Below are 72,089 nucleotides of genomic sequence, written 5' to 3'. Positions count from 1 at the left end.
CCAGCTTTGCACATCTGGACACTGCAATTTTTGCCCATTCTTTGCAAAATTGCTCAAGCTCTATCAAGTTGGATGGGGACCTTTGGTGAACAGCAATTTTCAACTCTTTCCACATGTTCTCAATTAGATTGAGGTCCAGGCTTTGACTGGGCCACTCCAGGACATTGACCTTTTTGGTTTTAAGCCACTCCAGTGTGGCTTTGGATGTATGTTTGGGGTCATTGTCCTGCTGTAAGATGAATCTTCTCCCAAGTCCCAGGTCTCTTGCAGAATTCAGCAGGTTTTCCTCCAGGATTTTTCTGTACTTTGCTGCATCCATTTTGCCCTCTATCATCACAAGCTTTCCAGGCCCTGACGCAGATGCTGCCACTACCTAGGGATGGTGTTCTCAGGATGATGTGCAGTATTAGGCTTGCGCCAAACATAGCGCTTAGCATTGAGGCCAAAAAGGTCTATTTTGATCTCATCAGACCATAGAATCTTCTTCCACTTGGTCTCAGAGTCTCCCACATGCCTTCTGGCAAACTCTAGTCGAGATTTGATGTGAGTTTTTTTCAACAATGGCTTTCTTTTTGCCACTGTCCCATAAAGGCCAGTTTTGTGAAGCACCCAGGCAATTGTTGCTGTATGCACAGTGTCTCCTAGCTCAGCATCGGAAGACTGTAACTCCTTTAGAGTTGCCATAGGCCTCTTGGTGGCCTCCCTGACTAGTGCCCGATACTCAGTTTTTAAGGACGGCTTGTTCTAGACAGATTCAGAGTTGTGCCATATTCTCTCCATTTCTTAATAATGGACTTTATTGTGGTCTCAAGGATATTCAGTGCCTTGGAAATGTTTTTATATCCTACCCCTGATTGATGCTTTTGAAGAACCTTATTCCGGATTTGCTTTTAATGTTCCTTCGTCTTCATGATGTAGTTTTTGTTAGGAAATGTACTAACCAACTGTTGGACCTCTCAGAGACAAGTGTATTTAACATGAAATCATGTGAAACACCTTAATTGCACACAGGTGGACTCCATTCAACTAATTATGTGACTTCTAAAGACAATTGTTTGCACCAGCGCTTATTTAGGTCTGTCATAGCAAAGGAGGTGAATACTTATGCAATCAGTTATTTTCTGTATTATATTTGTAATTAATTTAGAACAATTTTTAGATATTGTTTTTCACTTTGACATTATGGACTTTTTTTGTGTTGATCAGTGGCAAAAACTCCTAATTAAATCCATTTTGATTCCATGTTGTAACACAATAAAATGTGGAAAAAGTCCAAGGTGGTGAATACTTTTGAGAGCCACTGTACTCACCAACAAGAAGCACAACATACAAAATGCCTCAGTACTAAACAATTTTAACAAGTGAAGTGACCACTGACTTGTAAGATTGCACCTAATGCACCTAAACACAGCACTAGAGAGAGCAAAACTCGTGATGACAAAATCCAACACAATCAGTGTAGAAATGCTCCAGAAGCAGAGCCTGGTGTTTCAACTGGAAGTGAAGAGTAGATTCAGTGCTCTTCAAGATCTGCAAAAAGGGAGATTGTGTAACCCTTTGACAGAGATGGCAGCTTAGAGTCTACTCTCCACCTCATCTCACCCTCATCGTTTATTTTCTATTACTAAAGTTTGATTTCACCCACCTTTTCGTTGGTTATTTGATTTCTGATGCTCCCAGGAAAGTTGGATTCTTGGAAAAAGCGGATCCACGAGCTGCCTTTGTCACCCCACAAAGCTCCAAAACCCGTCGCTGCTGCTCCTGACATGTCCGCCACGTTTGGGATGTTCAAGGGGGAGCTCACTCAACAACTTTCTGCTTTTGAGGAGAAACTCGACCTTAAATTGGAAGCACTGAAGGAGGAATTCAGCAGCATGATGACCACTGGAATTTCAGCTGTCAAGCAGGAGATATCCACTGTTAAATCAGATCTATCCTCGGTATGTGCAGCTACTGATAGCAGTGTGAAAGGGATCGACAAGCTTATGGCAAGACTTGATCCCTTCAAAGACGAGGCGGCTAAACAACAGGATCATGCCCGTCGCAACAACCTTCGCATTGCAGGCTTAAAGGAGGGCGCTGAAGGTGACAACCCTGTCAGATTTTTAATGAAGATGATTCCGCAGTGGCTTCCGTCTCTTGAAGGCAGAAACATCGAGGTGATGCGTGCGCACTGCCTTCCTCCGAATAAATCCTTACTGAGTGACAAACCCCGTACCTTCATCTTTAACTCAGGTAAACCGACAGGCAGCTCATTCTCCAAGCTTCCAAGAAGGATCCTCATCATTTCGCGGATCAAGTAATCCGATTCTACCATGACTACAGTGATCTCACGGCTTGGAAAAGACATGCCTTCTCACCGCCCCACTCTCTTCTCCATTCCCGGGGTATCCAGGCCTTCATTTTGTACCAGGCAATATGTAAGATCGTGCACGGATCCCGGTACATCCTGTGCCATGCTCCAGACGAGGTGCAGGATTTTCTTGAGACATTGAACAGTACTACTTTACCCTGATGCTCACCTAACCGATTTTCTGCTCTGTCAACCAAAGAGATGGTGGAATGATGTGCTATTTCGGACCGTCTTCCTTTGAGTATGTCACAAGTAGCAACTGATTGAGATTACAATGACGGTAGGTTTGCGCACTTAGATAAAACAACGCTGTTCTGCTGTTTTATACTTCTTGGCATTACACCTGGACCGAAATACTAAATGGCTAGTTTTCTATATTTTGGAACACTAGTACATGACTACTTTGCTGATATGTTATATTCTGAGAACATGTGTGTTTAAGATGTAGGTGTTTTGTTTTGTTTTCAAATTAATATTTTCTTAGTCTTCTTTTTATTTCAGGGGGGGTGTTAGTTTAAGGCTTTCATTGTCCTCTTTCACAGTGGCCACGTTGATTGAATCAGGGGGGGGGGTGCGCTGAAGTATTTTTTTTTTCACGCTGCACCTGGATAATTGTTATTCTTCTTACTTCTGTTCGATTTATTCCTGGGCCATGGGTGGGGTGGCTGGGGAGGGAAATGGACCCTAATCGAGTGTTTTTTTGCATTGTTTTTTTACATTTTTGTGAAGCTCACACTGTTTTACTATTTTGTGAAGTTTACACAGCTAGTTATGTACTCTGCTTATTTGCTTCCGACCAGTGTATTAATTTTGGATTCCTTTGACTGTTATCACAATAATATCTTGGAATGCACATGTTTTAAACTTCCCTCAAAAGCGATCTGCCTGTCTCGATTTCTGCGTAGAAAACATGTGGATGTTGCCTGTTTTCAAGAATCACATTTGAGAAAAGATGATGTTAACAGGTTTGCTAATAAATATTATTACATGGCTGTTTCTAGCTGTGCTGACTCCGGGTGTAAGGGGGCATTGATATTACTAAGACGCAGTTTACCAATCACTGTCCTGGAATCACACGGTACTCAAGAGAGGCATTTCTAAAGACTACTATATATGCCCCAAAGATTTATGACCCAGACTTTTTTAGTTTGCTAACTACTATATTGTTGGATATGCAAGATTATAGCCTTGTTGTCTGCACTGATATGAACGCTGTGATTAACTCTGCTATCGACTGATCGAGTCTGTATCAAAGCAGGACACAAAGGCAGCCTCTCAAACTCTGCAGAGATTTGTTTTTGATTTAGGGCTTATAGACTTGTTTCCCATATTTAAACCATCTGCTAAAGAATTTACTTTCTTTTCGGCCAGGCATAAGTCTTTTTCCACGACTGATTTTATTTTTGTATCGGAGAAACTTTTTTCTGAGGTGCACAGTATTGATATTCATCCAGCTGTGTTATCTGATCATTCGAGTGTCACTTCTAGATTAGTGTTGGCTGACACCCCAACTTGAGCCACACAATGGTGCTTCAGTACAACATTACTACAAAATGAGTCTTTTTGTCTAACACTACAAGTTAAATTGGATGAGTTTATCAGTTTTAACCGTGGCTCGGTAGATAACCCCCGTATATTGTGGGATGCAATCAAGGGATTTATTAAAGATACCTCTACTTTATTTGCTTCTAATCTGAACAAATCTAGACTTAGACTTTTTAAATCTAAAATTAAAGAGTGTCACAAAGACGGCCGAAGTGAGCGGCATCAGAACCAGGAAAAAGGAATACACACAGACAAGACAGATGATGTGAAATGATGATGGCGCTTGCTTGCGCCGGTTTATTGTAAAATAAAAGGGTTTAAACAAACAGAAAACAGGACACGGCACTCTATGCCAAAATAAAAGAGACAAACAAAAATGAACTATACTCAACAAAACGGTGCACGGACAGACACAATGACAAACACGGTGAGTTTACATAAACAAGTATCGTGCTGGTCCCACCAGCACACAATAGCAATTGTTGTAAATAATTTCTCCTATCTCTCCCGTTCTCCACTCACCGAACACCCCCCCGTGAGTGAGTAAAACGTGCATCTATATATACTGTTGTGCTGGGATTCAATAACTAATTAATTATTCACTTGAATCCCAGCACGTGAATTAATTTATGTGCAACCTCGTGCTCACATATTAACTACTTTAAATGTACGTGAAGTGATGTACAATCCTGTGCCTAAATGCAAATATACATTTTAAACACTCGTGTTACACAGACCCGTTTATATCCCATGTGCCAATGACTATACACCAACATTTAAAACACCACATGCAACATATAATAGAAAATACATACAGGGGCGGGCACTTCGTCACAAAGAGTTAGAAACTAAATTGGGCATATTAAATCATAATTTACAAAACTCCTATTCTGAGATCACTGCACTTGAACTGGACTTGCTTAAAAAATAACTATTTGCTTTGCTTAGACAGCAGGCAGAGTTTTCACAGGGCTAGACAGAATTACTATTTTAATGGTTCAGAACCCCTCATCTCTTGGCTTTCACATTTCGCAACAATGAGCGCTTTGCGAACACACTAACTATTAGATATCTGCAGGGTGGATTGCTGACTGAACCCTCTGAAATAAATTCTGAATTCCCCTCCTTCTATTTTAAATTATACAGCTCAGACACCCCTTTTGATCAGAATACATGTAGACGTTTCCTACAAGACCTTAGACTGCCATGTCTTTCGGCTGAAGAATCATCTGTACTTGGCGCGCTGTTATCTCTGGCTGAGTTAAAAGAGGCTTTGCAAGATATGAAAAAAGGCAAATCACCTGGGTTTTTCTCATTTTTTTGACCTTCTGTTAGAAATTGTACAAACTGCCATTGAGAAGGGCTCTTTTCGAAGAGGTGTTAATTTAGCTATTATATCTTTATTACTGTAAAAAGATAAAGGTCCCACTAATTGTGCAAGCTACTGCCCTCTTTCATTATTCTGATATCAAGCTATATGCCAAGGTCTTGTAACATCATTTCAAGGTTTATATGATTAAACTGGTTCATTATGACTAGATAGGCTTTATCAAGTCACATCTCGCATCTGATAATGTGCATCATCTTCTTCATATTGAATGTTAATACTCCTTGTGCAGTCTTGTCTCTGGATGCAGAGATAGCCTTTGATTGCCTGGAATTGGAATATCTGTGGTCGGTTCTGGAGCTTATGGGTGTGGGGCCAAACTTTATTAGCATGATTATGTTTAGTTATATTCTTACCAATGGGCAATGGTGCTTAGTGGCAGCAAATGTTCTTCCCAGTTTGCGATCTCTAGAGGCACTCGTCAAGGTTGCCCGCTCTCTCCACTTCTGTTCGTCCTGTCACTTGAACCGCTTGTTCAGGCTGTCCACCAGTCAATGACTTTAATCCTATTAATGTCAATGACACTCAGCATCACATCTCCCTTTATGTTGAGGATGTGCTGTTATTTGTTGATAATATGCCTCAATCACTCTCTCATTTATTGTCCATCTTTGATAATTTTAGTTTGTTATCAGGTTATAAGACTAATTGGTCTAAGTCGGTCCTAATGCCCCTGAATGCTGCAATGAGAATGTGCATCCTGCCTTTTAACATGCCGGTGGTCAAGCCCTTCACATATCTTGGTGTAGAAATATACTCCTCCCTACATGATATCACATCGAATAACTTTAATACAATTTTCAGACAGATAAAGGCTGACTTAAATAGGTGGGCTCACCTTCACAATTTACTACAAGCCTGTATCTCAATAGTAAAAATGAATATACTTCCACGAATCAACTTCTTTAGCTCTATGATCCCCCTTTCCCCCACTACTAAATATTGGGACAGATTGCATAGTATGATTGCTAAATTTCTATAGAAAGGGAAGCGTTCCTGCATTAAACTTTCTACTCTTCAACATGAGAAATGCACAGGAGGACTATCATTGCCAAATTTTAAATATTATTTTTGGTCATTTGTACTTTGCCCAATTACGTCTTGGCTGGAATCCAATGTTCTTGTTTCCTGGCGACCAACAGAGGAAAAACTGGTATTTCCATGTTTGGTTTACTCTGCTGTTCCTCTCAAACGTTGTAAATTGTGTTTTAGCCCTATAATCTCCCATCGTATTTCTTTGTGATGCACAGTTGAGAAGCACACTAAAATTCAGATCAAATGGCACTCACATACGCCTATTTTTCATAATTATACACTTCTGTCAGGTGGACGCCCCTTTTCCTTTCCACAATGGAGGGATAGGGGAATAAACACTCTCCCAGATATTTGTAGAGATAATTATCTCTGTGCATTCCAAGATTTACAGCTACAATATGATGTACCAAAGTCTTCCTACGTCTATGTTCCGCAATGCGTGCCTATGGGGTCCCTAGGGGTACAGAGCTGCCATTACACTCATTACACACTATCCTAGATAAGAGGCATCATACAAGCCTTTGGGGATTAACAATATTTGGAATAGAGACTTATCCCTTATAGATGAGGAAATATCTTGGGGCACAGTGTGGAATAATTTAAAGAAAGCATTTAAGAATCCTAACCATCAGCTGATTCACTTTAACATTCTTCATAGAACATATCTAACCCCTCGCAAACAATGGCATATGAAACTGGCCCCTACTCCTCTCTGGACGCTCTGTCCCCGGGGTACCGTTGGTACATTTTTGCATATGGTCTGGGAATGTTCTGATGTGGTTGTATTTTGGAAGCAGGTTTCTCAAGTCATTCTTGGTAGGAAGATTCCTTGTTCACCTAAAATATTATTAGATGATGACTCTTCACTTGAACTTTCTGATAAACAAAAAACGGATCTGGTTGGCTGGCCTCATAGCAGCTAAAAAAATGATAGCCCTTTGTTGGCACCCCACTCCCTTCCCTGGCGTCATTGGATCCTCTCTTTTCTGAATATTGTTCATATGGAGCTTTCCGCCGCTCGGGTCCATGGTGCCGGGGAGGGGACTGTGCGGGCATGGGGGTTGGCCTCAAATTCTATTAAGACTTTACTGGGGTCCTTCTTGGTGTGGGAAGGGGGTTGCCATCGGGGGGGGTTAGTGTAGAATGTATTTTGTAAGTCATATATAAAAAATAAACAAATAAATAAAAAATTGATCACAAAAAAAGAACTGCAAAAAGATGAAGCAATCGAGGTAAACAAAATCTATGAGGAAGTTATGCAAGTAACTGCAGAAACATCAAAAAACATCGCTGGAACACAGAGTGCAAAATGCAACCAGAATATCATGCAAGGGACAAAAGACCTCATGATGAAAAGGAGAATGAAATAAACAGCAGCTCTGAAGGATATACGGTTGTTCAACTGTACGTTGGTAGAGAAAACCATTGAAAACAACTAAAGTATGAAGAAAGCAAAACAAAGACTAATCGTCAGGAAAAATATGATTTTAGCAATCAAACAAGAGGACAGGACGAAGACAAGATGGAAAAAACGCAACCTGAGAAAGAAATTCCAGACATTATATCGGAAGAAGTGAGATATATGAAGACAGGTAAGGCACACGGAGAAGATGGCATAACGATTGACATGGTGAAAGGAGGAGGTGAAGAAATGACAAAAATACTGTCGTATATATTTTTACAGTTTGTATTAAGCTAAAGAATGTGACAAATGACTGGAAAAAAACATCTGAGATACTTTACATAAGAAATTAGATAAACAAGACCTCAAGAACTACAGACTAACTTACTTCCTATAATCTACAAAATATTTACCAAAATACCCACCAACAGACTTCAAGATAAATTTGATTTGACACAATCAAATGAGCAAACAGGATTCAGGAGTGTGCTTAGCACAATGGATCATCTTCCAGTTGTACAGCAAGTGATTCAAACCAGTACGAACTACCAATTTGCTTAGGATTCATCAACTATGAAAAGCCTTTGACTCTGTTTACACAAGATCTGTGTTAAACTCTCTGAAAAAACAAGGAATTGAGAAAATGTACAGAGACTTGATCAGCAACATATACAAGAATGCAACATCCACAGTAAGACTCCATAAAAACAGCGACAACATCACGATTGAAAAAGGAGTTTGTCAAGGAGATACAATTTCCCCAAAGCTCTTCACAGCCAGCCTAAAAGACATTTCCATAACACTGGATTGGGAAAATAAGAGACTGAAGTTCAATGGAGCCTACTTGAATCACTTACGATTTGCTGATGACATCCTCATGTTTACAACATACCCAGAAGAATTACAAACAAGAATACAAGAACTACACGAGGCTAGCATCAAAGCAGGTTTGAAAATTAACCTGAAGAAGACTCAAGTCATGTTCAAGAAATATACCACTCCACAGGCAATTGAAGTCAATGGGATCAAGCTTGAAGAAGTCATTAACTACCTATACTTAGGACAGTTAGTTTCAGTAATGGAGGACCAAATGCAAAATAAACAGAAGAGTAAAAATGGGCTGGAGTGCCTTTGGAAGATTAAGTTGGTTCTGAAAGGGAAACTACCTTTATATCTCAAGAGGAAAGTCTTCAGCCAGCGCATGTTGCCACTGCTTATGGGTGTGAAACCTGGACGTGCAAAAATGACTCAAAAATTACAAATGACTCAACGGAGTATGGAAAGATGCATGCTGGGAATAACAAGAAGAGACAGGAAAAGAAAGGAATTGATAGGAGCACAAACAAAAGTATGCAATGTTATTATAAGTGTGAAAAAACTAAAATGGCAGTGGGTCGGACATGTAGCAAGAAGATCAGACCATCGCTGGACCAAGGAGATACTAGACTGGATCCCAAGAGATATATAAAGCGGCCAAGAAGAAGACATCCAGGAAGATGGCAAGATGAAATTAGGAATTACACTGGAGCAACGTGGATGAGGGACACAGCAGACAGGCTTTTGTGGAAGAATCTTGGGAAGGCCTTCAACGAGCAGTGGATTGATAAAGGCTAAAGACGATGATGATATATATTATGGCAGTGTGCCCTGCCCATGTGTGGATTTTGTGTTGTGTAGCACGAGCGATTTAAAATATATAGTTGTATTTAGGCACGAGGATTGCACTTCACTTCACATGCATTTAAAGTGTTTAATAGTATGTGAGCATGGGGTTGCACAAATTAGTTCACGTGCTAGGATTCAAGTGAATAATTAATTAGTAATTGAATCCCGGCACAACAGTATATATAGATGCACATTTTACTCACTCGGGGTTGTGTGTTCAGTAAGTGGAGAAAGGGTGAGAGAGACGAAGATTTATTTTTATATTTATATAAAATAACAATTTTCTATTTCGCGCTGGAAGCTCCAGCACCGTACTTATTTTCTGTTTATCCACTGTGTCTGTCTGTCTGTCTGTCTGTCTGTCTCTTTGTTTGGCCACAGCACCGTTTTGTGTTTTGTGTTACAAACCTTTTATTTTCGTTCTGTTTTATAATGAACCACTCAGCAGCGCATTCAATTCAACTCACTCACCACTCTGTGTTTCTTTTCCTGGTTCTGACACCATCACCCCTATATATATCAGGACATTTTGGATTACAAGTTCTTCAGCTATACAGAAAATGCAGCGCTGTAAACAAGCTGTTATACACAGGTTGTCTTTCAAGAGAAAAGTTCCAGAGGATGAAGACATCATGACTTCAGAATAGACTGTTAAGTCCAAGAGGTTCCAAAGTGCCTAATTTGAAAATGATTTGTGTTATTTTTGCTTCCCATAGCAGTGATCTATCCCGCAGATTGTGTTGTATTCTGCAGTGTGGTCATTTGTGTTAAAATGTCTGGCAACAGGAGGTAGATGTGTTAATTTTTATACTTCATAGACGATTAGCTAAATTAAATGTTATTTCTCTGATTGTATAGTCTGTTACACATCACACAACAATGCACTATATTATTCCTTTACTGGTGCAAGTAAAAGTCTCATGAATAGTAAATGAAGATTTTTCCCCTTTGATTAATGTAGTTGTGGATGTATTTACAAGTAGCACAGAGTGACCTGTTTCATGGAAAAGAGCCTTTAAGATTGTCACAACTTGGTCGCATGTTACTATGGCCTAAATATTCTCTTAGATTTTTGTCTCTTTTGTAAGATATCAGTGGTGGATTATTGAAATTAGGAGCTGTGGAGGGATCTTGTTGGAAAATACAAACATTACTTTGTATGACTTTTTTTGGTCACAGGAGACAGGTAAGAACTAGGAGGATATGATTATTAATATTCTATGTGTTGCTTTTGTGCAGAGTAGATACACATTACTGAGCTTCTCTGATGGTTGTGTCTGGGTTGTGTCATTTCATTTGTGTTTTTAAAACTTTATTGGCTATACTAAATTAAAATAGATAGGATAGGAAGCAGAATTAGAATATATTGACAGACAACATTCAGTGGGCGTATACAAGAACAGAGATTTTCTTTCATCAAACAGTTAATTTAAACATCAGTATTTTTGTATTTTATTAACTTCTTTTTGAGTGGGGGTGTGGAGAAACTACATGTATTATTACTAAGAATCAGAGTAAAATTCTTAGTGTATTTGGACGGTTTCCTTGTCACTCAAAAAGCTCTGCTTTATGAGGGTCATCAGTCTTAACTGCCTAACATCCCACAGACAGCATGTGGGTCAGGTACTTTCTTGCAAAATATATGTTATTCTGCTTGTAGAAAAGAAAAGCTCTGCTGATAAATGTACTACGTTGTATTGGGTGATTGGTAGGGGTGGTTTGTTGTTCTTATTGTATGTATTGTTTGGTATATTTAAAAACAGGAGAATGTATTGTGCTTTAAATGTATTGTTTGGGGTACGTAGCACAGGTGATGAATGTATTATTGTACAGCTAAATGTGATCTGGCAGAGGCGATGGTAGCAGCTCGTCTCTGCCAGACATTTTGTGAGAATGTGTAGTCGGCAGCGAATGAATTATTAACAGGTTCACGCAGATGCCAAAAACTTGTGCAGAATATGACCATCTCCAGATTGATTAATATATTGCTAATCTGGAGATGGTCACGTGTATATAGACCTACAGCTTTGGCTGAATGAGGTGGGGTTGTTCAGAGGCAGAACATAAGGTAAAGAGAACAAAACCAAAAGTAAAAAGTTAAAGTAAAACCATTGCTTTGCATGCTGGTAGGACCAGCACAGCACTTTTTTTTGTAAAAGTGTTTGTGTATCTGTCTTTTTGTTTTGTCCATCATGCATTGCTGTTTGGTGTCAGTGTGCAAGATGTGTTTTTGTTTAAAAGTTGATTTTGCTCTGTGAGTGTTGATTTGTGTACCCGTTTTATTTATTTTACACCAACGCATCAACCCGCAGTCCTGTGTGTGTCACTTCCTGGTCTGGTTCCATCACCACAAAACTATTTTATTAGCAATCCAGGACATTCTCAGATACATAATGAAGCTTGAATAGGTTAGTCCTGAAAAAAAACAATATTAAAATATCACCTACTGTGAAGAGTAAAAACATTTTTTAGCAAAGCAAACTTTACATTCAAAATCCCAGTGATGATAAGTGAATTGTCGTCTTGAGTTTATGTTTTGATTTAGGACAAATAACAACATGTTTACACTAATTCAAATATAGTCATATCAATTGTGTTAGGCTATATGGATGTGTTATTTTTCACACTCTCCTATATTCAGTGTTGCAATAGTGTTGGGCATTTCAAGAAGCTAATGTAGTTTCAACAGTATCTCATATGAAACAAATGCATGGTGCTTTGGTTTTACATATTAGAAACGATAACACTATGTAACACAATTTTTGTTCCTGGGTAGTAAGTGTTATTTCCTAATTGCTTATGCCTCAAAAGTATAGAAAATGGCTATTATTCCCCACAAACTTTGCTTTTGTGACCAGGACAGTGATATTTTGAAATTTACTTATTTCCAATGAGAAAACTGGCAAATTTCTGTCTTTTCGTTCACATAAAGTCAGAAAAAAACAACATATGAATCCAAATTAACATTGTTCTGGACCCTTTAGTTGGTTTGAGTTCATTTTTTAAGTCAATTCCATTTGGCCACTAGATGGCGCTGTTTACTGATAAGGTCTGTTGTTTGCTTAAGTTCCTATTTCCTGTAAAGAAGAATCCTTGTTAGCAATGGTGAAAGTCGCTCTGTGGAGCTGCAGATATCATCGAACTCCATCCTTCTTGCAATTATTTGTAGAAGCATTGTCTGTAAGTAAAATCAATAATAACATACTCACCTTTCAATTCATGATGATATTTTATATGGATGATCGTTTGCGTGATAGATTTACGTATTTTCTTGATAGTTGCATGGTTGGAGATATCTGTTCTATGTAATTGATTTTGCCATGTTTGGGGAATTATTTTGCATAAGGCAGCATATTTCTGAGTTTGATAATATTATACCATACCTAAAAATACATGCTGTGCTATTAGTGAGAATTAAGCATAGTATTCAGCATACCCGTACTTACGGTTGTTTTCTGTATTTTATTTCAGTTTTACTCAGTTCCTAACACTGTACCTACAAACTGGCGTCAATAAAGCATCATTCAATACTACTGTTACTGGAAAGAGTTTATCTATCTGTTAAGCTTAAGAAGGGGACTCTTTTGCGAGGGCAGAATAAACATGTATTTATGCTACAGTAATACAAAAATTACTACAAAGGATTTAGAAGTGAGTAGTTTTTCGGGATTTACGATTATACTGTAAATCACTTTCACGAATCAGCCCCCAAATGTAGTCTCCCATCATGTTCTCGTTATACTGTCCTTGGTAGCGGCGTTCAAAGTCCAGTATATCCTGGTGGAAGCGCTGACCTTGCTCCTCTGAGTACGCTCCCATGTTCTCCTTGAATTTATCAAGATGAGCATCAAGGATATGGACTTTGGGGGACATCCTACAGCCCATTGTGCCGTAGTTCTTCACCAGAGTTTCAACCAGCTCCACATAGTTTTCGGCCTTGTGATTGCCCAGGAAGCCCCGAACCACTGCAACAAAGCTGTTCCAAGCCGCTTTCTCCTTACTAGTGAGCTTCTTGGGGAATTCATTGCACTCCAGGATCTTCTTTATCTGTGGTCTGACGAAGACACCGGCTTTGACCTTTGCCTCAGACAGCTTAGGGAAGAAGTCTTGAAGGTACTTGAAGGCTGCTGACTCCTTATCTAGATCTCTGACAAATTGTTTCATAAGGCCCAATTTGATGTGCAGTGGTGGCATCAGCACCTTCCGGGGGTCCACCAGTGGCTCCCACTTGACGTTGTTCCTCCCCACAGAGAACTCGGTCCGCTGTGGCCAGTCCCGCCTGTGGTAATGCGCCTTGGTGTCCCTGCTGTCCCAAAGGCAAAGATAGCAGGGAAACTTGGTAAAACCGCCTTGGAGACCCATCAGGAATGCCACCATTGCAGCCTCTTGATGCCATCTCAGAAAAATGCAGATATGTATCCACCTAGGCAGCTGGAACTAAACTGAACTGGTGGGCTTAAGGCCCCTGTATTTATACTACTATTTATATTACTGGAAAGTTCTAGAAGTTACTCCAAGTTTACTCAGCACTGAATCTATCTGGAATGTTCTGGAAAATAGGTAAATTTCAAAATATCACTGTCCTGGTCACAAAAGCAAAGTTTGTGGTGAATAATAGCCATTTTCTATACTTTTGAGGCATAAGCAATTAGGAAATAACATTTACTACCCAGGAACCAAAAAAAAAAAAAAATTGTTACACAGTGTAATCAAACGACCCTTACTCTCTTCCCCTAACTTTTTTTATTTTGGGAAGTAGTCTGCTCTGTGTTGTATAATAAACAAAAACTCTAGACCCCAACGTAACGTGAATAAGCTCTCAACAGTGTGTTCTGTACACGTCACGCACATTTGGTGGTTACTGCATAAATTGATGATGTAATGCTTTTGGACTGCTTAAGGTAAGAATATGAAAGTGTGTATAGTTTAAAATATTTGTATTAAACTGAGATTGTATTATAGACCAAATTCAACCAGAAATGTCTTCAGAAAGCACGGAGTGTATGATGCAGTTTGGTGAAGATTGGTGCAAAATCAGGGCAGTAATCCTGTTCACCATGTAGAGTGTGACAGACAGATGTACGCAAAGACATTATCAGCATATAAGAGCCCCTTAATAATGGGAAGCCAGTCAGGGGCGTTATTTATCAAAGCTATGTATACATATTTATCTAAAATGATCATATAGCAAATATTTTAATTATGCTAAAAAAAGCATTTTAAACGCGACAAGTACAGTATGTATTGGATGAAATTGGAATCTGAGAATATGCATCTCTTTTCTTACTTTTCTCTTTTTGTACATTAAATGTTTTTGGACTGATCTGTCAATAATCAAACTGCAGTAGCTATAAACCAATACCTGCTGTCAATGAAGAGTATTGTCTTTTCAAGTAATGCTCAATGGCATTTCACACTTGATGTTGTTCAAAGGTGCCAGCAAGCTGTCCTTCTGCACATGTTGTATTCTTTAATGACCTGTAATAATTAAAGACACAGCTCGTTTTAGTTTCTCTATTATTTTTTTATTAGATTCAATGGGAATCCTCTAGCCCATTCATTATAAGTGTTATAAGATAAGTCTTTTTAAAGCACTGGAGACCCTAGTTAATCCAAAACTGATACCTTGAAAATATATGTAAAGCCTTTACTTCCAAGACAAGAGTACATACTGTTAGATTGCTAGAATTTCACTTGTCGAGCATCATGTTTCCATAAACTGTTACTGTTTTTTTTTTTGTTTGTTTGTTTTTTACTGTGTTGCTTCATTTACAGAGAGTTTGCCATTGCACATATGATACATTCAATGCTCATAACATTAGACCTAATCTAAATTATTCTGATTTTAAAACCAATGCATTATTCTTGTAAGACATAAAAAGATTTGACATGCAAGCTTGTATGTATTACTGCAATATCTTTTTCAACATGATCACAATTGTTTGGATATTTTTATTAACATATCCCTCGTCATTAATCAGTTTTGACTGGTTATTTTTTTGTTTTATATCGGTTATGCATCAGGTTTTCCCGTCAAAACATGTTCCGAATTCAACACCAGCTGCTTGAATCTAAACTGTTCTATCAGAAACATTTCATTGGTTCCCAATATTTCATTGGTGTTACTGAACCTGCTGTAGAGTTTAAAAACTATATCCTTGCTGCTTGCGTTGTTATTTAAACGTACTTGGTCATTAATATTTATATTGGATGTACAGTATGCTACCTGTACATGGTGAACAGTGGACACTGGCTATGTTTAAACTTCAAAAAAGGGACTGGTATGCTGTCGGCGTACCTTTGTAATAAGATAACAATTTCTGATTGGTAAGTCTGAGAGCAACTGTTCTGGATCCACGCATGAAGCTTCACTGTTGTGAAAGTGACAAATCATCACATCTCAACGGGAACCCCCTCACCCTGGCCAGCACCTTCACCATAGATTCACAAGGCCATCCCCAGGTAGATGAGTCTACTTCCCCTCTGCACAAGAAAAGCTGCATATTCCCATTCTTGGCAAGTCGCAAATTGATGTCACCAGTCCACATGCTCAATAAGTGCAAACCTACCTAAAAGAACCATGCTTGCCCTACAGTCTAGATCCTCTTTTATTCTGGAAAGGCAACCAGCTCCAAAATTGCTGGCTTTCCCGATTTCCCTGGCTTTGCTCAGCACTACCTGTGTATTCCTACCTCCTCTGCCCCTGTTCAAAGGGTGTTCTCTACTGCTGGCAAGGTCTTTAGTCCTGAGAAGACAAGGCTGTTTGTAACATACAAAATATCCATTGGAACAATGTCAAATTGACTTTTGCATGTATGTCTTTTATATTTATGTTTATCAGTGCTTTCCTGTAGTTTAATAAACATTTTACAAGACAAATTAAAACTATGGATTGTGTTATATCTGTTCACATCATGCATTACACAACTGCATCAGAAGTAGTTGCATTTTGTGAAGTCTCAGTTGCATTTTAATTAGAATTTGTATTTAGATGCTTACCTGACTTCTGTACAATTACAGACCCAGTGTCCTATGAAGAACACTGCTTGGGGGCACAGCTTGTCCTCCGGGGTGGTTTGATGGGGTTTATAATTGTAGAGCTGTCACAGGTTCTGTTCTACCAAAGAATGATGTTCACAACTTATCAGACAGAGAAATAGTAATACTATAAGACAGATACAGTAAATGGTACAGTGAAATAATAACACAAAAACACTTTTAATAAAGTAGATGTCGCTCTTTCTCCTTTGATAAATGAAAGCAAACTTAGTTTCACAGACAAGTGCACATGGACATAATGAATAACCTTGAAAAAGACTACAATCCACAAATAAACCTAATATTAATTAACGTATTCATTCAAATTTAAGATGCGCTTTTTAATCATTTTTTGTGTGAATGTTAATGCCAGTGCTTTGGCATATCAGAAAGGCATCATAAACTGAATGATAATGGGAAAAAAAGCCCAAAAACAACAACTTTAAATGAGGTTTAAGTCTGCAAATAAAGGTACTTGAGAAGTCACAAATAAAGTAAATGGCTGTAAATCAGCTTGCAAATGATTTCATCATTTAAAATGTCACCTAGACTTGCTTAATTACTGCCAAGGAAAGAATCAATACACATGCTTGCTGGGATTGAATTGCCAGAAGCAAATAATGCTAATGACCTTGTTGGCAAATCCTATAAATCTCTTGACTTAAAAGGTATACATTACACTCCTGCTAAAATTGATCTGGTTTTAAAATACATTGTTTTAAAATGTATAAGAAATAGACAATGCCTGTGTTTACATATGTATTGATATTTTGTAATACCTATACTCTGGGGGGGGGGGGAACAACCACCTTCATTACAAATTAGTAAGGTTTTGGGAGACAAATCTGTGGAAGGCATTGTATCTGTAATTTTAATAAGCTTTCAACAATATCTGGTAGGGGTGCTAATAGTTTAGAGTTTAAGCATTTATATGTTATCCAAACATTATTGTTTACAATTTTGTTTAAACATGATCAGATACGCATGTCTACTAGTGTTGCCACCACAGAATGGTTCCTTATTTGGTAGTAAAACGTTTTGTTTCCAGCTCATACAGAATGGGGTATGTTCCTTGGCTGTGTTATATTTTTATGTGAGCCTTTACTCCACTGCTGCCAGCACCAGTCTCAGCAAGGCTGCCACTCCCAGTCCAGATTACATTTCACACTTCTGAGGGAGGGAGACAGTTGCTAGACAGAAATGCTGACAACGCCCAGCTCCTCTAGCCGGAGCAATCCTGGCAGTGGCAATGCAGTCCTAAAAACTGAATCAAGACAGGACTCTGCCTGAAAACAGACCCAAGACGATGAAGCAAGCTGCAAGCAAGTCAACGACCACAAACAACGAGACTGAGGCCTTGCTAGAAGACTGCCATAAAACTTACAGCGACTGTTATCAGACAAACCAATATGGGTCTGTTGTACACCTAAAACCATAGTATCCAAAAGAAACTGTGACCCGCTGCCGGCATAACTAAAGACTCAGCGAAGAGGACAGAGCGGACTGGTGCTGTTGTGGATCCTATATCGAGGACTGAAGACTTTGTTGCAGCAGTTTGTTGATTCTATTGAGAATTGAGAGTTTTTGTACTGGACATTTCAACAGATTGAGTTTCCAAGCCAGCAGACCAAAATACTAAGTTTCAAGGAACCGTTGAGTATAATTCCAGTTGCATTTTCCACTCATGGAACTAAATTAATTAATTGTAACACATTCACATAGAATTGAACTGTTAACTATTTAGTTTACACACTTTGCGTGTGAAATGACTTTTAGTGAAACTTGATGAAGTAACAAAGTAATCTACCACATACGGTTATATGAATAATTTCTTTAAAAGTAAACTTGCCATATACTTACTCTATATACCATTAGTAAGCTTAATGTAATATATTCTAAGATTGTCTGCATCATCTCAGTTGAGGCTGTGTGCTTGGATGTGGGCTTGTGTGTATGAGCAAGCTAATACGTCACAGCCTGTTTGCTTGCTTGCTGGTGTGTGAGAAGACAGACTGTCATATTTCAATTGCCTGTTAGTCAAGTTAAGGCAGTGAGACTTTTTGGATTGAGTTTGTGCTTAGAGACTCAAAGATTTAATTTATGACTTTTCTGATTTCAGATTATTATTTGTGTACTTAGTAAAATACTACTATTGATTAAACATTCCTTGTGTCTGCGCGTGAATGTGTGTTCATAGTAAAGCCTTTGATCTTTGTAACACGTCAATTAAATATTGTTAGTGAGAACTAATCAACCCAGATAAACATTAAATTATCAATTATTGAATTGTTCCTACAATGTCTTGAAATATACAGTACTGTGCAAAAGTTTTAGGCAGGTGTGAAAAAATGCTGTAAAGTAAGAATGCTTTCAAAAATAGACATGTTAATAGAATATATTTATCAAGTAACCAAATGCAAAGTGAGTGAACATAAGAAACATCTAAATCAAATCCATATTTGGTGTGACCACCCTTTGCCTTCAAAACAGCATCAATTCTTCTTCATCATGACAGGTAAGAGAGGAGGATGGATGGGAGATGGATTTGTTGGTGGTTGGATGTAGGATTTGGTCAACCTCTTACGCCTCCTTGTTCCGCGGGGGAACATGGTACAACAATTACACATTATATTTCAAAAATCATCTGTAATATTAATACAAAAGCAAAACAGCAAAAAAAAAAAAAAAAAAAAAAGTGACTCAATATCAAAAACATTGTTTTCGTACTGTCAAACAGTGATGGAATTTTTCGAATTCGCCATTTCATAGCTGGGATATTCCCTTCACAATGTGTCTAGTACCTCACGGTTCAAAAACAACTCTGATCGACTAGCTGTGCGTTTCGCTGCTCTGGCCTTACATGTATCTGTTGATGGTGAAATCTTCCTGATCATGTTGTAGGGGAGATCACAAGCTGTTCAATCATACCTTGACTTTGTTTGTAACCTAATCCATTGAAGAGTAATCGATGCGCGTATGTAAACAAGACACATATTTGCAAGCCAGAGCGCAGCATTACGCACTTAGGATCAAGGTTTCTTACCGTTTACTGATCATTTTTCAATTTGTAAAATTTATAAAATCCCAAAAGAAGTTGATTCAGTCTTTTTGAAGTTTTTGGAGGAGATGGATAATAGTGAAAGTAACAGCGAAAATGAACTTTCTGGGTTGGAGAGCGTTGATTCAGCATCTGTGAAGCAGCATTTGAAGATGGATTGGAGCCTCTTCAGGATTTGTAAGTCTAATGGATCCACACTACATTTATTATTATTATTATTATTATTATTATTATTATTATTATTATTATTATTATTATTATGCGTAATTTTCAATATGCATTTTTACTGTAAATGTTATTAGAAAATGCAACCATTTGACTTTCACATAGAAATAAAGTTTTTTTTAACAATTTTTATTGCATAGTAAAGAGCAACACCATGTCTCATCTGTGCTGTGCTGCTGTATACGGTCACTGATCTTTACGATGCAATACAAGTTGCAAGAAGTAATTGTTGCTTCCCGGCCGTCTTTATTATTTTCTCATTGATGTTCATTGATTTAGATTATTGCATGGGAGTGTTTAGCAAACTTTATTATATTTCCATGATTACAAGGAGTGATGTTACTCACCTAGAGACAGTGTAGGTTTCTTAGCCTTTCAAGATAAGCTGTCTGCCTGCTCCAACAATCAGTCACTCAGTTCCTTTGTTTGCCACATGTCAAAGTAAAGATGGAAGGAACTGAGGTGTTTTCAGTCTGGCAGCCTGATTTAGAGCAGCAAAGGTATCTGCAATCTCATTATTATTATTATTATTATTATTATTATTATTATTATTATTATTATTATTATTGTAGATATTTAGCAGACACCTTAATTCAATAATCAACATATGTTCACCTGTCAGCAGTGCTTGATTGAGTGTAACCACATTATTTTGAGAAAAAATATCTCCTCATTATTTTGCTTCTTGACATTTACATACTTTCAAGCAAGTGAGTAACAAAAATACAGTCAGGTACTGAAAATTCAGAGCTACAAAAAAATCTCAGTAGCAACATTCTCCTGCACAAACACACAGTTATGTGAGAGCAATGTGCCTGACAGTCTGGCATATGAACTGAGAGTATTTGTCATGCATACTCATCATGGATACATTTTGGGGCACCCCAAAGCTCTCCAAAAAGGCCACCTTTTGAATGAAATATTGGAGAAATAAGTAAAAAAGAGGATTACAAAATCTAATTCATGTGGCAATGTATAGCATGCGAGGTACCAGAAGGTAACCTCTGTAGGGTCGCAAAATGAAGTGCAGAGATGTTCAGAGATAATCAATTGCACCGATTGTTGCGTCAAAGGTTTACTGCAGTGGTCATCAAACAACAGAGCGCTCCGGAGAATAACAGTCACTTCATCAGTAACTAGTGTATTCTGCCGGGTAAAGCACGTACATGGGTTATATATGTTTCACACAAAATTCCTCGTTCCTATCAGGATTTGGCATGGGTTATATATGTTTCACACAAAATTCCTCGTTCCTATCAGGATTTGGCATGCAGCACACAATTCCTTTGTCCTTACCCCCTAAACTTGTCTCCTCCCTCAGTCTAACCAATGGATAGCAACTGTAGGGCTTGATTGCCTCCTCTGTTGCATTTGTTATGTTCATTTCAGAAACATTTCAGAAACAGTTAATACTAGATTTTATGATTTAGCAAGCATTTCATGGTTGAGCACACATTCCACTTCTCCTTCTATCCTCCCTCTGCCCCCGGACATCTGACCCAACCTAATGGTGCACTGGATCATTCTGTCCTTCCTCCCTCCTTTCACAAATTCCTCACTAAACATTGCAAAACTGCACCCAATGATTGTTGGTTGATCCTGTTATCCTGTTTGATTCCTTCAGTCCCCCCTTATGGTCCATGACCATAGGTCAGATAGACCATAGAACCTGATCTTCGGGTCCCCGCCAGAGGTTACTAGCACTTGTCGGGGACCTAATGTCTTAAATGCTCAAAGCATCTTAGTAGATGGGTAGATTTTGGGGTTGATTTCTCAGGGGTTGATTTTGTAGATGTCTGTGCTCTCGTTGTATGGTGCGCATGTTCCTCCGCATTCTCCAGAATAGGATGAGTACAATAATCAGGCACATAAATGAGCCTAAGGATGCAATCCTACCCGAGATGTTCCACCACCCAAACCAGTCAGGTCCACCTTTTCCAAACCCCCAATCTTTACCAGATGTCCGGGACAGACTTATTTTAGCCAAATCAGTAGCCATGTTAACATGCACCTCAGCTAACACCGCTTCATGTTGAATTTCAGTTAGAGCCACAGTGATTTTCTTAATTGTTTGATATAAGGGTTTATGGTCTATTGTGTGCAGAAATGCTTGAGCCTGCTGGTCCTGATATTTAATCAGCTGAGGGGGTAAGGGATGTATAACATGGCTGCCTACATTCATAGTATAATTTATATATAAGCAATAACTAATATTAGTAGCACAAAGCCGGGTACCCATTGATAGGTGACGCCGATCGGTTATCACACACCAATGGGTTTGGTTTAGCAGCACAATTTGCTCAAACCCCCATAATGGGCGTACTACCACCCTCAATGATAAATTATTTGAGTTCATGCGAGCATTACAAGTACATACAACAGTTCCTTTTACTTGAATACAACACTCAGTACTAAACATACTACCATTACCCACCCAACCTACATTATTGAGAGTATAGACATGGTTTCCCTCTGGCATCCCCAATGCTAGCACCCGACGAAATGCCTGGAGTCGCATCGGTGTCCCCAAAGGTATCATAATTTGGTAAGTAACATTGAATATATGTCTGAAGTCTCAATTTGGGCAGGTGAGTACAGCGTCCCATATGTCAGCCGCCCATTCAATTCCAAGGCCTCCTCTTTTATTCCTTCAAGATGATCTGTGTGAGATAGGGAGCCTATTACTTAATAGCTCCGTTATATCACGATTAAAGTGTGCCATGATGAGGGTTCCCATTCTATAACATATCTCTTCATGCTGTGTAATATTTACATCTGTCATTACAGCCGTAATTAAGTCCTTAAGAGATCTCACCACTAGTTTAACAGCAACAGCATTATGATGCACCCCAGTAGCTGTATTGATAGAGCTTTAAGCATTATACCAGTTTGTCCCATAATTCTGCTGTTTCTGAAACTCAGCATTCACATTATTCATAGTAGACTGAGCTGCCCCCAAACCACCCTGCTGCTTCGGACAGAATTCCTTTGAGTGAGGAGGTCTGATTTGGAGAGGGTGAGTTTGTGCATCCAGAAAGAGATGACCGAGAGGCAGGTAGAGGAAATGTCGGGGTCAGAAGGAGGAAAGGAGAGGAAGATCTGGGCATCATCAGCATAAAGATGATATGAGATGCCATGGGAGGAGATGAGGGGACACATGGAGCGGGTGTAGAGAGGAGGGTTCCCAGGACTGAGCCTTGGGAGACACCTGTCGAGAGGGAACAAGAGGCAGGGTGACCCACACCAGGACACCTGGTACATGTGTTCAGTGGGGTAGGAGGGGAACCAGGTAAAAGCATTGCCAGAGAGTCCCAGGTCAGCGAGGGAGGACAGGAGAATAAAGTGGTCAACTGTCAAAGGCTGCAGAGATGTCAAGGAGTAGAGAGTGACGAAGAGAAGAGCAGTTTCAATGGAGTAAAACAGGGAAAACCAGATTGGATGGGGTCGAGCAGAGAATGTGTTGACAGGAAAGCAGAGAGCTGGCGATGTACCGTTCGCTTAAGGGTTTTAGAGAGGAACAAGAGAAGGGAGACAGGACGGTAGTTCTGGAGGGATGAGGGATCAAGGGAGGGTTTTTTTTTAAGATGGAGGTGATGCAGGCCTGTTTGAAGGCAGAGGGGAAACAGCCAAATAATAATAATAATAATAATAATAATAATAATAATAATAATATTCCATACACACTCATTCTTGTACACATGTATTCATATACAATTATTTCATACTCATTTATTTTAAACTCTGTAGGAGTGCTAGGGTTTATCTGAATGTTGACAGGATTGCAGAGAGCTTTATAGTAAATTAATAACTGTTTAATTAACAGTTTTAATTCATCATTAAATTCATATTCAACTCTTAGATAATCGTTTATTGTTTTTGTTAGAGTTGGCCCATTTCATAGTTTTTAAAACATTACAGGAGGAACACATATACAAAAATGGTAACTTTAGGGTCTTTTATGCAGTACAGTTTGTTTCCAAATTAACCCACTTCAGTTTGTTTGTAAACAAACTCTGAAGAATTTTTTTTTTTTTTTTTTTTTTTTTTAATTTTTATTCACATATGCACTTCAACACAAAGGAACTTGCAGATGTAATGTATGGCAGGAAGAATGGTTTGGCACATGAAAGCACAAAAGGATTACTTTCAATTAAAAGTCCACAGTGGATTTTGAATTACTCAAAATGGCAAGTCTATAAGTAAGTAATTATTCTAAAGTTCATCTATTTTTCTTTGAAGCTAAAATATAATTGACAATGACATATCACCTTCAGAGTGAACTTCTGGTCAGTTTCACCAATTAAAATATATTAGAACAAGCCACTAATGTAGTTGCAGAAAAAAATATTGGCATCCTACAGTTAATATAAGATAATAATTCAAGAAAACATGTTAAGTACATTAGTCACTAATTAATATGACAAAGACCAAAATACAAAATTACTGGTAGTTTAACAAACAATCTTTATTAAAAAAATAAAAACTAAAAGCACTTAAGCAATTTAAAGTATTTGTTCATGACAAAAGTAATGGTACCTTTACATTAATTAAAAGTCTGTATAAACTTTACTAGGATTAGTATGCCTATGAGAAGTACATTCATTTAAATGTGTCATCTTAGAAAAAGTAAACGGAGATCATTCTTAACAACATATATGCAGTATAATTTTTCTGAATTACAGGACTGCACTTGGAAAATTCCACACTTGTCCCCTTAATAAAGGCAATCCTGTAAAAAAGCAGAAGCACAAATTGAGCAGCATACTAGGGGAATGATTCCAATTACATAAAAATCACACACTCAGCCTTGTCATTTCCAGCCAGAGGCCAGCTAAATTGCTGTCTACTTTGCCAGATGAGCCACCAAAAATAGTTAAAATAGTTATTTCAAAAAGAAAAAGTGCTTATATGTTCCAGTGAATAGTATTCAAAATGTTTATTTTCTTCTAGTAAAATAGCCTCAATTTCCACAATTCATTATGTATGTGAGTAGAGTAAAACATTTCTTCTCTGAGGGCATTTCATTTTCTATGGACACCATGAATCACGATGGACCAATCAATTTTGATCTCACAAGCGATGTTGGTGATGAAGTGGTTATCAAATCAATCATAGATTTACATTCATTTTTTCCCAATTAATTTCAATTTCGCACTCAGGATATTTCCACCCCATTTGACGATGTGGTGATGGAAGCTATGTGCCTGTCAGCTTTCTTTGGATTTCTAAAAAGTGCCGAATTCACAGTACCATCACTATCCACTTTCCCAGCCATAGGTATTCATTCTTGTGACCTTTCAATAATTCCTGATAATCATTTCATTCTGTTCCTTCGCTCATCCAAGACTGACCAGCTTCATCTAGGACAATTTATTCATTACCTAAGATAAACTCTTATCTCTGCCCTTACTTGTCTGTGTCCAGGTTCCTAGCTGTCAAAAAAACCTTCAGTCCCCTAGATCCCCTGTTTATTGATTGTTCCTGTAATGTCATTACAAGATACTGGTTCGCAACTCAGCTTTCTTTTCTTATCTCCAAAGCAGGTTTCTCTCCCCAGTTTTATACCCCACTCTCGTTCAGGATCAGCGGCAAAAGTCAATGTTGGTCATCACCTTATAAAAACTATGGGTAGATGGTCATCAGCAGCAGTCCACTCCTACATTCGTTCTCTTCCTACAGACATCTCAGCAGCTCACTAATCAATTGCTAGATTGCCCAGAGTGGGGGCACCCCTACCATCAGGACCACCAGAGGTTTCCTCCAGCAAAGGGTTTTTTCCTCTCCACTGAGCGGAGGGTCGTACATAACCCTTCTTACTAACCATCTCTCTTTGTCCTTGATTGTCCTTCTTTGTTTTTTGTTGCACATTGGCACATGGTCTTTTGTTTGTCTTCACAGGTGTGGTTCTTGCGGGGAGCTGGTGGTCCATCCTTTTGGGGGGTTAGTGAGTCTCACCTCCCTGGCCTCGAGTCAGCCACAGCTATTCATGCCTTTGTTAAAAGGGGGGTCCTCACCGCAGTGAGTCAGAGGGGACCATTGGCCACACTGTTCTTTCAGAGCTCATGCATTACTTCTTATCTCACCCAGAGACTCTATTATATTATCACACAGCTCTAGCTCACACTAGTGAATTAGCTGCACTTGTTTAAGACTGAATGATACGTGTTTATGTTTACACATGAAAGGTGGACTGGGGTGTCACATTTTTTATCAATTGCATTATAAAGCCTGTATTTTTGACATGCTGTACGCGTCGAGAGTTAACCCTGTACCTGGGTTCTAAAGGTATTCTGTGAAGATGTGTGATTTGCTAGGATGGCTTGGACTTTTTTGTTTTGTTTTAAGTGGGCTAGTATCAGCTGTAGCAGGCAGGGTTTTTTTTTTTTTTTAATGTTTAGTAAGCATATGTCAGGGAAAGTTGGTTCTCTGTGTTTTTTCTTCAAAATTAGCATCTTGACATTTGATAAATGCATATAGCTTGGGATGTGAAATGATTTCCTAAACATCAGGACTGAGTATAGTCTACATTTAAAGGTTACTTGTGGATACTGTTGTAAAGATAAAGAGGCTCTGCCAAAACCTTTCATACCAGTAAGTTAGTCAGAGGCAAAAGAATACAACGAACGACTGCATCTTTGAGAGAGAACTCAATTTATGAAAATTAATTAAATTCATGAAGACATTTATTCTGGAATATATATACCACCATGAAATTAACTAAAACAAATCCAATCAAAATATTGTACCAGATTTAAGGAAAATCGAATATAACTGCATGCAAGTGGAAATGTGCAAAAAATATCTCAAACTAGTGTTAAATGCAACCAAACATTTCATACTATATGTTTCATGGGGCACAGGCTGTGTTGAGTTCTCAGCACTAATGTTGCTGTTTGGAGTTCGTTTGTGTTTGATCAGGTCTGGGGTGTTCTGAGATGTCATAAAAGCTATAAAAGGCCACTGTAAAATAAGACTTTGTCTGAAAGTAAAAATGTCTATACTGTAAAGTAAACGTTTCAATATCATATATCTTTGTCATAACTTGGGTCTTTTAAGTGTTTCCTTTAACAGTAAATAATTGAATTCATGCTTGATGCTAAATATTATCCTTACTGTACTTTTAAATTCCTAAGGATAACTGATATTTTTGATCTGTACTGAGCTCTAGTGGTAGTTCATTGAAAATCAGCTATACTGTGTGTAGTTACAAAATCAATAATCACAGCTGAAACAATAACCTTTAAAGGTGTTAAAGTCCACACCTCTTGACTTCATACAAACTTCTACAAATAAATACTATTTTCTTTTTTTTTTTTTTGTATATGGTATATTTGTGGCCACAAGTTTTAAATACTAGGTTGAATGATACTGTTGTTTCCAGCACTTTTCTGTGCAGTCCAGGCTCTCCTGTATTTTTTGTGTTTTTGATTTGCAGCACTATTTTCCCATGCTACCCATAATCGAGTCTTATTCTATTAATTCTTTCTTGAATCTTTGCAGAGGCACTAAGAAGCAGAAGGTATTTTGCTACTCTACTAGCTTAGGTTGAACAAAGAATAGTTATTGGGGGAAAAAATATATATAATTTAAATGTGTATATCATTTGGGGACTTGAATAAAACTGAATTGTTAACATAACAGATGGCAAGTTTTTAATATATTTGCTAATATGGAAAGAAACAGGTTATAAAACCGTATGCCAGCTATTTCTATTGAAGCGAATTATGACACTAAGTTGCTACTTGAAAGCTTGTGAGAAAAAATAAAGTGATAACTGGATGAGGGTTTGATGCTTTTATTGTATAATATAGATCGGATGGGACCATTCAAGCTATTGTGGCAGACATTGGCTCAATAAGTATTATACCTTCCAAATGTAATATATAAAATAAGATTTTATTATTGGTTTATTGCACCAATACTTTATAGTTAATAAAAAAAAAAAAAAAGTTACTATGCAACTAAATGCATGTTTATTAAGTCCTGTCAGGATAAAAGATAGTGTTTTCTACCAGCCCAGCTGGAACTCTGCTTAATTGTTACTCAGTATCAGAAGGCAAACTGTTGTTTTATACAATATGCTTTCACTTTGGGACTTGTGTTATATGTTAAAGGATTATATTTCAAGTGTGAAAAAAATCTATAATTTTGTTTACATATTTTCTGTTCATTTTTTTTTATTATTCTATGGGATAATAATTAAGATTTATTTTATTTAAACTGTGGCGGATCTAAATATTGCCACCTTCAAATTGCTAAAGCACCAATACAACACCTCAGGTAGTGTGTGGAAGTCTCTTAGGTGTGTTTAAAATAATTAAAATGACAGATTTGTTTGTATATAAACCAAATAAAAGGATTTAAAATAACCTAAAAAAAAAAAAAAAAAAAAAAAAAAAAAAAAACACAAAACGCAGACTATCATTAAAAAAGACAATATTTGTTTCTATAAAATAAGATTGAGGTCTCCCTCCTTACTGACCAAGCAGACAGCCTCTCCCACACACCACCTCTCCCGGATGCTCTGCAGGTCATTAAAAAGTTTAAAATAGAGAAAATCAACCTTTAACCTACTTACCGCTAATACTCTGAAAAACCTGACCACGACCGTCTGTCCTGTGCCTGTCAGCCTTTTCTTTCTGGATGTTAAAATGGCCAGCTTTGCCTGACCTAAAAGGAAATTTATCAACACACAAGTATGCTTATGTTTTTCCCTATAGGGGACCCCAGAAATAAAAAAATCTCAAAGTAAAAACTATTCCCAACTCCTGCAGTCTCTTCTGCAGGAGACTGAAGAGGGGCTCCAATCTCCCACACTCGCTGTACATGTGGTACATGTTCTCCTCCTGCTGACAGAAGTCACAGACCGAGTTGATGTCAGGATGATTCTGTGCAGGAGCCGTCCTGTGGCTAGGATGCCATGCAGGAGCCTCCTGCTCTCTTGTCCAAAGGGGATTTGTACAGCACTCTCCATTCTGGGGCCCCCTCATCTCCTAGAGAGAGATGAGCCCTCCTTTTGGAGTCAGCCATCCCTCTCAGCTTACAGCAATAGGTTGCCTTAATAAACAGTTTACACATCCTTTGCTGTTTAGATTTACACAATCTAAATCTTTGAGTTTTTTTTTTAATTTTAGGAATTTTAATTTTGTAATTTTCCTTTTTCTTCCTCTTCCCCCTCTTCTTCCTAAAACTCTACAGGAGTCACAAACAGTCTTGGAAAAACACCACCTTGTCTTTGTTCCCCCTGTCCTGGGGCCATTTCCTCTCTTAGAGTCTCCCTGAGCCTCGGGGAGAGACAGCTCCTAACCTGACTCACCACCTTCTCCACCTGCCTCTCACAGTGCCAGCCTAACCTGGCAGCTCAGTCGCACTGAGCCAGTTAGACAGTCTAGGGGTCATAAGGTGAGCCAACCTGGTGATTCCAGCCCTCATAAAGCTGACCTGCAGAGCCTGTGATTGGAGACACTGTGCTGAAAAGAGGGGATTTAAGAGAAAGGGCTCTTCTAGCAACCTCTGAGCTGACAGCATTGCCTTTTCTCTTCCTACCCTTATTGTCCTCCAGGTCTGTAAAACACTTTGATAAAAAGACGGCGGGTCAGAACTGTCCAGAACACAGTGGTCAATTAAGAACAAGTCATATTTAAACCCCAGCCCTCCTACTTTACTTTTAAAAAGCAGGCAAGCTGCTTCCAGCGAGCCCCCTCCCCAGTGTACAAGAGTCTCTGCACTGTTAGGAAACGAAAAGCTGCCACCCTGCCCCCCCTCATCCCAGGGGAGGTTGATCACAGCCGGCTTCAGCCAGTGATTCCCTCCCCAGTGGGAAACTCTACAAGGAGCTTCTGCAGGTTGGTCATCAAGTCTCTCGGAGGATCTAGACACACCAACCTGTGCCATAGCATCGAGGCCACAAGATTGTTAATGACCAGGACCCTCCCTCTATAGGACAGCTGAGCCAGCAGTCCCCTCCACTGACCCAGTCAGCCCTTCACCTTATCAATCAAGCCCTCCCAGAATACAGGTCATTGTAGAACTGCACTGCAACACACATTGGCTTCTCCATTCAAAAAGCCACCCTGCCTCATTCTCTCTGTCTGTGTGTGTGTCTCCTGTAAAAAAAGCCACATCCACCCTCTTCTGTTCTAAAAATTAAAATAATTGTGCTCTCTTAAGATTCTCCCTACAACCATTGACATTAAAAGAGATAAAATTAATTCTGTCCATGATGGCTAAAAATATTATACTTTAGTTTTCTGATGTAATGTTTTCCTGTTTGAAATCAATTTCTTCAATTTATACCATTTTGGTTGATCTTTTTCGTTTATTGTAGCTTTCTTAAGGGCTATATTTGCAGAATTAAAAAACAATTTTAAGTCTGGAAATGATTGTTTCATATCTACACCTCTCCTACCTTTCATCAAATCCAAAAACTCTTATTTTGTTGACTGAGTATATTTTTTTCCTGGCAGTTTGACCAGGGATGTCGGAGAACAGCGAGAAGTCCGAGACATCATCTTTTTCTACCTCGTTCATCTCCTCCTCCTCATACTCCTCATCACTGTCATTGACCGCTACTGTTGATGTTTTCAGCGACACCTCTCCCTTTTGTTCTACTGCTGTTTGCTGTGAATCAGACAGAGATGGATTCACAGTAGCACTGAGTAGGGACTCAGCGCTGCGCTCCTCCCCCTCTGAACAGGGTGGCACGTCAGCTCCAGGTTGAGACCCAAAGGCACTGTCACTCCTCCCCGGGTTCAAATCAGCAGCCCCCGCAGCACAGAATTCCACTCCTGCAGCGCCATGGCTCCCAGACCCGGACCTCAGTCTGTTGTCAGACCTGAACCCAATCCCCTCACTGAGAGAGCCTATAGTCCAAAGGGACCTCTCCAGAGCTCCGCTCCGACACATTTCCATTTTTTTAACAGCTTTAACTATTTTTAAAAATATTTTTTCCATATTTATTTATTTATTTTTAACCACAGTGAAGTCTCGATTTTCAGCGGTCTCTGTTATCTGTTCTATCAGCTCAGTTTGTTGCTCTGGCTCTGGCTGTGACTGGCTGCCACGGTCTTTCCTCCTGCTCTCTCTGATCATGCCCTGATTTCCTTCCCGCCACTTTCTCTCTGTTATTCCTCAGCCTCTCTTCTTGGGCAGTGTTTACGCTGGTGCCCCTGAGCTCCACATTTAAAACAGCGCATTGTATTAGTGCTAGCAAACACAAAACATTTACTTCCTTCCACAGTAAAAGTCCAAGCTACATTGATATCTGCATTAGGATTGTTTAATAAAATAAATACTTGCCTTCTAAATGATAGGACATGCTTTAGTTTGGGATCTTTGCATCCTAACGGTATGGTTCTAACCTGGTATGTTAATTTTCCGTACCTTAAAAGCTCCCTTTTCTAGCAACTCATTTTTAAGGAAAGGGGGCACATTAGACAGAATCACCTTAGTTACATCTGTAGCTAGCAGGGACACCATTACTAGACTTCCTTTGACCACAAACCCCTCCTGAACCAGCATATGTACAGCTTGTGTTTCGCTGAAAAAAATGACTAGCCCTTTATTCATACGTGATGCAGATTTATTTTACCTTATCCTACCACCTCACCAAAGTGAGCAGGCATTCCTCCACCGTCACTATGCTGTCAGGATATTGAGAGAGAGAGAGAGAGAGAGAGAGAGAGATCAGTGGTTGGAAATCTTGGCCTGTGATTGGTTAAAACCTCATCATAGGAGAAAAAATAGATTTAACTATTGCTCTAACATCCTTACACCACCAATTAATAGTCTCGGTTTGTCATGTGATTGGTTCACGTCACTCTCAGTCCAGCCCCTTTTCAAAGGAACACCTTTCTCCCCTGCACTCTTCACATGTGAAAATGGCTGAACACCGATTCTGTGAGTTAACAAAAAATGAATTACAAAACATACTACAAAAGAAATAGGCTCCAAACACTAAAATGGTGATGAAAATGCCACTGTCACTGTTTTATGACTTTCTGAAATTCAAACAAATTCAACTCGATGATGTAAACAAATATAATGGGCGGGATATAAACCGTTTTACGCAGCAGTCGGCAAACCAGACGGAGACGGAGAAAAACTTTGCGGTATGAACTTCAAAACCACATTCTGTTATTTATTAATGTTATTTATTTATTTACTAATACTGTATCAGCTATAGTTAAACAAGATATATAAAGGCATATTTAATATCCAACCTTGCCTTACTTATTTTATTGACTGATTCATATATTCAGACTTAGCCATAGAGGAAAATAAAATGCTCCTAGGGAAGACTATTGTTACCTCCAGCCTGCGGCTTCGGGCATTATAGCCCCGTGTCAGTAACACTAGTCCTCCCTCGGGTCAATAATTTTCTACTACAGCCCTTGTCTCCAGTCCATATTTATTATATATATATATATATATATATATATATATATATATATAGCACGTTATTAGCATCTTTTTAGCCAAGTTTGCAAAAAAACAAATGTTTGTGTGAGAGGTTGTTGTCCCCAAAGTTGTTTTTATCTACAATTACATAACGTATCCCCTTCGTTCCGAGTATATTTCCTTAAAGCATTGAAAAATATAGTGCTATTAATTCAGCACACACAAGTCCTGTAATTTGGTATGGAGGTAATACCTTTTCAAATAAAGTGTATGTAGTGTTTTTTTTTTTTATTATTATTATTTAATTGTTTTAACCAGATTGTTACTTATAAAATGGCAATACTCTAAATGTTTTGAAACCCATTCCATAAATAACACCATGTTTATTTCCAAATCCCCCACAACATTGTATCAATAATTTATTATTCTGATGTTGGAAAAGCCAATGCCTTTATTGAGTGTTTTTTTTTTTTTTTTTTTTTGTGCTACCAGGCAAAAAACTAAAATATGTGCTTAAACTATGAGCACTAAGTATTTCTCAAAGAATTTGGTTAAATTATATGCATAGTTTTATTTGAATAGTGTAGTGTCTATCTTTTGCAACTTAAATATCTTCCTCTTTCATTATCAATTTTCTGTAGTTAGTTTTCACTAAACAACACTCCCAATGTTAGTTATTTGAAAAGCAGTATTAAAAGTGTTTGTGTGGACAACAAGGAGTCTGTGTGGTTAAAGAAAAGGACTTGTAACCAGGAGGTCCCTGGTTCAAATCCTGGTTCAGCCACTCATTCATTTGGAGATCCTGAGCAAATCACTTAATGATTTTTAATCCACCTGCATCCAGTGTTTTCGTTATCGCATTAGTCATTTATTCTGCATTTGCCACTTCCACGTCAATAAGTTTGTAAAATGTTGTAACAGGTTTATATTGTGTTTCACTGTAGTAATGTATCATAACACAAAGCAGCTTTGTTTTGGAGACCTCTGTAATCTCGTCAATAACTAACGAGTAGTGGCTCTTTCTGTAGTCTGTCAGCAGTTCCAGAGAAAATGCAGGAGCAAAAACTCATTTTATTGCAGTGCATTTAGTCTTGTGTATTTCGATTTGCTTCAATGCATCTGATTTAGGGTCAAGAGATGGCAGCATTTCTGTCAGGTGATCAACAGAGGCAACAGATCCATGTTCTACAAGGTAAACAGCAAATTTTAATTCAGCTTCTTTGTGTGCTTCTGGTATTACTGGAGCTAAAAAACATGAGACAGAACAGGCTTTTGATTCTCTATCCTATTGGTTTTCAACCCCGGTCCTGGGGACCCCCTGTGTCTTCTGGTTTTCATTCCAACTGAGCTCTCAATTACTTAACTAGACCTGTAATTGAACTAATGATTTGCTTAATTAGACCTTGTTAAATGTTTTCAGTTTTTAAACAGTTGCAGATTTCAAGTTAGCTATAAACTATTATAAGTAACTTGAACTCTACAACTGTTTAAGAGAAGGAAACAGTTAAAAGGTCTAATTAAGCAAATTACAGTTTCAATTAAGTGTCTAGTTAAGTAATTGAGAGCTCAGTTGGAATGAAAACCAGCAGCCACAGGGGGTCCCCAGGACCTGGGCTGAAAACCATTGCTCCAATGTCATGCACTTCTGGTGGTTAGCTGAGTTAGCATGAGCCAACAAATCTTTTTTGTGTGTTTTTAGTATTGCATGGCAGTACCTGCAGTGAGTTGAACAGGAGATATCCAACCTGGAAAGAAACAAAAAAAAAAGAAAATTAGAGCAAAGAAGATTAAATAGCGTAATATAAGAAGTCTCACATTTTCATCAGCTTAGAGCATTAATCCCTCATGTATTATTTCTCATTTCTTTGTAATATTAATATAACAGTTGTAAAACCACCTAACTGTGACAATACTAGCTACTGTATCCAAGGATTGCATTTTCAAATACACATCCCTTACAGGCTTAACTTAACAAAAATGTATTATCTCATTACCGCGGTGATATATCATATAAACTCATGTGATTATTATATCTTTTTTTTCAGCATAAACAACCATATGGTATCAGTTATGAAACTGGCTTTTTAGGCTGTTTAATGCTTTGCTTTACTTAGATTTTAAAACCCATTAGACAAACTACTGAGTTTAAGTTTTAGAATGGCCTTACTGCTGAGATAATTATGAAATAACAAAGTATTGCATCAGCAAAGCTATTAATGTAACAAAATATATCTTTCTTATTTCAGTCGCCATGTTATCTGAATGTAAATATGTAAAGAGTTGCAGTATTTCTAAAATTATACCCGTCTAAAATAGTCATAAACCTATTTTTGTTTAAGTCTTCTATTTCAGGCCTATGGCGTATGGTTACTAGTCTGGATGTTTGTTTGTTTGTTTGTTTTTGTTTGTTTTTTATTGCTGAAAACAGAATTACACTATAACAAATTGTAAACAAAAAAAGTTTTAATTATTTTATTTGAGGTGTCCTGGGGTGTAGCATCCTGAACTCACCTAGATCACTTTCCCACAGTTGTGTATTTTTGTTTGTATTTTTCTTCCTTTGGCATTTTATTCTATTTTTTATTGTGGTCTTTGTTGGTTTGTGTGTGATAACCTGCATTTAATCATCACACTAAGGGCAGTATTGGAATACTGTCCCTCTCAGCACGACCACAGTAATTATATCAATGAAGTTGCGGCAAAGAGTTGAGCGCGAACTGCATCTGCAACTTCAGATCAACTGACACGGTCACAAAAAAATACCCTGTTGCGCTATTCAAGTGATGTACCCCACGTCACAGCTGCCATGTGCACCTCCACCCCACACCAAAATTCCTTCCTGCTTTAGAGTATACTCTACAGGCGCTGTTTATTGCTATAATGCAAGCCTGGCCCTAACCCTCCTCCACTACATTTCCATCAACCAATCCACTGACAGTGTTTAGGGTCTACTGTAGTATATAATGAGTGAACATGTTTCTCATTGCAAATTGCCCTAAATCCCCCCAACTAAAAAGAAAACTCCCAGGGTCCCATGTCTGCCTCCCTCAACAAATATTGCCCCCCTGATTTCCACCTGGGATCTTAATCCCCCAATCTGGCAACTCTGGTTACCCCAATATCTAGACAGTCCATAACTACAACAGCATTACTACTGTATATTAATAGACTGATCTTAATACCTGCATTGCACTACAGTAACCGGATTGACATTATATTTTTAATGTTTTTTTTATTATTATTATTATTCTGGGGGTGTCCTTTTTCCTGATTAATACCCTAAATAAATAAAATGAAATATGATAATCAAACAGAAATGTGTTGACGATCAAGATAAACCGGAAGTGACTTAAGAACACATTTCTGACAGTCTCTTTCAATAAATGGGATCGAAACAGAAAATAATTATTCCTGTGTAAGTTTTTTTTTGTCCCTTTATTCAATTATTATTATTATTATTATTATTATTATTATTATTATTATTATTATTATTATTATTATTATTATAATAATAATAATAATAATAATAATAATAATAAATAATAATAATAATTGAATAATGTGTAAATATTTGGAAAAATCTTCAAAAATGTTTTCTGTTTTAAATATAATAAGCACTCCAGTTTACAAATATATTTTTTTTCCCATAAGCTTTGTAATTTTAGATTGTCCAAGCACAAATAAATTCCAACGCATAACCCCTTAGACTTCAGATGTCAATTTATCTGTTTGCTTCTAAATCTTTTTCTCTTCTTTATTTATTTTGTTGTATCTATTCGATCATTTCTATTTTTCCTAAGAGTAACACTACTGGACCGAATTCTTGTTCATAAACCAGCACCTTGAGGCAGGGAATATTTGGAAGGAAGTGGGAACATAAGGTATTGATAAAATTAAGATTTGTCATGTACTGTACACTATTAGAATGTAGCTTCTAAAGTGGAAACAAGTTACTGGTAAAATGCTTTGAAAACAGCCCCGAGGGTTTACCCATGTTTGTGTTGCATCCCTTATCTGTATGCAGGGGTTAAGTTGGTAAAATTGTTCAAATTGTTTATTGTAATTGTCTACATGTTTACATGTTTAATTTACTCTTTTTTAATGTTGGTAAGATATATTGACATTTACATACCCTGAGTTACCTGCAAGTATTTCTTTCCCAAGTAAGCGAATCTAAAAAAAAACAAACAAGCCCCCGCATGACATTGATTTCTGTGTGGTGACAGTCAAAGCAGAACTAACAACATGAAACCTTCGCATTTTGGATGGTCAGAAATAACACAAATAGATATTTAAAATGCCTGAAAGTGACAGCATTTATTAAATGTCCTACTGACATTTTTAAATAAAGACTACAAGTGACAGGTGGTTTGTGGTTATTAAAAGTATCAATATAACACATATCTGTACATAGTCTAAATGGTAATTTCTTCAACTGCTGGGTTACACTGTGACAAATTAGGCCAAGCAGAGCTCTAGCCTCAACAAGCCTATTTATTTCTGCTCCTTGCATTAAGCTGTGTATTTTGATTTGCTATATAGCCACCTTCCACAGAAGGATATTTAACATATGATAGTTTTCCTAATACTGTACCAAAGGTTAATGTTTACCTTTATCTCCTTAGCTTAAACAATTCAAACATTATAGCCTACATTTATGTTTTAATAATGCATCACTGCAGTCAAATATATGAAAAAAAGAAATGGTAAAAAATAATTTGGGTTCTGTATAACATTACAGTATTTTTAACGGTATGCATTAATGTATATGTGTTACAGAGAGCGAATGAATCCGAGTCAACAATCTCCCTCCCGACCTGTGTGGGTGCTGTATAACAGGAACGGTGTGCCCCGGACTGGATGGTTTGACAGCTCATTCCAAGGTTAGTCAGAAGTCAGACATCCAAAAAGGGGGCGAAGCCACAATACTAGAAGTCAGGCGATGTGTCAGTCATGGATTGGAGGAGATGTGATTACACTCGCTACCAAAGGGGGCGTGACTGAAGGTATATGAGGGGATGTGGCCGAGCGACCTGTTCCTTGTATTATGGTTGAGCAAAGACCTACTAGGAAAGACCTGTGTACTAACCGTGAGTGTTTGTTTTGTTTTGTCCTGTCTAGTAACTGCTGTATTTGTCATTGTTAGACAACTAAACTATCCAGGATCTGTTGCTAAGAGGCCAGTTTCCAAACCCGACTTCACATCACTACTGTGTACATTATTGTGTTTCACCACCTACACTAACAGCACTCACAATGGACTTGTGACTGTGTTGTGTGTGTGTGTGTGTATATATATATATATATACACCATGATATATTATTCCAGGACTGAACCCATTGTGTTGCATGGAGTGATACACATTGCTGTGTAGAGCCTGTGCTTATTATTTAAGTGTTGCCGGCACGCAACCCAGCCAAATAAAGAGATGTTTTACTGTGAACTGTAGTGTGTCTATTATTCCTGAGCACCGCATCACCACTCATCTGCGCACTGCAAACCACTTTGCCACAATATGATATAAGGACTTTTATCAAATAACATCACTTATGCGGAACCATTTGACAAAATTTGGCTCTATTCGGGAAATCATTTTTTGTAATGGTAAAAGTATACATTTTTTGTAAGGATGGAATTTATTATTATTATTATTATTATTATTATTATTATTATTATTATTATTATTATGGGTCCATGACAATTCGACCCCGTCAATTTGTCCCTAGACAATTTGTCCCAGATGAGTGTGTAGTGTGTAAGGTATAATTGTATTTGGACTAGTTTGAATTGTAATAATTGAATACCTTGTTTTGAATTCAAGTCATGTAGAACCCGACCTTTATCGAAATAATAAGACGTGACAATGTTTCTAGTGAATACAAAGTAACTGTTTTATTACAAATAAAACCAAATAAAGGAACAATTAAAGGTGTAACAACTAAAGTAAAATAATAGAGAAAGGAAGAATTAACGAAACTAAACAGTACAGAAAAAGAAACATATACAATGACGGGGTAAGCCTATAAGAAGGCGCTGCGACACCAATTGTGGTTGTCTGAAAGCAGTGAAGCTGACAGATCAGTGGTCTCTGAGTGGGTGTTGAGATAGCATCCAAAGAATAAAAAATTGAACTGAAAGTAGCATGTATTCTTCGCTACATTGGCATTAGAAGTGGGATCAAGGATGGAAAACCCGGGCATCAAGCAAGAGTGGCTAGGAGATGGAGAGACAAACAGCGGGCTGGAAGAACTGTCAAGAAACTCAGAGGGAGCTTGTCTGGATGGAGGAACAGACCAGGAGCTGCACTGCCATGTATGTGTTGACCATACAGAAGGATGGTGGAGTGCAAAGCTTTCCAGCTTTGACAGCATCACAAGCTGGGAGGCCTTCTACAAGCAACTAATCGTGCTCTGCTAGGGATGTGAGCAGACTGGTCACCTCTGCTTCTCCAGTCCTTGGCAGGAACCATTGCCCAAAAACCAGCCGGTCATCGGCAAGAAATGGAAAAGGGTTGATGTAGAAGGGGAAACATCAGCCCGAATCTTCAAACCCAAACAAACTACCAGCATGCCAGTCATTGTGAGGAGAACCAGTATTGGGGAGCATCTCCATCTGAACTGCAGGGTGGAGGTCGTGTCTTGCATTGTGCTGATTGATACAGGATCCACCGTCACCCTGGTCAGGCCCAACATCCTCTAGCAGACCGGTCAGACCAGCCGGGCTAAAGTGGCACCCTTGGGATGGACTTCCTTCAGCAGGCAAGAGGGCAGCTAGATCTGACAAAACGGACAATGACTTTCAGAGATGCACAACTGCACCGCCAAGAAAGGCCCCAGCGAACAGTCACGTGCCCCCCCTGCAGCAGTACCAGGTCGGTGAGCTAATGGAGAGGGTGGCCATTGATGTCATGTGTCCTTTCCCCACCTCTGACAGCGGGTATCAGTTCGTTTTGTCTGATGTAGACTACTTCACATAGTGGCCAGAAGCCTACGCATTGCCAAACCAGGAGGTGCAGGCGGTGGAGGACGCATTCATTGGCAGGTTCTTCTCCCGGTTTGAAGTTCCAAAAGAGCTCCACTTAGACTAAGGGAGGATATTTGAGAGCATGGTCTTTAGTGGCGGTAGGAACCAGACCACCCTCCTTCACCCCTAAGGTGATGGTCTGGTTGAGCGCTTCCAGAATTGAGGTGAGGTCAATTTCTGTTTATGTTTCCAGCATAATAATTGGGTAAGTATTTTCTTGTTTTATAACTTTTGCTTTACAGATCAGTCATGGCTGCCAGCTAAAGCTAAAGCATGCTTAAGCATTCCTGTGAAAGTCATGCTGTGATTTTGAGTCTGCAAATCATCTGATTCTGCAAATTGTCGCCTCTGACCCTACAGATATCGTACAGTACACTAATGCCCTAATGTTTTATACACAGCTGCATTTCTTACATTTCTAATTCTAATTCAAAGTTGTACATTAAAAATGAAACCAGTAACTGTCTAATTGTTTTAATATTAGGACATATTAATGATACATGTCATTTTCACGTTTCCATTCTTCCCGGCTGCTAAACAGCTGTGGTGGGATATATATATATATATATATATATATATATATATATATATATATATATATATATATATATATATATATATATATATATAGGGGCTGTCGTTCTGTCCCGACAGTCGTTAAGTTTTTTAATCAAGCAATTATAAAAAAATTTTAAACATTAGAATTGCAATTAAAAATTAACGTATAAAGTTATCTATGTTAATTTACGTGCATTTTAATTTATAAAATTAAGATGCGTTTGTTTTATTATATTATATTATTATTATATATTATTATTATGCTTATTATTACATATTCTTAATTATCCCTACTTATGCCCTAACTTTTATTGCCTATGAGGCTTTACATGGTCTTGGACTTGTCCCATGTCAATGCCCTGGAAGCAGCTGGTTACGGACCTTCTCTCCTGTGTATGTGGATGAGTGTGGGTGTGTGTGACAAAGTGGCCGCCCCTGTGTATATTATCTGTGTTATGTGTTGCGTGTTGCGTGTGTTGTTTAAATGTTGGTGTATAGACATTGGTACACGGGATATAAACGGGTCAGTGTAACACGAGTGTTTAAAAATGTATATGTGTATTTAGGCACGAGGATTGCACAGCACTTCACGTGCAAGTAAAATGTAGTAATATGTGAGCACGGGGAATGCACTTTATTAATTCACGTGCTGGGATTCAAGCGAATAATTAATTGGTAATTGAATCCCAGCACAACAGTATATTTAGATGCACATTTTACTCACTCTGGGTTGGGTGTTCGGTGAGTGGAGAACGGGAGCGAGAGAAGGAGAAACTTAAATATATCAATTGCTATTACGTGCTGGTGGGACCAGCACGATACATGTTTATTTAAAACTCACTGTGTTTGTCAGTGTCTGTCCGTGCACCGTTTTGTTAAGTTTAGTCCGTTTTTGTTTGTCTATTTATTTTGGCGTAGAGTGCCGTGTCCTGTGTTTTCGTGTTTGTTTAAACCTTTTGTTTTGTAATAAACCAGCGCCAACAGGCGTCTTCATCATTTCATTTCATCCTGTCTGTTGTGTATTTCATTCCTCTTCCTGGTTCTGACACTGCCCACTTCGGCCGTCTCTATGACAGTGTGCCATAGAAACTATCATCATCTATGGGTGCTAACGAGTAAAAAATAATAATAACAATAACAACAATAAATGAACCACTGGCATCAGAATTTAATGTTGCTGGCACTATATGAGGTACCCTGGCACTAGAATCTAGCTCCAAATTTTCACCCCTGATCCTTGCTGTCCCTAACTTTAATGCATCCCAAACCATTTCTGCTGGTACTCAATGAAAAACCTAATGATAAAAGTTACGTGAAACCCTGAATATAGGCTTTGTAAGGAGTCATGCAGCAATAGGAATTTGTAAAATGTCTATAGACTTCAATTTCTTTAAAAAAAAATCTAATTTCAGAATATACATGTATATATCTTAATGTTATTCCTAAACATATATCAGTGTAAGACATTTCAAATATAAACTTTCTAAACATTAAACAATATAATGATCTACTGTGCTACCTAGCTACCTCACCAAATAATAAGTCAGTCTTCTTCTGGTAATTTCAGTCAAAGGGGTTTTATTCAAGAACAAAGCAAAACAATACTCTAAGCAGAATTGCAGGTCCTAGCAGATGGAGTCTTGAGCCGGCATCAATGTAGATGTAGTTTTCTGAGTTGCCATGGCAACACAGATGGTGTTTCTGCGCAACAGAGCTACAGGTAAACTTACAGGTCCCAACAGGTGGTTTTCGAGTCTAGAAATAGTTACAAACAGTGATATACTGGGCAGGTTACGTCCCACATGACGTGTGGTTCCAACCCAAAAGAGGTGTAACCCTAGCAATTCTTAGCAAGAGCAAAGCTGACCCCCCATTGGAGGTGGAGTTCTGTGATTACATTGTGTCAGTTAAGCAGAAGTTTGTGATTTTCACATATGATCAAAAACAGCTTTTTAAGCAGGAGTACAAAGTTACATGTTTGGTTTTACCAGACAGGCTTGCGTTTACAAAATACAAATATATATATATATATATATATATATATATATATATATATATATATATATATATATATATGAAGACACAGCTTTTGAAGCGACAGCACCTTGTGACAAACAAAGAAAGGACTCAAGGTTATACTAGTTCATCTTGGTCTTGTTAAAACAGTGTCGGTGTAAAGTGTGTATGTGCAGAGTTGCATGGTTCACAGGTTTGGGCTTCGTTAAGCAGTGTTAAAACAATGTTCAAAGACAGACTTTCAATGATTTCTCACTTTTTTACCATTTAAAGGGGCACATCAAATTATTACAATTTATATAAATTTTACACACCTGTGCAATTGCTGTAAGAGTTATGCTTGTCTCTCATTAGCATGTCACGTTTTGAAGATACTGTACCAAAATACAGTATCTTGTCATACAAGTATCTAGGATATATGGACAGATGCTATGTTAAAAGTTTTTTGTTTGTTTGTTTTTTTCTGTTTTCTGTGAATGGTTGTTTTGGTCATGGATGATGTCATCTATTGAAACAACAAAAAGGTGTTGAAATCTATCATTTCATTTATACTGTTCCATGGCACAGTGGACAGAGCAATGATATTTTGGATCTTATTATTTTTAGTGTCAGTGTTTGCTTTTCACTGTGAATCATGAATCACATTATTATTTTTTGTGGATTATACATTTTAACATTGCTAGTTTGAGTGATGCTTACAGTTTTTATGTATTTGTTACTGGTATTGTAATCTTTTCTTTTGTTTTTCAGATTTTTTACAGTGAATGGCAAACCTTATTATTCTTTTATATATTTCACAGTTGTGGAGTTTATTATTATTATTATTATTATTATTATTATTATTATTATTATTATTATTATTATTATTATTATTATTTAAACATGACAGACTAAACCAGATTCTAGTTAAAACCCTCAAACAGGTACCAACAAAGATGGATGTTAAACAAAATGTAAACCGAAAATGTTTTAAAAATGACTGTAAATTAAATATTAATTTGCAGAAAAGAACCAAAAGAAATGATGCAGAGTATTCGATTTAGAGCCCAATGGTGGATTAAAGCCATGATATCCCCAGTAGAGTCTGCATGGGCGTGCTCTAAAAGAACACAGGATCGGACCAGGGCCCTAAACATGGCTCTGCAGTCAAAGAGACCCTCTTCATATAACTGCAACAAAAACAAAAACAGGTCTCATTCCATAATCCTCAACACACATTTTTAAAAATGTTTTGTGGTGCTCGACAGGGTGAGGTTTATTTATTTACAATACACTCACAGTTTTAATAAACTTTTCCCTGGTATTACAAGGAACAGGCTTACAGTAAACCCCAGACATTTTTTTCTGTAAAATCTTTAAAGATAATTATGTGCCGATCTACCGCTACCTTTAGGCTATTACCCTTTAAACGGAATAAAAATATACAGTACAGTGTTGCCAGATATTGTATTTTTACTTTCTTTTGTGGAAATCTTTCACACTTATGAACAGGAATCAACCAGCATATTAAAATTAAATCACCCAGAAATAAAGCCCTAATTAATAAACATTAAATTGCAGCAATATCGAACCTATTATATTACCAGAAGAAAGTATTCACAGTGGGATAGTACACTTATGTACCCAAAAATTGAAGTTAAAAACTGGATTGTTTTCTTATAATTTTTATGGGGCAATAACAATGTGTTATTCGCACACACGTTTATTTATTTTTTGTAATCTACCAATGCCTATTGTATACCTACAAGCCCACACAGCCTGATTATGATAACTCAGCTGGAACCTTCCTCCAAATCAGACCTGTATGATGTTGGCTTTTGATATAAGCAGTATTTTGTGCATTCTTAAAAGATAACAGTAGGTACAGTGATAAAAAAAACAAAAACAAAAGCACCTTTGTAAACCAGTTGTGGAGGGTTCAGTTTCTGTCTTGCTCTGAGACACGGTGTGACTCACATAGCATGGATAGGCTACAGCCTACAAATATCGCAGCTTCACAGAATCGGCAGGATGCTGCCTGTTAAAAGTAAAAACAAAAATCAAAGAAGACTTCAATAGTGAGCGGGAGATCTGCCCAAACCTGTATGGGCTAAATATACAGTGCATACACACAGCACACCATTAAACAAAATCAGTATAATAGGCTACCTATCTTATTTAAGAGTTGGTGCTGTGCTATTTTGCTTTGTTAAATAGTTAAGTTTATTGCATATTTATTTTACTATACCATATGTCCCAAATGTATTTTAATTTTAACACTCATTAAATTTCCACTTTAACATAGCCCCCTTTTACACATTGTTTAGTAATTTAAATAAAATGTATAAATGTTACACTAGTTTCTTGTTAGCTTTATGCAAAATATGAAACGTTACAGTAGCTTAGTACTAATAGAAGTAGAAATGATACCATCAATATGAGCCGATGCTGTCTGCCCCTTTAATTACCTATGTTAAACACACAGCGTGAATTAGAGCATTTTTCTCAAAGTTTAATGAGGGAAATGGCTGTGATCTACCTGTCGTATTTATAGGACAGGTATTATGACAGGCAAGGAGGTGTCGAAGGTATACGGCAGGTAACACGATCAAGCAGTATGACAACTTTATATAGAAACGTTACTTCTATCGTGTATTCTGCTCTCGGCGTCGTATTTGCCTGACACAACACGGTATTGGTATATAGAAGTGACCCCTTTAGTTTTTGCCTTCGACCAAGCAGGAGAGATATTTCTAATGACTAAATAAGTTGATAGCGCCACATGGTTTAGGAAGTCAGTTTAATACCTTGACTGCCACTTTTTTCTTTAAGGTTAAAACCAATTTATAAGTTTGCATTTTTTTCACATTTATAACGGATTTCACGATTTCTGTGAAATGTACTCAATATGTCGTTCCCTGTGAAAATACAAAACTCTGAAAGAACAGTGTAAATATACTTAAAAATAAATACAGCAAATGTTTGCTCTATTTTCGAACTACTTGTTAAAGTGGATCTACACTGAAAGCGAGTGACGCAAGCGAATAATTTAGAAGTGACTAGAATAAATAGGTGCGTCTACAGTGTAAAATACATTTAGACTCTACATCAACTGTGAACGACGCAAGCGACTAGTCTGGGTGAAGCAAGAGACTCCAGAGGAATAGAAATGTGTTCTATTTTTTCCGCCAATCGCGAGTGACTAGAGTGAAACAGACTAGTCAGAATCAAAGGCAGTTCCCAACCCACTAACAAAACCACATCCAGGATCAGCTTCAGCCCTATCTCCAGGCAGGGCTTCCTGTGTAGAGCCACCTTTACACTGCATTTACAAAGCTAGCAGTTGGTTTAGTTTGCTTCTGGTAAATGACTTTGACCTTCAAATGTCTTCAACGAATAAGAGACCAGCTACAACAATGACTGGAAATATTTCTGCTAAAGATCCTTCTGTCCAGTAGGAAAGGGGCATTTCACATGTCTGTTGGTATTTTTACATTCACTTATGTTTTTATTTTGTTTGATAATTCACCAATGGTGAAAAGAGAATTTCTTTAAAAGGTAGACATAAAAACTTAAATATTCTACAATTTAGCATTTACTGTTTTTCAGGTAAGCATTTAAATATTTAGTGTAGCACCCTTCTCCACCTTGCACAGAACAGAATATGATAAATGTGAATGAACAGCTGTTTACCTTCTATACCACAGAAGGAGAATCCTGAGTTATTGATCCAAAGGAGTCTTCCTCGTCTTCCAGAATACCAGGGGCTAAATAACAAAATAATTTAGGAGATAATTGTAGTGGAAAGTGTATTATTATTTCTATGGTCTTGGTTATTTCTTTCCAAAAAGATTCGACCTTGGGACAAGTGACAAACATGTATGTGAGGTTACCTTCTGCTCCATTACATCTCCAGCAAGTATCTGTTATTTTATTATTTATGTTTTTTCTTTTTTAAAAAAAGTCTACTGGGTGTGAAATAAATTCTATGTATTCATTGAACATGATTGAACGTAGTTTTGCATTTGGTTAACACTTCTTAAAATTCCTGTAGGTGTGAGTCCAAACTCCATTATCAGTTGTATAATGAAGTTCTGAACTCCATCATCTTATAGTATCTTTAATAGCTTTATCTGAATAGGATTGTCTGATGGATTTGTGTTTTAAAGATACAGGTTTCAATTAAAATGCTTGGGAAAGAATTAGGTTTTCAAGTGGAGTGTATTTTAATTTTAAATACATTTCTTTGTGAGTTTGAGTAGAGCATTTATATGTTTGGTGTACACACTTGATTGATCAGTTGGAACTAGGGAACTTTCCTTCAGCTTTTTCCAAGATGTAAAGCCTTTATTTAATAATAGGTCATCAACAGTGTTGACATTTGCCTGTAGACAAAAACCCCACCCTGAAATGGTCTGTTGTGATTTAACAGCAAAGGGTTACCCCATAGGTCAGTGGAAATGTAAATATGATTATTGGATTGTGAAATAGTTGTTATCTGTTTAAAAAGACAGGAAACATTAGTGAAAATCAGATTTGTCTTCAGAGAAGCTGGTGTTTTATGCATTGATTGATACTAATTTTTTCTCCAAAGTTCACATTTTTCTTGATATTTTGTAGAACAGGTGTAAAATTTAATGAGGTTCTTTGGGGAATTTGGGGATGAGTATTCTGAAATATTTAAGCCCAAATAAGGCCACTGAAATTAGAAATTTGTATATTCTTTAGGAAAACAGTTTTTAGTTAGAGGCATTGCTGCTTATGTATGCCAATTAATACAATAACCTGATAATTTCCCATAACTATTAATGATCTGAAACAGGTTGGGCAATGATGATTTGGGATTTGCTATTGTAAGTAAAGTATCATCCGTATACAGTATTATTTATCATTAGGACCAACTCCGTGGATTGCACAGGAACTGCATCCAGAGAGAGGGGCAGAGCTGGTATAGAATTATCCTGCAAAGAAAACTTAAGATGCAATGATTGTTTGATCAAAGCCTGTTTGATCGTCTTCGATTAGTTTATGAATAACTTTTTGTAATGTATTAGCGAGTATTTTTGTTAGAACTTTTGTGTCTGTATTTACCATTGAAATACAGTGGAACTCTGTTTATCTGCGTGCTTGGGGGGACATAGGTAAGGGATGCATGAAATCCTCAAAAGAAATAGGTGTCATTGCGTGTGAGTAGAATGCATGCATAAAGTACAAACACTAGAAATGTAAACTAAATTAGCATTTACTGGAGATGTATGCAATACAATATATTAATAAGACAGAAGAATATTTTAAAATGAGTTTAGTTTGACAGTGTTACTCTGTGAACAGGATGGCTTTGTAGGAGTGACGTCAGACCAGAAATAGACTCCAAACACTGATGAATGGCAGTGAGTTTTATTGCAAATAATAATAAACAAAAAGGTTTAAACAAAACACACAAAACAGGACACGGCACTTGAGGCCAAAATAAAAAGGTAAACAAAACGGACAACCATACACCATATGTGTGTTTTTCGAATAAAGAGAGTTTAAAACACGTGTTTAAACAATGTAGGGACAATCACTAAAGAAAGAGGGAACGGTTCTATAGGACCATCCACCTGACAGGTGTGGCATATCAAGAAGCTGATTAAACAGCATGATCATTACACAGGTGCACCTTTTGCTGGGGACAATAAAAGGCCACTCTAAAATGTGCAGTTTTGTCACACAACACAATACCACAGATGTCTCAAGTTTTGAGGGAGCATGCAATTGGCATGCTGACTGCAGGAATGTCCACCAGAGCTGTTGCCAGAGAATTGAATTTCCATTTCTCTACCATAAGCCGCCTCCAATGTTGGTTTAGAGAATTTGGCAGTATGTCCAACCGGCCTCACAACCGCAGACCATGTGTAACCACACCAGCCCAGGACTTCCACATCTGGCTTCTTCACCTGCGGGATTGTCTGAGACCAGCCACCCGGACAGCTGATGAAACTGTGGGTTTGCACAACCGAAGAATTTCTGCACAAACTGTCAGAAACCATCTCTGGGAAGCTCACCTGCGTGCTCGATGTCCTCACCAGGGTCTTGACCTGACTGCAGTTCGGCGTCGTAATCGACTTCAGTGGACAGATGCTCACCTTTGATGGCCACTGACATGCTGGAGAAGTGTGCTCTTCACGGATGTATCCCGGTTTCAACTGTACCGGGCAGATGGCAGACAGCGTGTCTGGCGTCGTGTGGGCGAGCTGTTTGCTGATGTCAACGTTGTGAACAGAGTGCCCCATGGTAGTGGTGGGTTTATGGTATGGCAGGCATAAGCTACGGACAACGAACATAATTGCATTTTATTGATGGCAATTTGAATGCACAGAGATACCGTGACGAGATCCTGAGGCCCACTGTGGCGCCATTTATCCACCACCATCACCTCATGTTTCAGCATGATAATGCACGGCCCCATGTCGCAAGGATCTGTACACAATTCATGGAAGCTGAAAATGTCCCAGTTCTTCCATGGCCTGCATACTCACCAGACATGTCACCCATTGAGCATGTTTGGGATGGTCTGGTTTGACATGTACAACAGCGTGTTCCAGTTCCACCAATATCCAGCAACTTCGCACAACCATTGAAGAGGATTGGTACAACATTCCACAGGCCACAATCAACAGCCTGATCAACTCTATGCTAAGGAGATGTGTCGCGCTGCATGAGGCAAATGGTGGTCACACCAGATACTGAATGGTTTTCTTATCCACGCCCCTACCCTTTTTTTTTTTTAAGGTATCTGTATTCCCAGTCATGTGAAATCCATAGATTAGAGCCTAATGAATTTATTTCAATTGACTGATTTCCTTATATGAACTGTAACTCTTTAAATCTTTGAAATTGTTGCATGTTGCGTTTATATTTTTGTTCAGTGTACTTTAGTCTCCTCAGATTTCTGCTGTCCAATTGAAACTGGTGACTGAGGTAACCTTCACAGTTGCAAAGTCTACTTATAATAAACGAAATTGGGCTTGTTTTTTGAGAGTCGTGGGTTGCAATTTGTGTAAACATTTCTCTAACACGGGTTGCGCTTGTATTGGGCTTGTTGTGGAAGGCAGTGCCGCTTTTTTTCTGCTGACACTGTAACATTCCCCTTCTGTTTCATAGGCCATCGATTCCTGAACACCTCATTTTGTTGTTGACAAGAGTTTGTGCAGGATACAGCAGGCAGTGGAAATTTTGGAAACAAATTAATGCACTTCAGTCCGTTTCATCAGTATCTGCTACCTCCCATTCAAGCGGCCACTACCCATATTTGCCCTAGCATGGTGTTGAATACTTCCTCAAAAGCTGTCAGCCGTCAGGACGGGTAGGGTTTCTAAGCCAGAGAAGTATATGAGCATCACTGCTGGTTTTCAGCCATGGTGATCTGCAATACCTGTGGGTTAGTTTAATTTTTTTACCTCCAAGTTTATTTTTAATTGAGTCATAAGATAAATGAGTTGAAACGGTATTCACTACTAACGACATGACATTCCACTAATGACATTTGAGAAACAACTTGGGCAAGAGCAGTAAAACACATTATTAACTACCCAGGCACAAGGTATTTTGTTTTATTACAGCAGCTTAGATTCACTCGTGTACCAGTTCTCTGTGCATGGAAACCACATTTTCACATCTTCAAAAAAAGCATGAGTACTTTACGCATAGCTAATTTACATATCAACGCCCACCTTTCCCATTCATTTGCATAACGCTGGGTGAAACGCCCGGTTTACTCGAGTAAAATAAACTGAGCGAACAAAAACCTTAAAAAACATTTTACACAAGACAATTTTCTTGTGTAAATGTCTCAAGTTAAAAAAAAAAAAAAAAAAAAAACTTGCATGGAAACCCCATGATTGTTACACATATAATTGATGTTAAGGCAAGTTCAAGCAACTTCTCTTGGTCTTGCAACCTGAGCAATTTGACTATCATTGCACACGGGCGGCCACAAATTCCCACTTTATGTGAGTGCGCTCGATTTCCAAAGACTGTAGTGACTGAGAAAAATAAGATTTAATGATGTTTAACAGCGTATCTATCACAAACTCAGTTGGTATTGACCTGTCAATGTTTATTGGAAGTCCAAAACTTCAACTATAGCTCATTCTAGATCTGATCCATTTTCTGTTTAGTTTAGGAATTCTGTTCTTGTATCTTTCAATTCTTTCTTTTATGTCGAGTATGTCCTCTAACTTACTTATTCTCTGTTCTGTTTCCAGAAGTCTACTTTCAACATTTCTAATGTGTTCGGACAGTACTGTCTGAGAGTCATTTGTAGACTTTACTGTTTCCTTAATTTCTCGCAGTTCAGCCATGATGAGGTCAAATTTCCTTTCGCCATCATCAGTTTTTAGACTCACTTGCATCGGAGAATCTGTGTTGAGGCGGGGTAAAAGAGAGGAAGGAGAGAGAAGCTAATGGTGGATGGTATGCAGATGATAGCTACATTTGCGATATCCCAAAGATATTTCCCTTGTTAGAAAGCATATTATTTTCTCTAAATATAACCTACACAGTTATTAGCCAAAGCAATTGTAGCTTACTTATAGACGTGTGTTTCTCTAAACAAGAAAAAAGAATGCAAAAGACTCCTCTCTTTAGCCAGCAAGTTTATTTGTTGCGTATCTTGTTTTGAAAGAACAAGAAAAAACGACGCCACTTCAGCCAGCTTTCGGACAGCACTTAGAGTGACCGGCAAGCTCTAAGTTCTTCAGAATTGCAGAGTTCACCCTGTCTGAGGGAGGAATAGACAAGCTACCAAAGGCTACATGCAAACTAAACGTTTGACCTCTGCACCTCTCTCTGAATAGGCTGTCTGAAGTGGCAGTTTAACTTTACTGTAAATGTGTGTAGAAAGCCCCTGTTAAAACACATAAGGCTACATCAGGAATATTATATGTTTAATACACTATAGAAAATTTATGTTTAATGTGACAATGCTATTTTTCTCTGCTTTAATGTTATATTTATTCACAAAATATCTTTAAATAGCTTTTTTGAGGCCGCAAAATCACATGAAAAATACAGCCCTACCAATAACTGAATAGGAATTCACTTTTTTACAAAATAAAGGATTGTAGATATAATACATGTGGTTTTATTTACTATGATAGGTTGTGACATTAATCCGTCCCATTCCTTCAAAAACATTTTTCACTTATCTGAGAAAATTATTTACTTTCAAAATCCCTGCCTACACGTTGAACTGACAGGAGGTTGAATGTAAATTAATCTAAGGGCAGCAGACAGGCGAATCCCTTGAACAATTACTTATTTAAATAAAACAATCAATAAATAGTGAAAGAAATAATTTCGACCATTGCTGGAAAATTTTCCTAAGGTAGAAACATAAGCTGTAGTGTTTTTTTTTTTTTTTGTTTTTTTTTTTTTTTTTTTTTTTTTTTTTTACAACTAACTGAACATTTCTGGATTGTTATAAAAGGAAAACCAATCAAACTGTTAGAATAGTCAAATCTAAATTATTGTAAAAAAAAAAAAACATTTTTACTTGAATTAATTCATATAGAATACAAAGCAGCCACTAACTGTGCTTTGATTTGTTTTCAATGTGTCATCCAGTGTTAATATATATCTGATACTTAATGTTTGATTCATATCCATATTTCTCAAATGAGATTTTTCCTATACTGAAGTGTCTATCAGTAATAAAAACAGAGTTATGAACTATAGAAACAAAAGTTAAACTCCAGCATATTTAAAACATATTGTTAAATTGTGCTTGCTGAGTTGTTTTATATATCATGGCATATGACTGATAATGCATTAGCACATTATATTTTAAAAGCAGAGAAAGGTCAACTGTATAACACTTGTTTTTTGTAACAACCATAATAGTCACAAGCAAATTCATTCATTCATTAAATAATTTTTTCTGCATGCCAAAAATCATGAAAATGTAAAATTGTTAAATGTCCTTTTTTTTTTATCCCTTTAGAGTATCATTATTTTTGGCTGGTGTACTGTGTCTTTAATGTGAAAGGCTTAAATGACAAAAGCCTTGCTTCTGATTGAGTTATCTTAATACTATGTTATGTTGTAAGAAATTAAAACAATCAACAATTAAATTGGTATCACACATTTAATTAGTATATCAGTCTACAGATGCAATGTTAGTCTTCTTTCACTTGCTACCCAGTAAAAGTGCATGCATTTTTAAGTATACAAGCCACATAATAAAGCATTTATCTTGAATATTTGCACATCAAAATAGCATTGCACACATGAACATCCTAAGCAAATCTAAGATGGGACAAAAACAATTCAAATGCAATTATTGCTAGTTGGGATTCTTTTTTAATAACAAATAGTTTTTAAGTTAACAGACAATTTTATTCCATCCCTTTTTATTATGAAAAGCTGTAATAAACTGTCACTGCACTTCCGATCAGCTTTTCATTACTAGTAATGTGAAGTTCTCGCAGAGAAAGGTACTTTCAACCTCCAAAATCCCTGGGGAAGGGTAACTTTTGGGACAGCATGGGGATGTGGTTGATCTCAGAATTGTCTGGGAGAGGCTGAGCTGACTAAGCAGCCATGTCACCATGAACTAACCCAATACATAATAAATAATACTAGTGACTGACCTTCTTTTGCTCATTATTCACAAGGCTGCCTTGAAGACATGAGATGGATACAAATGCATTTGTGAACCACAATTAGCTATGTTGCTATCCTGCTTTCTTATTTTAATGTATTGAATGATTACATGCAGTCAGCCAGAAATCAATAAGTGGGTATATGTGAAAACTTTCAGGAAAAAAATAATTATAGGAAGCAAACATATTTACAGTTTCTGTATAGAAGAAGAAACAATATGTGCAGAAATAAATTAGGACTTATTTTATTTCACAATGGTTTTAATTTTTGCAATTCTCTGGCTTAGTTAAAATCATATAATACAATATTTATTTTTAACAAACCATGTTGTTTGTGAAGATTGTATGCTACGAATTACACTAATAGTACAATAACACAAGTTTAAACATTATGATTTGAAGGTTAAAACAAAGCATGCCTTCTTGAGTGACTGTTCCTAAGACACACAGTAGCCTAAAACCCTTAATTGTTTTCTAAATAAAGTATTATATATACACATGTGTAACTTATTGGGCAAAGTTGATTGAATTATTGATTACTCAAAAACTCCCCAGCCCTTATATCTGGCTCAGCTAATCCTAAAAGTAAGTGAGAAATAAAATGTGTAGCCTTTGGAAGGTTACAAGCAGAATGAGTTCAAGAGGAAAAGAATCAATCAAGGTAACAGACCAGGCATAAGGAATAAGGTCTTCTATAGCTGCTATCTGAACAAAAGGCAATCTTTGGACAAACATAGAATGGGTTGGATATAACACTCTTGTTTTCAAATCGTTGATGACATAGTAAGTAAAAGATGTTGGCATTTTGCCCGCAGTGGAAAATAAGGCCCACTGTATGTCCATTTAAGTGAATGCCAGCTTTGCATTTAATGATATGAATATTTGCACAGTATGGCAGTGAACTTAGCCTGCCAGAATTAAGTCAATCTTAACTTTCACAGCTGGAAATTAATTGTCCTTTAGGACTAGACAACAATCATCAGAAGATAGCATACTGTAAATATGTCATCAGGAAACTGGAATCTGTTGAATCTGCTGCATCTGTCTAGTTCATCTCCTGCTCTTGGAGGGTTAAGGTCAGTTATATATATATATATATATTGAAATTAGAGGTGGCAGTTGCCAAGCTAAGGGATCAGATATGTTTGATAAATTATTTTAAAGAATAAGAATGCTGCCTTTAACAGTTCGTTAGTCATGCTCCTTTGACAGTGAGTCTGCCCACATATTCCCCAATGGAAATCTTACAAATTCCACACATTTCTCTGTAATTCAGGATGAATTGGTAAAATAAACCAAAGAGAGAGTTAGGCAGGTGACAAATGAAGCAGCATTTTGCTTGAAATAGTGCTTTAATTTCTTCCAATTTATTTTTCTCAAATTGAATCACAAACCTTTCTTTTGTTTAGTGATGACATGTTCTCTGACTTTTAGTCATCTTAATGATTTCAAGTTCCAATAATGCCATACATAAATTGCCAGGATATTGAAAAAGGGACACTTCAATAATGTTGCCAAATGTGAATCAAATTACCTTAAGTATAAAAGCAAAACATTTGGAACCACATTTCAACCAAAAAATGTTCAAGAAAACTTAAGGGATTAGAATGGGAGCTTGACTAGTTGGTGTACTGAGAGTCTGACAGACAATCCTGCAATGGTGTTGCTGAGACTTGGTCATGTTCAAAAACACAATGTGCACAGCTTCTTACAGGAACCAAACATGCATCAGCAGAAATAATTTTATAGTGCAGTTGGACTGGAATGTTTCTAATCCCATTAAAAAAAAGTCCACAGGGAGGCACATACAGTATTATCCAAAGTCATTGCTGACAACAGTCCATCAGAACATATTCTGGTGAAAAGAACATTCACAGTGAAAGGGGTCTAGAGAAGTCACCCAATGACAAGTTTTGACCTTTGGACTAAATATCACTCAGTTATCATGATAGTCCTGAATAGATAAAAACAAGCAAAAATGGGCAGAAAAATGTGATATGTGTTCATTTTTACCTCAAATGCAGGTTTCTATAATAGCATCCGACAAGACAGATGTCACCTTGCATGTTGAACCAGTCAGTATGTTTGAAGAGGAGATTATTTTCTAGTTAGGGATACCAATATATTTAGTAAATTGGGGTAACATGTATTAAATGTTCTACTCCCAGTCATTAACAGGACATGGCAAAATAACAACCAGACAATGACCCGATTCCCTACACTTCCCCTGCAGATTGTAAACTGGATTATTCTGACAAAAGGAAACAGAACCGTGGCCTCACCTTGATGTTTCCCACTTGTCAGCTTCTTTCAACTACTCCTACTTTTAAAGTGACTGTTGTTTTAAGAAGGCAGATCTACACGGTATGTATTTTTCTGTTGGATGGAAATCACTAAATACACATGATTGATTGGTAGATATCCACACAACATCAGGACACCCATTGCACCATATGTAATTCAGTAACTGGATTTAATGAACATGCTGCACGATGCCCCAGTGTATATAGTGCAAATTTGCAAATTATTTTGTGTTGGTAAAGATTCATGTGAACCCAGCCATTGCATGTTGAGATCCAGCATTTGGTAAATCCATCTCAGTTACATATGTGAGCAGGAGGATGATGGGAAATGTAGTTCTGAGAGGTCCATGCGGGTTCATGTGGGACGCCATCTTGAGGCTGGGAATGCAGTTTAAAAGTTTAAAAAAGTGGTAAAAATGTAAAATAATAAAACAATACACAAACACTTTACGTAAACAGTTCTAGCAACACATGGGAACATGTAACACAATAAAAAAAAAGTCCTTATGTACCCTTTAAGAGCTACCATGGCATACTGGGATGTGTATTTCTTTTGTCGAGTTTAATCAGAAGTCAGCACTACAATCCCATAATTCACTGCAGAGATTACACATTTCTAAAGAAACAAGTCATATCAAAAGGATCATAAATAAATAGAAGTTAAGACAAACAATCACAGATACAATATGAGTGGTTTTAGTTAGTTTGATTATGAAAAAGTTATAAATTAAAACACATTGTCAGATTATTATTGGTTGGCCACAGATGGAACACTTTGTTTAGTGTTAAGTAAATAACACACTTTATTATGTTTAATTAGTAACAAAAAATGTAAACTTTTTAAAAGGGAATTAGTTGGAAAATAATTCAAAAGTAAAAGTATCTGCAAACCCCTAATAATAATACACATGTTTTCCACTCACTGCTTGATAATTCAGGTATTATAACAACTAAATGTTCTGCATGTCTTTGACAGTCTGGCAAGGTGTGGTCAGTGACCTAAGAGTGATACAGTCAGTACTCGGATATCCGTTACCCAGATACATGTCAGTCGCGTTTTACCACCCTTGTAATAAGAATAAAATCAATCCTCATTATATAAGTAACAAATTAATACAGTTACCCGTCACACTTGATTTCTGACTCACCAGTTTTCTAATACAAAGCCATCTCTTCAGTGTTACAGTTTATCTGAATATCTGTCACAGCCTGTGTTTAAAAAAAAAAAAAAAATAATAGTAATAATAATTCTCTCTAATGCCAAATCAGTTTTTCTTTATTGCGCACACACACAGCGCTTCCTCCAGTTTCACTTGACGAAAATGCAGCCAAAACAAAGCGAACGAGACAAGCTAGGGTAATGTAACGGTTCATCATTAAACAGTTTTAGATACTGTGATGTATTTATTTATTTTTTATCTGTGATCTTTAGTTGTTTTTGTGCACTTCCATTTGCAAGTGAACTGTGACATTAAGGCCTTATTGAGCACTATATTCTGCTATTTTGAATTCTGATGTTAGAATATTGTTTTAATTGTGGAAACTGAGGTTTTTTTATTTATTTATTAGTTTTTTATCTTTTGGTTTTGCTAAATTGCATTGCCTCTTACGTTTTACACAGTTCTGTGCATGGGTAACATTGTGATTTCATTTTGCTGTTGGGTCCTTAATGGGAAATTTTAAATATTTACAGAATCATATCGTTCTGAATTAAAATACTACATCTGTTAAATATAGTACTGTGCCAACAAAACCAATACAGTACATCTAAATGGAAGCCTACTTATTTTAAAACAGTCCTTTCAGATATGTATTTTTTTATATTATCCATTTTTCAGGGAACACAAAAAAGAAACAAGCGTTGGAACGGGTCAAAATGAAATAATCAGATATGCATCACACGCGTTTAACCGTCACTGAAGTCAAAATTTAATAGTTTTGGATATGTGAGTGCTGAATGTATTTTAGCACAATGATTTATGTTTATTACATCTTGTGTTTCTTGGGCAAAGCCAGATGGTTACCAACAAATGCTATTAAGATGCAGTCCAAATGATAAAATTGGATTTGGCCTATCAACCAGCTGGTTCATGTAATAAATACATGGGTTTGATTTTAAAAGTAAGACAGATCTGTAAATGTCAGGCTATTTCACAATTGATTGTATATGTTTCTTATATTATAATTGTGTTAATTTTAGCTCTCTTTTGTAGCTTCTGGTTCAGATGTAAAATGGAGAACAAGCTTTAAATTTTACAACATACTCACCAGTAATCCTCTAATTAATTATTGTCCACTCCCCCACTTGGGACCTATTGAGATGAATATGGCGAGTAAAATACATTATTATTATTATTATTATTATTATTATTATTATTATTATTATTATTATTATTATTATTATTATAGTCTTAACACATATATTGTTGTCGTAATACGTCTGTACTTTAAAATAATTAGCATATGCATCAGTGGGAAATTGAGATGTAGAGTACCACTATCTCTATACCGGAGAGACACTCCTCTGAAACCCACCCGTTCAGTTGACAAGGTCTTACTGTAAAAAATATTTTTTATAATCGGCTTTTGAAGACTTCTTTTATTGTACATGTATATATTATCATTATAGTATATATATATATCTATATATATAATATCTATATATCTATTACATATATATATATATATATATATATATATATATTGTGAGCCAGCTCACAAGTTTACCACCAGGAGTCGTTCATGGCAGGCTTGGTATGAGCCCACAGAGGTTGCCAGTAATGATCAGATGGACCTGTGGGCAGCATACATGCCTGTCATGATGTCAAGGAGTTAACGGACCGTTAACTTGACCGATGTCAAGGAGTTAACTCCAGGTGTGGTTAGGTAGGCAGTTAGGGTTTGACTATTGTTAGACTATCATTGGCCTTAATTGGCCCACACCTGTAGCCTGTAACGGCCAAATGCCTGGCTGGTAAAAGGGAGCATGTGCCGCTAGTCTGTTGGGTTGTTTGTTTTGTTTGCCTGCCTGAGAACTTCTGAGGATTATCTACAATAAGATTGGAATGGGATAACGTGGTGGTCCTTTGCATCTGCAATTCCCTGTTCTCTGCAGGGGCTATGAGGAACGGCCTGTCCGCTGCTGAGATTCGCACTGGACTGCAGAATAAGGGTAGGAGAAGGGTTCCTAAAGAAGAAACCAAGCAAGCTATGAGAAACCCAAAACCCAGGTGGAATTACCTATTCACCAACTGGACGGGGTTATTGGTCCGGTTGGTTTATATCAGCAATTTTGCTTTGGTGGTTTGGTTTTTGTTTGAAACCTTGTTTGAACTGTTTACTTTCTTTTGGACATTGCAATATAACAGCAAGCTGTATAGAATACTGGAATAAAGACTTGATTTGTTTTGGAAACTACTGTCTGTTTTCTTCGTGTGCACCTACCCGCTCACATATATATATATATATATATATATATATATATATATATATATATATATATATATATATATATATATATCTTCGAATCGGAGACATCATGGGGCAAGTTCAGCATGGAAAAGGAGGTTTTGGTCTCAGTTCAGCTCCTCCTACATGGCACAAGGCAACCCCAGCTCAACGGAGGAAGCTGGTAGTCAACGAGGTACAAAAGCAGGAGGAGAGGATCAGGTGTGTAAAGGCCGTTTCCCAGGCCAAGCAGGGAGAATGGATGAGATTGGAGAGTGAGGAACAACGGAAGATCGGCTGGCAAGACCTATGGACAATGGAACAGAGCAGGATCAGTTTCCTCATCAGATCAACATATGATGTTCTCCCATCACCACAGAACCTAAACCTCTGGGTGGGTGAGAATCCCTCATGTCCTTTGTGTTCATTACCTGCAACATTAAGGCATATTTTGACAGGATGTAAGGTAGGTCTTAGCCAAGGATGGTTTACTTGGTGCCATGACCAGGTGCTGCAATGTTTGGCCTTAGCATTGGCAGACAAACGTAACCTGACCAATAAGTTGCCACCAGTTCCATCAAAGCATTTGTGGCAGAGCAAAGCTCTGCCCTTTTTAAATTGGCATGGATGGGGTTAATTTCCCCTACCTTCCTGGGTTTATTATGTTCAGGTGGATGGGGTTGATTAGTTGATTAGGTTAATTAACGATCAATCAGCGCCCAGCCACCTGACATAAAAGGAGGCCTCTGCTTCTCATTTAGGGAGAGGGTGCTGAGGAAGCAGGTTGGTGTTGGTGTTGGTGTTGGCGTTGGCGTTGGTGTTGGTGTTGGTGTGTGATTTTTTTGAATTTTGCTAAAACCAGTGAAGGCATTGCCCAGCCTGAAAACCTTTATTTTTGTGAGTTTTGTTTTTGCTTTATTTGTGTTTGAGTATCTGTTATTTTGCCCTTGTGCACCTTTATTTTTGTTTATTTATAATAAAATTAGTATTTTTTTGAACTGCAGACTGTCTCTGGGCCTCTATTCACTCGCCAGCGTGTCACAGCATTACACACAAAAGACAATATTCCTCCATCCAGGAGAGCAACCACCAAGAAAATGTGTTAAAATCAAGCCTTGCTCAGGACAACTGGAAGTTGCTAGAGATTAGAAGATCCTGGCAGATGTTGGTCAACGGCTTATTTTTCCACCTGAGATTGCCACCACTAACCTTCGACCAGATGTTGCCTTGTGGTCAGGATCAGCACGCCTTGTTCATCTGGTAGAGTTAACAGTGCCATTGGAAGATGCTGTGGATGAAGTGTATGAGAGGAGGAAACTTCAGTATGCTCAACTAGCTGCTGAAGCGGAACAGCGAGGATGGAGAGTCCGAGTTTACCCAGTGGAGGTGGACTGTTGAGGATTTGTGGCACACTCTACAACCCATAGCACAATAGAAAGAAAGCAACGCCGATGTACAGTTAAGTAAGCTGGGATGAGCGGACTGGGGGATGGAGGGGGAGTGATGCTGGGACGCCAGAATCACTGTTGAGCCCTCTTGTGGTGTCATGGGCTAGTCAACGAAACACCAAGGATGGAAGGTGCCCACTTGAAGACCCCAGAGATGTACCCTACTTAGCTCAATCCAGACGGTTGTCATGCTGATGCGCTGGGGAGACCGCACTGGGTTGATCCCCGGAGCCCGTATCACAGCCACTGTGTGTGCTGATGCGCTTGGGAGGCAAAATGAGCTGATCCCTGGAGCCAGCATTACACTTCAGCAATCAACACCAGACAGAAGGATATCTACATAATCAGATGGAAACAATGCAAATGGAAGGAGATGCAGATGGATCACATTAGTTTAATGTAAATCTACGTCTTTGTTGGTGCTTCTCTTGGCGAGAGCCGAGTTCAAATCAGCATATGTATGTGTATATATATATATATATATATATATATATATATATATATATATATATATTATATATATATATATATATATAATACATACACACACACACACACACAGTATATACTGTATATACAGTGCCATGAAAAAGACTTTGCTCCCTGTCTGATTTTCTGCATTTTTGCACATTGAATTTGGTCAGAGCTCTTTGTGGGTTGTAGTAGTATATAAAGGGAGCCTGACAGAAAAAATTACAGTTTGGTGCTTCTTTCATTTGTTTGGTGTGCAAGGTAATCAAATATGCAATCTTCAGGTGTGAAAAAGTTATTGCCCCCTCTAGGTAATTCAACCCAATTAAAGGGATAATTAGGGTCAGTTGTTTGAATTCTTTGGTTAACAATTAGGCTTGATTTGGGCCAGCCCTACCCAATATAAATCTGATTAACTTTGGCCCCTACGATCAGAGTGAAATTGTCAGCACACAGGTTCTAGAGGCACATCATGCCACGATCAAAAGAAATTCCTGAAGACCTCCAGAAAAAAAGTTGTTGATGCCTATCAGTCTGGAAAGGGTTACAAAGCCATTTCTAAGGCTCTGGGCCTCTACCAAACCACAGTCAGAGCAATATTGTCCAAATGGAGAAAGTTTGGGACAGTAATTAATCTTCCCAGGAGTGGCCGTTCTGCCAAAATCTCTCCAAGAGCAAGGTGTAAAATCGTCCACGAAGTCACAAAGAATCCTAGAACAACATCCAGGAATCTGCAGGCCTCTCTCACCTCGGCTAAGGTCAGTGTTCATGACTCCACCATCAGAGAGACACTGGGCAAAAATGTGATTCATGGCAGAATAGCAAGGTGGAAATCACTGCTCACTAAGAAGAACATGAATGCTCGTCTCAAGTTTGCCAAAAAAACCATCTGGATGATCCTCAAGAGTTCTAGAACAATGTTCTATGGACAGATAAGTCAGAATTTGAACTTTTTGGCAAATATGGACCCCATTATGTCTGAGGAAAACCAAACACTGTATTCCACCGTAAGAACCTCATACCAACAGTCAAGCATGGTGGTGGTAGTGTCATGATTTGGTGATGCTTTGCTGCATCAGGACCTGGACAACTTGCCATCATTGAAGAAAACATGAATTCTGCTCTGTATCAGAGAATTCTACAGGAGAATGTCAAGCCATCCGTCCGTGAGCTGAAGCTGAAGCGTCGCTGGATCATGGGCCAACAAGAAATTTCAAGTTTTGAAATGGCCTAGTCAAAGTCCAGACCTAAACTCCATTGAGATGTTGTGGCAGGACCTGAAAAAGCAGCTTATGCTCAAAAATCCACAAATGTCATTGAGTTGAAGCAGATCTGCATGAAGGAGTGGGCCAAAATTCCTCCACGGCGCTGTGAGAGACTGATCAATAACTACATGAAGTGTTTGGTTAGTTATTGCAGCTAAAGGTGGCACAACCAGTTATTGAGTCTAAGGGTGAAGTAACTTAAAAAAATGATGGTTATTAAGTAGATTCAAGAAAATGCACAGAGTCCTTTTCTTCAATCAGTTGCTAGGTTTATTGAAATATGCAGGGAGTCTGGTCCCAGGTACAGGACAAACAGAATACTCTTCATTACAATGTTTGCATGACATTAAATACCCTTCTGTGTAGATGGTCCACCTTCTCTTTCTCTGACACTTAACCAATAGCAAAGGTACAACACATTATTCTATCACCATATATTTAATCTATTGTGTATGTGTGTGCATGTGTCTGTGTGTGTTGTCTAGTGTGACGACCTCTGATGACCCATTCTTCAGCTCCCTGGTGACCAAAAGGTCCATACATCCGGCTTTTATTATCTTCTTGAGACCCTTTGATCCCAGTGGCATTATTTCTTTTGATCTCTCTGAAGTCTAGAGCCTGGCCCCTCGTTATCTCATTAGCTTGCAGTCAATATTGGGCAAGAAGCTTGTAGACGCAACGTCTCTATCAATTGTTAGCAGTACATGCAATTTGAACCAAACAGTCTGCTATTTGCAATATTAGTCTCCTTTCAGAAAAGAACACCAGTATAGCTCTGCCAGTCCACATGCATAGCAAACTGCTAATCAATTATCAATCCATGTTTTCCAACAAAGGGGGCGAGATTACTTTTTCACATGGGGGCATAGGGTGTTGCATAACTTTCTTTAACAAATAAATGAAATAAGTATCGTAATGTTGTGTTATTTGTTCACTTTTTCATGGTAGTGTGTATGTATGTATGTATATATATATATATATATATATATATATATATATATATATATATATATATATATATATATATATGCAGTGGCCATGCGAAAGTATTGACCCCCCCCCCCCCCCCCTTGGCATTTTTCCTATTTTTGTTGCCTTACAACCTGGAATTAAAATTGATTTTTATTTGGATTTCATGTAATGGACATACACAAAATAGTCCAAATTGGTGAAGTGAAATGAAAAAAATAACTTGTTTAAAAAAATTCTAAAAAATAAATAACGGAAAAGTGGTGCATGCATATGTATTCACCCCCTTTGCTATTAAGCCTCTAAATAAGATCTGGTGCAACCAATTACCTTCAGAAGTCACATAATTAGTTAAATAAAGTCCACCTGTGTGCAATCTAAGTGTCACATGATCTGTCACATGATCTCAGTATATATACACCTGTTCTGAAAGGCCCCAGAGTCTGCAACACCACTAAGCAAGGGGCACCACCAAGCAAGTGGCACCATGAAGACCAAGGAGCTCTCCAAACAGGTCAGGGACAAAGTTGTGGAGAAGTACAGATCAGGGTTGGGTTATAAAAAAATATCAGAAACTTTGAACATCCCACGGAGCACCATTAAAGCCATTATTAAAAAATGGAAAGAATATGGCACCACAACAAACCTGGCAAGAGAGGGCCGCCCACCAAAACTCACGGACCAGGCAAGGAGGGCATTAATCAGAGAGGCAACAAAGAGACCAAAGATAACCCTGAAGGAGCTGCAAAGCTCCACAGCGGAGATTGGAGTATCTGTCCATAGGACCACTTTAAGCCGTACACTCCACAGAGCTGGGCTTTACGGAAGAGTGGCCAGAAAAAAGCCATTGCTTAAAGAAAAAAATAAGCAAACACATTTGGTGTTCGCCAAAAGGCATGTGGGAGACTCCCCAAACATATGGAAGAAGGTACTCTGGTCAGATGAGACTAAAATTGAGCTTTTTGGCCATCAAGGAAAACACTATGTCTGGCGCAAACCCAACACCTCTCATCACCCTGAGAACACCATCCCCACAGTGAAGCATGGTGGTGGCAGCATCATGCTGTGGGGATGTTTTTCATCGGCAGGGACTGGGAAACTGGTCAGAATTGAAGGAATGATGGATGGCGCTAAATACAGGGAAATTCTTGAGGGAAACCTGTTTCAGTCTTCCAGAGATTTGAGACTGGGACGGAGGTTCACCTTCCAGCAGGACAATGACCCTAAGCATACTGCTAAAGCAACACTCGAGTGGTTTAAGGGGAAACATTTAAATGTCTTGGAATGGCCTAGTCAAAGCCCAGACCTCAGTCCAATTGAGAATCTGTGGTATGACTTAAAGATTGCTGTACACCAGCGGAACCCATCCAACTTGAAGGAGCTGGAGCAGTTTTGCCTTGAAGAATGGGCAAAAATCCCAGTGGCTAGATGTGCCAAGCTTATAGATACATACCCCAAGAGACTTGCAGCTGTAATTGCTGCAAAAGGTGGCTCTACAAAGTATTGACTTTGGGGGGGTGAATACTTATGCACGCTCAAGTTTTCTGTTTTTTTGTCTTATTTCTTGTTTGTTTCACAATAAAAAATATTTTGCATCTTCAAAGTGGTAGGCATGTTGTGTAAATCAAATGATACAAACCCCCAAAAAATCCATTTTAATTCCAGGTTGTAAGGCAACAAAATAGGAAAAATGCCAAGGGGGGGTCAATACTTTCGCAAGCGCGGACGGTTAAATATATATATATATATATATATATATATATATATATATATATATATATATATATATATTCTATTCAGATATGGTAGTGAGGTGTAGTAGTGTGTTGCAATAGCAATAGCAGTTCTGCACCACTTATCATTCACAACGTATCGGTTATCAAAGAAACCAACGAACAAATTGTCAAAACACAACAAACAAAACAGCTTCAGCCCTAAATTCAGTAAAAAAGTAAGTTTCGCATGAAATTTACATAAGCCACTGATTAATATGGTTTTTTTAAATTTTGTACACAATTTCTGTTGTTTTTTATCGAAGTAGGGACGTATAAGTACTTTGTTCACAATTTGGATGACAAAATACTTGTATTCCGGTGACATTATACTGTTTCTGGTTTTATGTTGTTCAAGACCATCAAATTGTTTGTTCTAAACCAGTTTTATTATTTTTTTTTTTTTCGTAAATTCGTTAAATATGCTAGAAACAAAGTACTGTTTTCATAACCACGGTCACCCCGTGATCGAGTTTTATATATATAATATTATAATATAAATATATATATATATATATATATATATATATATATATATATATATATATATATAATATATATATATATATATACATATATATATATAAAACAAAATACAATTTTAACCTAAACCCTAGAGTCAACATTCATATATTAACAGCAATTCTGGCTGCTGAGAGGAGCCCAGTGTTTTTCGTTTTTTTTTTTTTTTTTTTTTTTCCATTACAAACTCCTATCTGCTATTACCAATTCCTATCTGCTATTAAACACAAGCAATTTGTTTACTAAAGTTTTTTTTTTTTTTTTTTTCTCTCTAATTATGTATGGGGTCCTTTACGAATAATTTTTTTAAATTTTTCTTAGCAGAAGGGTACCTGACTAATCATTACAAGTGCAAAGTTTTAAAGTGTTTTTTTTTTTTTTTTTTTTTTTTTTTTTTTAAATGAGAAAATCTACCGTGCGGTAGTTGACTTGACTTTCATTACAGGCCTCACCTTCGGCTCGGGAAGTATAACTCCAGAGACAGTAGAGCCTTCATCGAAGGAATTATCACTTAAGTGTAGGGTGCCAATGCTATAGAATGGGTCAGTAATACAGTAGAGGAGAGTATTGGTGCTCCTAGCAAGTCTGCTGATCAACAGCAGGGACAGTCAGAGGCAGACAATCAATGTAAAAAAAAAAAATGTCATTGGGTCATCTGAGTGTGGGGACAGCACCAACCAAAACAACAAAAATCTCACCAAAAATACAGAGCTTACCTTATAACTAGAGCTCTTCGTTTTCATTTATTATTTTCGATCATGTGATCTTTTTTTAAAGGAAGTTTTGCAGAAGGGACCCAGTAAACAGGAGTGTCCCTGTAAGCACCAGTCTCCCTGGTGCCAGATGTGATTGACAGAGTAGATCGGGTCAGAAACTGGGCAGGTACAGAACCAACAGTGATTGTTATTTGTCCCTACAGTACATGAACATATGTAAGAGGAGCTCAGAGGTACTGAAGGAGCAGTTCACAAAATTTGCTGTCAGGCTTAAAGAGAAAAGACAAGTAATCCAGTGCTGTGAGCAGTGAAGGAGTGACTTAGCAGAATAACTGGGTTAGAGAACAAATGCGTAAGGGAGGGTTTTAGGTTCATAGGTTCAACTGGAGCACCTTTTGGCATACACCTTAATGATAGGGGAGGAGATCTGGCATGGAGGATAGAAAGAACAGTTTGGTAGACTAGAAATGATTTATAAGCATGGGATGGGTGGGAATCAAAAACAGTTCTAGTTAGGGCTAAAGGTGAAAGTTAAATAGAATTAGAAGATGTGTCTAAATGCCACGAGCGTCAGAAATAAATTGTTAGAACTAGATCTAGACATGTTAGCTGAAAAGTATGTCTGTTGGAATTACAGAAACTTGGCTTAGTCCCAAAGATAGAGAAGAATTCCACATACAGGGGTACAAACTATTCCAAAAAGACAGACTACATAGGAGAGGAGGTGAAGCTTTACATGTTCGGGATAGGATAGAAGTAAAAAGCATTGATTTATGTCACATTACTAAACAAAGCCAGTCAATCTGGTTAGATCTGGTAGGTAAGCACTAATGTTTTTTGTTTGTGGTTTGCTTTTTTTTTTATTTTTATTTATTTTTTTTCTATTGGGATATGTTACAGACACCCAGGTCAGAATAGAAATCACAGCAAAGTAATCAGAAATGCATGTAGCAGGCATATTGTATTCAACAGAAATTGAACTGATCGATGCCGTAAATGACTGCTTCCTGACCCAGTGTGTCAAAAAACAACCAACAAGGGACAAAGCAATATTAGATATGGTGTTCACAAGCAACCAGGACATGGTATGTATTATAGCAGTAGAGGAACCACTGGGGTCACGTGATCACAATGTGGTTAAATTTGAAATTGCCCTGGATTCCAGGCAAAAAAACTACACACATTTAAATGTATAATTTCAGAAACTTTGAAAGGATGAGATAGGAATTGGGAGAAACAGATGGACATGCTGGACAAGTATATTAAAATGAAAAAGACCAGGTTTAATAAGCAGTCACTAAGATGGTTAAACAGATCAATAAAAAATAAACTTAGAAAAAAAGATTGCTGTATATGACTTACATGAAAGACTGAAGAGCAAAACATTGGGAAGAATATAGGAGCATGCTTAAACAGGTAAAAATGGATGTTAGGAAGGCCAAAAGAGATCTAGAAAGACATTGTAAGGTATGCAAAACATAATATTAAAACATTCTTCCAATATTACAAAAGTAAAAAAAAAAAAAGTGATAGGGGGTGCCATGGTATTAAAGGGATGGATATGATAAGGAGGTTTATGAGGACTGCAAACTATCCGATGTATTAAACTCATATGTTTTTAATGTTTTCACCAGAGATGATACAAATAATATGCCACCAGTCTTAATCTTAAAAAAAAAAGATTTCAGCCTCAGTGAAACAGAGGTATTAAATGCACTACAGGAGCTAAAAATAATGAAATCATTGGGCTCAGATGAGATTTATCCAAGGGTCCTTAATGAAACAAGAATAGAAAGATGAGGACCACTGGCTACTATCAAAAATAGTTCTGTAGAAACAGATGACGCCCCTAAAGACTGGAAGCTTAATTCATGTAACATGCAGATTGATGGAAGCAATATTAAGAGATAAACTTGAAGACTATTTATACAGCAACAATATTATAAAGGTTAACCTGCATGGATTCGGAAGAGGTAGGTCATGCTTAACTAAACTTTTTTTACCTTTTTGAGGATGTTATAGGCAGTGTAGATGATGACAAGGCTTATGATATAATTTACTTTGATTTTGAAAAAGCCTTTTACAAAGTTCCACATGATAGACTTATACTTAAATTAAAATCAGCAGGTAATTGGATACATAACTGGTTAAAAACAGAAAGCAGAGAGTAATTACGAGAGGTGTACTTGGGGTAGCAGTGGACTCTGCAACCGCAGCTGAACCAAAGTTATATGGACATTCTTTGTAACTGGGCAGACTAGGCAAATTCATTTTTATGTTAAGAAATGTAAATTATTGCATATTGGGTTCAAAAATACAGGCTATAAGTATAAAATGAGCAGGATGGAAATAGAGGATGAGGGGTTATATGGAGTCATCATTAAAATGATCTCGTTAAGTGGTGAGGCAAATAAAAAGGCAAATACAGCTATATTGCGAAAAACGAGGAATACAAGTCTAGAGGTTTTGCTAAGATTATATAATGCCAGAGTAAGTACCCACCTAGAATACTGTGTGCAATTTTGGTCACCTCACTATAAAAAAATATATCATTGCACATGAGAAGGTACAGAGATAGGCAACTAGGATGATCCCAGGACTTAATGACATGAGCTAGGAGGACAAGTCTCTTGAACCTAGAAAAAATAAGGGAAATAGGGGACTTGACTGAAGTCAACCCAAGACACTACTTTTAGCACAGATAATAGAACAAGAGGACATAACTGGAAGCTGAGTAAAAGTAAGTTTAGAACAGGGGATAGGAAGCACTTTTTACACATAGTTTAAATGCATTACTAGGTTACAGTCAGATCTAAAACACTGGGAATAGTTTTTTAAAAAAAGATTAGATTATGTGCTTATAAATTAGATCTCCCCAATTTTGATGGTACTGGAACATCAGGTTGTACGCTGCTATGCAAAAGTCTTGGGGGAGGTGGGGGGTGGGGTATACTACCATAGAATCAACCTGCTTAATACTATCATAGAATCAACCAGTGCCATCTACAGAACATCATGTCACGCATATTTGTGCTCCCCCCCCCCCCCCCCCCTAACGAAGCGAGTGGATAGGGGGAGGTGGAAAAACTTTTGAGTAAATCAATGGATATCCACATAATAATCGATTTGATGTCTAGCTGTCATGTATTGTTTAGACGAGTACACTAACATCAACCGTTTTTCAAGACACTGATCAAAAAATTTTTAAAGACTAGTTCAACTGAATTTCTTGGTTTTATGCTCGACCACCAAAGTAAGGGAAGTCGGGTTGAATAACCATTAATTATTGTCAGTTGTTATAATAGTATTATAACCCGGAAAACACTAGTGGAGGCTTTGAGTAAATTGTTGATGCTCATAACATTGATATATATTGTAACTCCTGAATGTGTCTAAGGCTTTTGCACAGCAGTGTATATACAGCAAAGCAGAGGGTACTAAACAAAAGTATTGTATATGAACAGCATACAATACAGTATCCTTAAGCATTTTTATGTTTAAGTACTTTATACTGTATGTAGTTTGTTATAGGCCTACATGGACTGAAGTAGTACAAAATAACAAAAAGAGACTGAATTACTTATCAGTGACTAATTTTCTTCATGGAAGTAACTATAGCTTCTGTCTCAAAGGCATATTTGACTGAATGATTATGGATATTATAAACTATTTAGAATCTAATTTGCATATGATTTGGGTAGTATGCATATTTTTTGCTATGAATGAATTTTCAGCAAAATAATATACAGTTAGAATTTATTCCCAGTAGTGTCAATTATGAAAGTGTTTGGTGATGCTGTAAGACATAAGACATAAAGGGCTTCATTTCAAATCATCCTCATATCACACAGTATGTTCCATCATGGGACACACTTCAGTGAAATATGCGCTGTAAGAAACACCTAAATACACAATACTTATTGCTTATAGGCACAAGCAACTTACAGGTATATACAGTAGAGCATGTAAGATATGATAGGGGGGATTTTCAAAAACCAGTGTTATTGTATCGCACTGATAGTATAGAAAATGACAGCTTTTGTAGCAAGTGATTTTCAAACAATATTTGTTGATAAAATCAATTCCTTAATGCTTTGAAATTGATTGAGCCGATGAGGTTGTTAATGAACGCATTTCTCTTTAAAACTCTGAATTGTTGCAGGTCACATACATCGCTTCCTGTCTCAATGGCTAGACAAGGGGAACTCATTAATCAAAATGCATGTTAACGAGATCACGAAAAAATGATTGGAAGCATCATTCGCTGTTATTCGAAACTAATGGCTTAAAGGGAAACAAAATAAAATATACAGAACAGGTCAGTTGTCATATAATGTATGCAATGCAACAAACATTCCAAATGATTAAAATAAGTGAATACATCTCATTCATAGCCACATAACCATAGAAAAGGCTTCGATGTGTTCATAACTACAAATATTGAATTATCGAGGTAGTCTGTAAGAAATGAACTCTGGTCCTGTACACTCTCTCTCTCTCTCTCTCTCTCTCTCTCTCTCTCATCATATATATATATTATATATATATATAATATATATATATATATATATATATATATATATATCGAGGCACAGTGTCGGGACCAGACAATTTAGAGACAAAGGTTCCACTCAAATATATGGGAAAGTTATTTTTTGGAAAAAAAGTAAATCACGTTTAATTAGGACTCTTTAATCCTTTGTATAAAAGGACTACACAAATGATGTGTTTTGTTTACTTAGAAGTGCTATTCGAGCCATCGATATATTAACATTACTTCATAAATCAACATAATTTCGGAAATCACATTAGCACGATTATTTAATAACGAAATAGGCATAACAACTGCTTTGGAGTTATCATTTACAATCATTTGAAAATCCTGCTCGATATCCTTTATTAAATGATGGAACTCTGGCTTGTGTCATTTACACATGCTGCTAACAACTGAACGGTACAAATTAAAAATTTGAGGGGTATTGTTGTAGACCCAAAGGCAGTCAAAGATGGTGCATTTGAGAATGCAGTTGAACCTTTTACATGCTAGCTGTCACTAAGACCCCGTTCACAATACTGTGCTGGCCCATGGCCTCCTCAGGGCTGGGGCATATTTAGGTCTGCAACCCCGTTCATATTTGCGTTTTAAGGCGCCTTTGTACATTCACATATGTGACTGAAAAGCAGGCCTACTATGTGGCAAATTGCTTTTTTTAAATGGAAAAGCTACCCTTGATTTTCGAGCAGATGGTTCTTATTAGTATTTTTTTTTTTTAGTGCAGCACAGTAGCAATTGTATGGTATATACTGAAAATATATATATATATATATATATATATATATATATATAATTTATTATTTTGACTTACTGTTATGGTGTGTAAGGGGGTAACAGTACTAGCTTACCCCCACCCACAATCACATTATTCTCTCAAGAACACAACGGTATACAGAATGCAGGAAACAGCAACTTACTAGTATTCACAGGTATAAATATTTATTTTCATACAATGATTAACATTCACAGGACAAGCTTGCAACTGACCGCCTAAAACTAATGCTAACTGAAAACAGACAAGGCATTCAATAATAATTAATTAATTATTCAATAGCCGGTTGTACCTGGAATAATTTTATACAAAAATAAACTATTATATAACATTTATGCCATTTACAATAAAGCATGACCCCTTCTCTTGGAACATTACCAGTCCTGCATATATAGCTGTTACAACTTCATTAAGGGAAGCACCCTAATCTAAATACCCTGTCATATATCAAAACACTTTGTTCAACAACATGCACGATACATCATAAACTACTGCTCTGTCGCTAGTAGGATAACATTAACAATAATAATCACAATAGCCGGCACTGAAATATTAGCCTTGCTGCATGAAATACATAAAAACAGCACATTACCATTGACATGAAATTCATCCTTGCCAAACTTGTTGATCCAACCTTTAGGGGTGAGTGCATCTGTGTTGCACCTATTAAGAGACAAATTAGTTTACTTTAACATTCCGTTGAAAATGAAACGTATCTCAAAATGTCAGCTGTTCAGCTGGTGCCCCCACATTTGTCAAGTGGTTTTGAGTGACATATTGTGCGATTAGGCATTTCAACAAAATAATGAGGGGCACGTACTTTTCTGGAGGACTGCAATTGTTCTCATTGAATTTGTTATAACGTAATGAAGCATTTAAATACAAATGTACCGCTATGCTACTTTAAAAAAAAAAAAAATTAAAAAGTTATTCATACCACAGCCAGGCATAAATGAAACGCAATGAACAAAACGCAATCAAGAATTTAAAATAAAAATGTGTGCTACTTTTGAATTTACTTTTTATGTTTTTGTGCATTCCTGAGTATGAGGTTCCAGCGCCATAGCGAGACTTACATGTAAAACAATATGTCATTGTATGCAAAACCTGATATACAAATATATTGTTTATCCCACAATCAGCAAGCACTTTGGAATCAATATTGCAAAACACTTAATTTTCTGCTTAGTGGCAAGAACTATATTGTAGCGGCCGACTATGTGCAGGGGGTTCTGGCAGTCAATGAAGAGACAGATAACAGGGTGCAGCGTAATCAGAAAAACTGCTTTTTATTTTTATCAAATCGTTTTCACGCTGTTTTATTCAAAGGGCCTATTTATTCTTGCTCAAGCTCTCATATTCCCTGCTCTACTCAATTGTAACGCAGCATGCCCTTTTATGGACGCTGACTCTGCCCACTCATCACCCATTGGCCCATCGATATCTACTTGCACTCATACACACACACAGGCAGACTGCTAGCAAGAGAGATTAGCCGGCGAACAACACAGGAAACATT

Source organism: Polyodon spathula, chromosome 4, assembly GCF_017654505.1.
Source record: "Polyodon spathula isolate WHYD16114869_AA chromosome 4, ASM1765450v1, whole genome shotgun sequence".
In the NCBI taxonomy this organism is placed as follows: Eukaryota; Metazoa; Chordata; class Actinopteri; order Acipenseriformes; family Polyodontidae; genus Polyodon; species Polyodon spathula.
Note: the sequence above shows the minus strand (reverse complement) of the source record.